The sequence below is a fragment of the Numenius arquata genome, chromosome 13 (genome assembly GCF_964106895.1).
Source record: "Numenius arquata chromosome 13, bNumArq3.hap1.1, whole genome shotgun sequence".
Taxonomy (NCBI): domain Eukaryota; kingdom Metazoa; phylum Chordata; class Aves; order Charadriiformes; family Scolopacidae; genus Numenius; species Numenius arquata.
The window spans coordinates 17,876,870-17,948,958 of NC_133588.1; positions in this window are offsets into that span (position 1 = coordinate 17,876,870).

Consider the following 72,089-nt stretch of genomic DNA (forward strand, 5'->3'; position numbering starts at 1 on the left):
TATATCTTGATTTGGGGGGACCGGAGGAGAAACATTTTTGATGAGTAGTGATTTAGGATCTGAAAAGTTATGGGAAATTCTTTAACAATATAAAAAGAAATAATACGAAAAATTATGACCATTTTACATATTAGTTGCTTTAATCCACAATATCTCACATAACCAGTAATTATTTATCTTAATTAATAACTGTTAAGTTAAAATCACCTGCCTCAAGCCTCAATATGTTTTTTGCTCATAATGTTGCAGTTTTCCTCACTAGAAGGGGTCTGTGCTTACCAGTAGGAGTTGACGTATTCAAATCATTTTCTTCTCAGGAGTTTTAGGAGAGCTTGTACATCTAGTGGTTTAGCCTAACAGTTCAGATTTCATTTAACCTATTTATATTGGCTATTTTGCTTTCACAATTTGTTATTATGACAGAGGAAAATCATCAGAATGAAAAATAAAATCCTTTCTTTCCCCAAAACGATGGTCTCCACGTGCTACCTTTTTGCATTTCTTTGAAATAGCAGAGAACAAATTGATGTAGCAAGACATTTAGACAAAGTACTGTGAAGGTGCTCTTGATACCTGGCTGGGCTGCCAGAGGCCATGGAAAAGAACTCCGCAACTCAGTAATGCCCGAGTGTGTGTCCTTGAATATCTCAGCACTTCAGGTACATACCCATGGCTTTGTTTTTTCTTAAACTAGAATTTATGCAGTCTAACACTTCTAAATTTAGTTCATTGCTTCCAATTTAAACTGGTAAGTGGGAATTGTCCCACGTTGACTCAAACTACAATGGTGCAAGTTACATATTAAGGAGATACTACTCTTGTCTTGAGAAGACAGATTGCAAAAACAACAGAAAATTCATGTTGATGGATACTCCAGGCACGTGAAAAGCAATTTGAATGGGATCTAAAGAATGTGCAGTAGATGAAATATTTAAAAAAAATAAAGGTTTTTGTGGTTTTGATACTAAGCTTATACTGTAAAGAGAACAGCAAACCTCATTATTTATGCATGACAACTCCCAAACCACTTCATATAACAGTAATAAAAATGCCCATTGAAGAAACATGTGTGCTGTGTTTCTGTATACCTAAAATACGGCAATGAGATACCCTTCCTCTCAGCGTTCTCTTCTCTAAGCCAAACAACCACAGCTCCCTCTATCTTCCCTCATACATCACATACATCAGCCCCTTAAACAACTTAACAGCCGTCGATGGGACTTGCTCATACTCACACGGGCTCTGAACTACATACGAAATTCAAGATGGTTTCCCAAAACTGCTGAGAACAAGGGAATGATCTTCTCTCTAGGACTCCTGTCTATGAACTTGCCGATGCAAATGATAGACTCTTGCAAGCTACGAAAAAAAGAAATCTTCCCTTAGAAAGACAAAGAGTTTTACTAATAACTAATTCTAGTCTTAATGCATAAAGAATTGCCTTCCACTGTCTATTTTGCTCAACACAATATTAAAGTGAACAGTCCACATCTGCAGCTTAATGTAACTTTTTGACAAATTCTATTCACCTTATGCAGAACACCTTTATTTACAGAGCCTCAATTAGACAGACTAGCCTTGGAATTTAGGTTCTAGCTCTTCATCATCCCATCACCTGATGGTAAACATGCAATTAGGTGCAATGATTGTGCAGATTAATTAGTATGTGTCAAGATGATGATGGTTTGCTGCGCATGAAAATTTTGAGGCTGAAGTGGCTGGGATCAAAATCTGAAATCTTTTGTTGTGGATAGGAATACAAAAGCAGGACTGCGAGCTCACAGGCTGAGTACTCTGCAGTGAGCAACTCATTTAATGATGGCAGTACTTCTGTAATGCATCTTCAGTACATGTTGCTGGGATTTAATCCTTCTGCATGTTCTTCTGGATTATTTTTTCTTCTTCTTATGGCAAGGCTCTCTAAAGTAGGCTTTTCAGTTGTAAAAATGAGAATTTCCAAGACTGATTAAAGAAATAGATCAAAACTAAAAATGGGGGGAGGGAGGAAGGCGAAGGTGTCACAAATTAAAAAAAAAAAAAAGTTTTCAGTTTTGTTTTGCATACTTTCAAGTCTTTCAGTTCTCCTATCTTTCTTTCCTCTTAACCCCAGACTCTTTCCCTTTACATATATTTTGAAATTTTGTTAAATATGAGGAAAGAAGATTAGAATCTTTACAGCAAAAATGCCTATTTCCTTTAAGAAATAAATCTAGCACTAGTTCTGAATTACTAGTTACATAAAGCTGGATGAAATCTGCTGGTGCTGCTTCAAGAAAACTGATATTAGAGTAGTCTGAAATGGTTAAGGGCTGAAGAAGATGAAATATAATAAACCACTTACCTTCTTTTTATTGTCTTTTGTATGAATGACTGCAAAACTGAAAAATATGATGATTTAATTGTACTTCTATAGAGCTGAACTACAAGACAATACTTTCACCGTGGAAAAAAGAAGTTGAAGTGTGTGAGTGTATATATATACACACACATATATACTCATAGGTGGACACACTGACATAAAAAATTATTGATTACAAAGATTTTACTTGAGACTAGTTGAGACCATGCAAATGCTAACTTTGTTTTTCATAGTCTCAAGTCATTAAAATATACGTGAATGCAATTGCTAGGGATGTAGCATGTATATGTGTCCAAAATAGTGCTCATACATTATATCAACAAACAGAAAGATAGGATGTGGGCTGTATTTTTAGAATAATGAACATGATAAAAGGTTAGGTCTTTTGTTATATTTCTTTTGAAATATGCAATTCATTACAAGTTATATTGTCTGTGAAAAGAATCCCTACTGCAACTCTAATGTGTTTTTTTAGTATCAAAAACATAAAAGCACATCAGAACACATCATGTGCAAACCATGGCATTAAACAGATTAGAAAACTAAATGTCATACTGTAACATGACCGGGTTTTTTGCAGTTAATTTACAAGAAAGGCAGAAGAGCTCTGCAGGAAGCACTTTCTCCAAATATGCACCCTGCAGCTAAAATACCTCATATACCTTATTGTTCTTACAGGGGGGAAAAAAAGGAAGAAAAAAACCCTTGACTAACGTGATAAGTTTAAAGCTTATGTGGATTTTTAAGATGACTAAATGAATTCCATGCGAGATTGTGTATTGCAAGCAAATTAAAAAAAAATCACAGCACTCCTAGCTATAAAATACTTCTGTAATCTACCATTCGGCTGTTTGCACTGCAGTTGTACTGAAATATTTGTAATTTTAAGAATGCTTCAATTATCAGTAAACTTTTTATTGAATTCCTACTTAATTGTATTTTTTTCTATGCCCCTTCATGACACTGCACTTCTGTTACTACCCTTGTACAGTCCACTGTAGCCAGATCCTGGTTTATTTACTAAGAAACATGTTGGAATTTCAAATATGGTTTGCTACTGGATCTGGAGGAGTTAAACAGGATTCTGTGTACTCTTGAAGAGACTTAAGTAAAAGGCCATCAGTCTTTTTAATTAAGGCTTTTCATATAAACACTGCCTGAAATCACCTTAGCTGCCTTTTCAAGCTCTCACCTGATTCTAATTAAGCTCCTTGGAACATTAACCTGACTTTTTCCTCATGATTCATCTCATTAGGAAAAAATGATAAATGACTCGGTTTTATGGGCTACTTTATATAGTGGACTTCTACTGGAGTCGGTGCAATCCTTGGACAGTGACTTAATAGGAGCAGGATTATTTCCTTGGAAATTAAGTGATCTACATGTTTAAGCAATCCCCTAATGAAAAGGAATACTCCTCTACAGAAATTCATTGTATAATAACAGTGCCCACTCCATTTTACCTTTAGACAATTAGCCATGTCAACAATTTCAATAGGCTAATGGCCTGGTTGAGCAGTTACCAAAAAGTATACTGGAATTCAAACTTAGGTACTTAATACTTCATGCACAAGACTTACATTCCCAATACAAAATCAAGTATTTAGAACATACAGTAATCTAACCTGGAATATATACTGCCCTAGTAGGATAATATACAGCATACACTTGCATTTTGAGGACTAGCATGGAAAAGCCTTCTCAAAGCTCAAAGGAATGGGAGCATCGAACTGCATTGTATCCTGAAAATGAGATATGCTCATTTTTCCTACTTCCTTGCATGACTATGCAAACACTGGGAACAAGTTAAACCCTATATATATTCATATGTTGTTGGGTTTTCCTGAGCTTGTTCCATTAAAATTTTACTTCCTTTAGAGAGTTCTTGAACAATAACCATTTAGCCAGCACAATGATAAAACATAATTACTTCCAGCTGTTGCAAAAGAAGAAACTGTAGTCAATCTGAAGAAAAAAATTAAAGAAAACTTTTGGACCTTGTCAAAATACAGTAATTTTCAGAGCTGAGTGAACACTACTCTTTAATTTGATAGTTGAACAAAAGAAACAAAATATAAATTAGTTGGGCCAAGCTGAAATAAATCTTGCTTTTTGCATCAGTAAATTTGTTTCAGGTCTAATGAACATGGTTTAGGACTCAAAAGGGTCTGCTTTGTTTTAATACAAGAAAAAAACCTTTTAGATAAAAAGGATGCTGTAGTACTTTTCTTTCCCCATCACCTGTATAGAATATTCACCCTAACACAAGACATGAATACAACACTCATCTCAAAGTTCTGTTTTTAATCAGGGAAAGAGCAGATTGGAAGCAAAAGCCTTTCACCTTGTTCCCATTTCTAAGGAAGTTCTCCTAACTACCAGGTGATGAAGCCATTCTCTCACATAGACAAGTGAAATCAGCAGAACAGAGTAGGAACAAATCTATCCAAAGGTATTTTATAGGATAATTAGCAGATGGTGAGGACATTCTGCACAGAAAAAAAGCAAGTTTATTAAAAGACACAAGCGGAATTTCTTGCATCCATTTGTAAGTTCTAGAGAAATGGAGAACTACCATGCCCTTTGGTGTGGCACTTTTCAAAAAATGTGAGTAGTCTCAGCTACCCACCATGTACACGCCATGAGCTCTTCAGAGTTCTCACTCTATGTTCTTGTGGAAATAGCTCTCACTTAAGTACAGACCAGTTTATCCAATCTATCTGTACAGTGATTACCACCCTCAGCTGTAGTTACTATCACATCCTACTAACATTTAGTCTTCCTCCAAATTTAAACAAAACCTAGCAAACTTCTGTAACTTTTCTGAAAATCTCAGCTTGAGCGAGCCATCAATACTGGCACCCCTTGCTTGTCTAAGAATGAAAATCATAGCTGTATCAAAGTAATTTCTAAAAGTAGTTCTGGTTTTATTGATGTCTTACTGTATCTGAAATATTCTAACGAACTTTTAAAGTGTTTCAAATTATTCTCCCATCTTTATGGGGATGTCTCAACTGATAAGAGGCATTTCCTCAGTTTACAGTTTATAAAAGGGCAGCAGCAAAGTAATTAATTCAGAGATGCCAGATGAGTAAGTGAAGATTTAGTTCACAATGGACCATAAAACAGAACTTCTGATTACATGAGACGTCTTCACTTCATATGGTTCTCAATGTTGAACCAATTAGAAAAACCCCCGAAACCCTAGATGATTTGGTACCCAGGCTTACTTTAACTCTACATTAAAACTTGCTCCTTCGTACTTTTAGGAACATCTATGCATAAATACTTTTAAGATGAAAATGTTATTTTGCATGGTTTTAATACAATAGTTTTGGGCTGGAAATTCTAAAATAAAAAGAAATTATTTGGATCTCCAAGTTGGGCAAAGAAGAAAGTGTTTCTACAACTCATTAAGCATGTCAATCCAACTGGAGGCTGTGTTGCAAAGGAATAAATACTTAAGCTGTTCCCCAGGCCAAACCGAGTTTCCTTTTTTTTCCATCTTATGTCTTCTTATGACTGACAGCAAAGAAACGCAAAGCAAGGATTTAAGGTGCTGCGCTTAGTGAAGTTCATACAACACTTGTGTATAATTTCTCCATTATTTCCAAATACACCCTCCCTGGGGACACTGTGAGGTAGACTTTTAACTTAAAACATGACCCCCTGTGATTCATGGGATCCACTATTTACTTTATGTTTATAAATAGGGAACTCAGAATCTTAGAGATGGAACATGCAATTCCAAACACAGTTAAAAATATAGTAGGTATTTTGTATTTTCTACAGCTAGTTTACACCGGTAGATAATATGCATATAAAAAGTACATACATACATATTTATACATTTCTTATGCTCGATGTGTTTATTAAAATATACTGTATATGTATATATATGAATATATATGTAAATAAAAGCCTCAGGGTGGAAGTCTGGCAACAAAAATACAACAATCCCTTGCTAGAAGCAGCTGCTTATTCATTTGTTCTACAAAACTATGTATTTAGCATGGCTATCTCTGCAAACCATAGTACTTAGAGCACTTCTGGGACAGAGGATTTTCTTACAGAAATAAATATACAGCAATATGTGTAATTGTTGAAGAATTTTCATGGCAAAATTTGATGTTCTTCTCTCAGGGATGGCTTACGGCTGATGGAGTCTCCTCTGCCACAATGCAGTAGGGGAAGGCAATCTTCCAATTAGGACCAGGCAGGATGCCAGCAGGGAAAGGCAAAATGCTACGGAGATTTTGCTGGTCTGAAAAGTCTTACCACTGTTCATCATGTTGAGCGTTTTTTTCAGTCTGCTGTGTATTTTAAAATCTACAAGCATGAAACTTGGAGAAGCAGGGGAATTCTCCAAGTGCCTGAATGAAATCAGAGATTCACTTCCTTGCAAATCGATGCTTGCAAACTGCAGGGTTTGCTCTCTGTTATTTCCTACCCCAAAAGACACTTACTTGTAACGCCTCATTGTTAGTATACATTTATATAATCTGTACATTATCTGAAACAGGGTTCAGCTGACAATTTAATTAAAGCAAATGTGCAGAAGTGTGAGAGAAATCTGATTAACTCACTAAGGTTCCAGTCTGAGTGATTGTGAGCCAACAACATAAAATTGCCATATTGCAGCCAGTGAATCTCTAACTTAAGGGAATCCCTGCAGCCGTATCTGAAACTTTACAGCTCCTGATTTAAAATATCCATTAGTTAATGCTTGTAAAAAAAGATAGGAAGAGCAATGTGTAAATACTAAGCACTGCTATTATTTGAATGTGTTTTTAAAGAATGTTAATGATTATCATAATGAAAACTAAAAGGAGTATCAGCATATCTTTTCTTCTAGGAAGAGGGTCTTGCATCTGCTAAATCAAAGTTCTTTGGGCAATACTGTTTGAAATACGTTCATGCTGAATATGTGGGTAGAGATTATTTTTGTCATATGGAAATCAATGGATTGTTTTACTGACTCGAATATGAATCAAATCATCCTTCATGTGGAAGAAATTTCCAAATCTCTCTCCTTAGCACATGTGAAATGGAGGTAAAACTCAGTGCAAGTAATCTGATCCTGATCACTTATGCCTGTCTCATATTCCCACTCTGTTTCTTTCATTCATCTCTATCAGAGGAAGATTCATTGCTGGGTTCGAACAGATGTCAGCAGCACTAAACAATCTTCATTTCCATAACTTACAATGCACCTGTGTAATATTCCAAAGATAAACAAAAGTGTTGAACTAATATAATCCATTTTGTGGCAATAATAGCTACTCTCTTCTTGGCAGTTTTACAAACAGTTGAGAAACCTGATTTATTTATTTTTTTATTAAGAAGTCCTTCACTTGTTGATCTTTGATCTGTCTTCTCTTTCCCCGTGCTTCGTCCTTTGCACTCAGCTTGGTCTCTTGCACGAATCATTCTTCACCTGCAGTCCTCTTATTCACTGCATCTTTCAAGTCACTGCAAGTCATTCAAAACCCAAACGGAACGTATATCTCAAGTTTAGCTTTAAGAAGCAATCTGAGCCTGCAGTGCTGTTGTAGATGTAATGTATTGTCCCACTTTGGTAACCACAGCTCCCCAGTGTTTCTTTATATCCTCAGGTTCAAGCCTGTGGTGCCAAGAGTTGATCTAACCTGTGCAATTGTCTATAAGACAGTAATTTTTCTCACAATGCTACACAGCCGTTTATGATAAAAGAAATACAAAGTCTTCAGTAATGTCTAGGGTTGGAGCCTGGAATTCCAGTGGTTTAACCCTACTCCAAAGGAAAGCCTAAAAGATCATTTTAGTGGGAAAAACTGAATGTCTACAAATGTAGCATTAAAAATTTATCTGAAGAATTAAGGATAAACAACACTATTTTTTGTGCAATGTTAGTCTTACACCTGTTGCTAAGCTGATTTGAGTTATAAGCAATGATTTTCAGGATCAGAGAAAGCAGTATCTGTTTAAAAATATATAGTAACTTAAGAAAAAACATAAAAGCCAGCAGTGGTATATCTCTAATACATAACAAGTGAAAAGATCCCAACATTCACTTTGAATATCGCTCTTATACCTCCTTTTCCTGCTCTCCCCTTCAGATAACAGAACACAGAGCCTGATCTAAAATTATATATATTTAGAGCACTAAAATAGTATATTCTGAAACAGTCCAGAGAAACAGTATTACAAGCTCTATGTTCTTCTGTGAACTCTTCACTTTGAAAACTTTTGATTACATAAATAATTTCTGCACATTATTACAATGAATATCCAATGATAAATAACAGTGAAAAGAATTACTTTCTTTTTTTAATAGCTAATCATGAAAATGTGAGATCAAGCACTTGGAAAAAAACCACTTTAAAATACATGCAGAAGCTAAGAAGGACCCATGAAAAGCTGAACTGGAAATACCACTGTGTTATTATAACCGACAATAGGGTAACTAATCTTTTTGTGATTATTTGATCATGCACATAAAAGCAGAGTAATTTCTTATTTTGAAAGCATTTTAATGTTTGGTCAGGTTGAAAACTTGGTTTCTGAGAAAATAATTTGGTAATTGCTAAATACTATTTTGTAATTTAAAATTTATTTTAAGCTTCAGCATCAGGCCCAATATGTTAGAACTTGCAAAAATATTCTCTGCCTTTACCTACTTACAGTCAAAGGGAGACTATACAAAGTTGGAGAGATGAAACAGTATTAATTTTTGAAAGGATGAAAGGAAAAATCCCTAAACTGAATTTTCTGCAAACCCACTGAGATAAAATTTTGAAAGCATTCATTTTGAAAACTGTTCTTTCTGCTTTCAAATAAAAGTTATTTTGTAAGTGTCACCATTATCTCAAAGAGAAATTTCAAGTTTCCATACCCAACTGCCTGTCAGGTATCAACAATGAATAATCATGTACAAAGCAGCACAGATTTACTCTGCTAAATTAAAAAAAGCCTGCGACTAATAAAATTGAGTGATACACTTTCTTTAAAGTACAAAGACAGAGGAAATGGAAAAAAATAATTTGATATCTGGAGGCCCCATGCTGCCTGGAAATAAATTCACAGTAAAAAGCTATATGGAAAGGAATGAACTAAAAGAGTAATGAAAGGTGAAAAAGATGCGTATGTCAGATACAGCACATAGCTCAGAAGGAGGAAGAACATAGAATAAATCTGCAATTTTGAAAAACGATTACAGCATGGGTAGCAATGAAATGTAGATTGCACTACAGGATAAGATTAAACAGAAAAAAAATTTGGCTACAATACATAAAATAAGAGGTCAAAGAAGAAGATGGAAAGGACATTTTTCTAACAAAGGTAATCTTGTAAAAGAAACACCTCAAAAAACTACCGAGAAACCAATATAATGATTACAGAGATCAAATATGAGAGGACAAACACAGCCACCTGAATGAAGGTTAACCCTATTTTAATGTGAAAAGAAAAACAGCATCTTTGGTACTATTTTTTATAGAAATCAACATTCTGCAGCATCCTCTGATTAAATACTTTCTGCATCACGGTAACTCATGATCTGAATTTGTCCAATGAGACCATGGATGTTCAGAACTTTCTTAGATAAATTCAAGAAATAACTTGAGTGTGACAAGAATTGTGGTACTTGCTTGGAGGGGGTGGAGCAGCAGAAGAAAGCTGAAGGAAAAATTAATGAAGTTCTTACTAATCTCTCCAGTAAACATTGTTTGGAGGGGGGAAAGAACAAAAAGCCTCCTGGGGGCAATCTGAGTATTTCATGTATTTCAACTCATCTTATACTGCAGCTTTTCTCTTTACTTACTAGGAGGAGAGACAGCAAGAGAGAACACTAAAAATGGACAGAAATTAGAGTAATCCTGAGGCTGCTCTATATTATCCTGGAAACCTTGGAGAAGGTAACTTTAGCTGTGTGTCACTTTAAATTGTGCATAGTAAATATTAAAAATAATCCTGGAGGAAAAACAGTATCTGTCATCAGAAAAATACCGCCTGCATTAAGTTCACCTAACCTTACTTTTGAAATGTGAGGATTAATGAATACTCAAAAGCAGTAAATTAAAAGGGGCAAAAATATCTGTTAAATGGTATCAATTGAAGACTGAATAAAAAGCAAGCTATGATTGTGGTTAAATTAATCTTTTTTTACATCTATTTTTTGTTGCTGATCATGGCTTAAGGAGGAGTCATTTTTCCCCAGGTATGTGTAACTGCGAGATATCAAGTGCCCATTCAACATTTAGGTCTTTGAATTCCACTAACAAGGAACCAAGCCTTGTAGAAAAACTCTTCTCAAGAAATCTAAATAAACCGGCCATAATTTTATTTTTATGTTTGCATGTACATATATAAAACCACAATTGTGCATACCTCATTAGTATTTTCTAAGTAAGCCTCTGAGTATGAACATTATTCGTTCAGTTTCAACGCAAACTGTCTTCTAAAAATACTTTTTAAAGCTAAAGTAGAACACAAAATCGCATTAATGGGACATGACACTAAAAATCAGATCCTGACTGTGTGAGGTTTTTCCTTTTTCTGCAGCAAAACCAAGGAACAGTTCACTGGATGAGTGAAGAAGTATACAGGTAAATACAGTATTACTGCACCTACTCTGATGATCTTTTGCATTCATTGACTCATTTCCATGTCATCTTATCATCATAGCCCAAAGTAAAAAAGTTAGAAGGGATGTTCAGAGGCCAGTGAATATAAGGAGGCCTTGATGATGACAATAGGACTCATCATAATTTTGAAAGAAAAGCTGTCTTTGTCTGACAATTGTCATAGTGCTATATTAGTGATTTCTGAAGCAGGAAAAATACGGAAGAAACTTCTCATGATCAGAATAGTCAATGATCATATAACTTCTACAACAATATTTTGACAGAGAAGGAAGAAAAAAGATCCTTTCACACGTAAGACAAAGATTGGAAAGTGGTAAAATACACATATGTAACATAATAAAAATAGTAGCTCATGTAATTGCTAACATATTTATTTAATCCAACACCTGGGTCTGACACATCCCTTAACCTGCAGTTGCGCATGTTTTGTCATCTTCATTTGTAAATGCATCACCCAGAGAAACTTTAAAAGGAAACAAGATTATCTTATTTATATATATTCTCCCACATCCAGCAAACCTGTTACGCAAGCCTAAACTGGTGACAGCCAACATGGCTTCCCTAAGGGCAAATCGTGCCCAAATGGTATTTTCCACATAGGATGCTGATTTAACTTTTCTTTATTGTAACAGTAAGTTAGGCCTTTGATGTTCTCATTTTGGCTACCCAACCAAACCTCAAAAAAATATACTGCTACATCCACTGATAGTCTGTTTTCTTTTAAAAACAATACATTTCAAACCAGATAAATCCTGGTTTTGAAAATTTTTATTTTCTATTTAGAAAGGTAAAAAGAGTATACATGCATAAACTGCATTCCATGCTTCTTTTTCTTTATTTTTGTAATGAAGCACAATCTGTCACTGAAATAAAATGTAAAAGGTTTATGTATTTTTTCTCATTTCTTGTGATTAGTATCCTACTCTTAAATAGAAGATTAGAACCATTTTATTTTGCACGTTCCATCATAAAACATCACATCAGTGCGCTGCGACCACACCACAGTATTAAAAAAAGGTGCTCAAAATAAGGTATTTAATTAAATCTTCTAACTGGAATCCCAGATTATGAGAAACAAAATTAAGCTGTTTATCAAATTACTGCTGAATGCATGAATGTGGCAGGAAGATGATACAAATCTGACCTAAGCATCCTAGCTGTGTGAACTTTAACTTTTTCACAATGGAATAACAAAGAGACGACATTTTCTTTGAAGCTTGCTAATAAGGAGCTCTAAGTAGACAGTGGAATTGACATGCTGAACTGTTGTGACAGACATATTTTTGCTTATTTCATTAACATATTTAAATTAAATCCTTAAACTAATTTAACTTGAAAATTCTTTCTATGAAATTCCTGTGTTTCATATTTAGTATACAGAGATTTGCTGACCTTTGATCCACAGCAGATGGAAGATCCCACCAAGGAAACTCTGCAAAACTTGCGCATTCTGACTACTGATTGCACAAGAAAATATGTCATCATGGAATGCAGAATAATGTAGTACCTTAAAAGTGTATGAAACAGTGCAGGATATCTATAGAAACAGTTATTTCAAAAGTAGTTGGGGGTGCTTGCGCAGTTTCAGAAGGATAGGAATAGCCTTAGATACTTTTGTTCTGCTATCTTGGAAGGCTTATGATTACAGACTGCAACCAGGTCATGTGATATAAAAAAATGGCACAGACTATTTTGATGCCTTTTATTTTCCCCCACACTTCCCAACTGCAGTAGAACACTTATTCCCAGGCCTTGAAGAACAGGAGGCGAAAAAAGCTCCTGTGTTTCCAAGCATCTATATATGGAATACAGCTTTTGCCTCAAGACCATGTACTTAGGAGGCATGGCTATACACCAGCAAGGAAAATTAGAGACCCCTTTTTCTACAGGTCTATTGCCAAGTCCTTGGCTAACAGGAGGCAGTTATGTGGTGGTACCTCCTTTGACAATAGGACACAATGAAACAAGACAATCACAACCATCTATTTTATAAGCTGACTGTGTAAATACACTGCCGTGCAATAGGCACCTATTCTATGGATGGCTGGAGCACGCTACGTACCCCATAAAAACATCATTCCATCAAAGAAAATTTCACTCTGTTGAACCTCACTTTCTTCCATTCCTAGAACAATGTTCTCTTCATCTGTCATTCTGGAACGTGATATAAACATCACAATCTAGTCCCACGGCCCATGGAAACAAGCACATAAACGCCTAACCCTTTGTGGTGTTCCTCTTTGCTTTCAAGATTGCTCTCTCTGGAATCAAGAGTCTCTCTTGATCACTTCTGTTTCACAGTTTTCTAAGAAAGACAGATAAGCACATTTCAAAGGGGGACAAAAGATCCTCTATGTACCAGAGGAATGATTATTGGAAGCCATTAACTATTGGGATAAAGAGCATGTTACGCTGAGACAAACTGCAGGGATACGTCTCCCAGTGCATGTTTCAAAGTGCATAAACAGAAAGGTATTGCCTGCTTTGCTGTATCACAATAGGTTAGAAAAGACTTTTCACTCATGAATTTCAAAATAAATTTAAGGTAGAAAAGTTTTCAGACTAGAAATATTTTATCTGACACCATAATTATAAATGGTCATATTTTACCTCTATAGAAATAAAAAAAGTATAAATTATTGCAGTAAGAATTCAGAAATCATTGGTATCTTCTGGTATTTTGAATTGATGCAAATTCTCAATGGAAACAAAGAACGGTGAAACTTGTAGGAACTAATTTTACTCTATTTTGTAAACAGTTTACTCTCCCTGAGGACAGTACAGCTTCCCACAATAGCACTTGGTCTGTACTGGTCCAGCTTTGCTGTGATATGACAACCAGAACTTCAACTGGAAAACCCATAAATGAGTAACAGTTTCAGAGGTTCCCAGTTTACTGACAGCTTTGGTCCAAGCCACCACTGCCAGCACTAAACCACAGGTCCTCATTTTCAAAGTCAGTTACCACGTTTTCTGTGGCATAAAAACTTGGATTATATTTTGGAAAAAAAGCATATAGATCACAAAATATAAAGCAGCTGCCTAAACATTTAAGTAATATGAGATTTTGAATATCATTTAGTGAGTACTCAAATTCCACTTACATTGCTTAAATTCTGACCAACCAAGAAATCAAGGACAGTCGGTGTTTTATATAACCTAATCCTAATACTCCTTTACACAACCTACTCCTAATATAGAAACAGAACAACTTATCTGTGGACTCCAAGCATTTTCTGCTGGAAGTGTGTTAATTGAGAGAATGTTTCTTCAGTGATATAAAAGAAGAAGGAAAAAAAATGAGAGGAAAATGTATCTGCTGACTTTAAACAAATTATGTGTTTGTAGAGGCAGGATAATCATGCACTTGAAAATGAATCTTCATTATAACTATCTCCCATTTTGTAGCCTTGTGCTACTGCACTGGCAGGACGTAAAGTAGCACAATTACTCAACTGCTCTCTTCTGGCTCTTTCTCCCCTGATTCACATAGACAGTTTGTTCATATCCATGCACGGAGTTGCCCTTTGCCTCTGGTTTTCATTTGCCGTAAATAAGAGTCCACCACAAACAGCCCTGGTTTGTATTCCAGAACTTGTCCGATACACTTGCTGACAAAGAAATGTTACTGAGACCGGTGTTCTTATCTACAGAGCTCTGGCAGTTTGAGATGAGATGGGAGAGAGGCAGCGGTAAGTGGGACTCCTTATCCTGCCACGTAGCAGAGACTTGGGCATGTACCTCCTTGTGCATCACTTGTCAATGAATTCAAACTCACAGCAGCTATTTGTAGTACTAGATACACATTGGTTTTCTTAAAATTTGCATGGGTTTTATTAGCAGGAAATGTTTTCTAATACAAATGACACCTGAGTAGTTTCAGCTTGAAGTACTGGGGTTTTTAAATTTTGATTTAAAATAAGCAAGTTTATCAGATGATGTTTTATTTTCTTTTTTAATTAGATGGTATCACTTACAGTGTAGAGTAGAAGGAATATAGGGTGAAATTCCATCCCCAAAGTATCAGTTTACAACTGGAAAATATCTGTGGCTACTTTCCATAAGAAGTACAACATACTTAATCACATTCTCTTCCCTCACACTTTACAAGGCATAAATAAAGCTAGTTTTCTTTAACCAGTAGGACACCAGACTATGCTTGGACCTTCCAGTGAGTAAAAGCATGAGGTGTCTATGGTTCTTTTTAAAAAAAATAAATAGCCACAACTAAAATATGCCCCAGAAATCTAGTACGGATTTTTCTGTATGTGATCAAAAAGACAATCATATTGGGCAGGAAGATGGGAAAATAGCAAGTTCATTACCCACCCACCTCAAAACTGCACAAAGTCCAGCTATTAGCCATCTGGTATTAAGAAAACAATTATATTTACTGTGAGAATTACTGAGATCATAAAGCATATTTTAGCATTCAGATATATTTGTCCTGGTTACTCTCTAATAATTTAATTACTTACAGTAAACCCCTCTAAATATATTTGCAAATGATACTCTATGGCTGATATTGTGGTAAACTGTCATTGATGCTACACTGAGTTTATGGAGATGCTGGTAAAAATGCAAAGCCGTCTTCAATTATTCAGAAAGGTCATTTCAGAATATTTTGTGTGGGTTTCTGTAAAATTGTTTCTTGCTACTGTTAAGTTAGATATACATTCAAATGTATAACAAGCAAATCTGTTCTTTCTGCTAGTATTTTATAATAATAAGCAAATGCAGAACAACTTTTTATCCCTAAATTCTATTTATACACAAGAAATTATATATTATTATATGTAATGGCCTTGAAAATGAGGTTATTTAGTTTAAAGTACTATTTTGAAGATATCAAATTGTTACTAATGCTCTGCTAAATATTTTCAACATTGTTTTTGTCAACAGTAGCAGCACAATGATCACTAGTGTAGCTGTAACACCGGAGGCTTGGTTTATCATCTTGCTGACTAATCCTGCTCAGAGTTAACATAAGGTACTGATAACTATGATAAAGAACTGGTCTGTTTAAACCTCATAATTTTTATATAACTGATAGTGGCTAAATGTCCAAATTAAACAGCTTTGCAGAACTTTTTCGTGTAAAAAATGAAGGTGAGTCAATTGAGGAATAGTATTCTAAAACAAATCCACTATTTCCAGACCTGCATCATACATATCGTTCCCACTCTGAGCAGTTATTCCATGTGGATAAAGACTGACAAGAATTTCAAAATCAGCCATATCGCATTTGAAAAGAGTTGCTTAGTCAAACTTTGCCCAAGGCCTCACTGCTCCAATAAATTCACACAACCAGGAACCAGAGCCCTTAGCTTTAATGTGACTACTTCCAGGATTAAACCGTGTTACACGTGAGGACTGAATTATCCACCTCTTTGCTGTCAATGTCTCCTGAGCAGTGTATTTGAAAGCAATGAAATCACGACTCATAGCTACAAAGAACACAATCAGCAGCAGCCCATTTATGCAGGTAAAATAGAGGGGTGAAAGCTGGCGTGCAGAAATGAGTACTGCACTATGGACCTTTTTTCCTTCAGAACCGTTTTTGGGTGGACTGTAACATTAGCCAGCACTGAAGCTTTGAATCCTCAGTATTTGTTTCCTAGAACAACATGTGTATATCTCTATGTGCCTACTCATGGATCTCCTGACAAACTGGAAGCTGCAATTCACTCCTGTCCTTGGAGAGAAAAATATTTTGCCCTGTGCAAGCTTAAAAGAGCAAAGCTAAAGGTACATGCCTAAATGTCTAATAATACATTTGATAACTTCAGCATGAAAACCAGGTATCATTTAGGAGAATAATACATTCAACAGCTACTACATATAGCCCTTATAAGTGAACATCAGAATACTTTGATTGCAGGTTAAAACCACAGAAAACAGCTCACCGGAAGAAAAATCTCCCATGAAAATTTGCTATTTCCACTTTAGCTGCATTCATCAGAACCCATCCAATACCAAAGCTATTTCCTATCAATTTAATAGGAAGCATTATGATATTTTCTTTTTTTTAACCTAGAAAAGCATTTAAGAGTCTTTTGCTACCTTTCAAATTGACCCTGTGATAGGGATGTAGGGGCAAGAGAGAGTAGAAAGGACAAGAACGGCAAGCCTGTGCTCTGAGCACATAAAATACTTTCAAGACAATGTTTTCTGCTCTTTTGTTAAGATGCTTTTCATTCTACAATGTGAATTCTGTGAGACACTGTAAAATCTTAATTAAAAAACGCTAAAAACTCAATGTGGCCCATTTCTTCCTTCCATTATCTTGGCTGTCCTCCATGTTTCATCTGGAATGAGCAGGAAAGACCTTAGAAAACTGCATCTTAGAAAGTTTACAGAACAATGTAATAAAATATGAATATTTTATATTTATTTAAATTGATGCTTAACAATACAAATTAGGTTTCCACAAACTGTATTTTAGTTTTTACAAAAAAGGCATACAGCATTTTGTGTTACTATGACTTGATTTTTTCATCTTTTTAAACGGAGATCTCCAAGAATTTTAGTTTCACTAAAATCTGGGAACTACAGAATGACTTTTTTCCCCCTACATTTCTTTATTTTACATAGAATAATTTTTTCAGCACTTGAAGCAATCCTTTATATAATTGTCTAAAGTACTGTGATCTAGAAAATGGTGCCAGATCTGAAGATACTATCTCATCTAAATATTGCTTACTCTCTAGCAAAGGTTGCTGTTCTGAATTTTAGTGGAATATTTCTCACAGTCCTGTATCCCTTGGAGAGCAGACAGAAGATGAGGAAATAGTATCATGTTAGCAATTTTAAATAGCACTGGGCATACAGATTAAATATTGATTTAAAGTTGCAAGAAATTAGACCTTTTAGGTACCAAGTTGTTTGGTTAGAATATAGATAATAATAGGAAAAAAAAAATTCACATTATATTTCTTTTCAGTAGAAAGTTATATATTGCAAAATTTACTTGCCACCTCCACCAGAACTGAAACTGAAATGCAGACCTCTCCTGTGATACAGAAATATGCAAGAGTTTCCAGTTCAGAAGTGGTTAAACCTTTTTGCTTTAGTTCAACATTAAATAGTTTTCACCTGCCATTGTACGTCATATGAACTGCAATTTGGGTGCTTCATACTTGCCTTTTTTTCCTATTATTGCCCAGCTGAGATTACTTTTCAAGAGATGCAATAGTTTTTCTTGTATGAAAACTACCCTGTATGATAGAGCTGGCATTTTCATTACGTCAGGAAGCAGCCGGGGCCAGCTGTTCCCTGAGGGACGGGCAGGGAGCCAGGATGCCCAGCACAGACAGTGCCCTCAGCTGCAGGGTCTGAACACAGCGGGCAGGGTCGGGTGCTGGTAGCAAGGGCCACTGACTATCCCAAATGAAGACAAGTGGTGAACCAGGTCCAGGGTCCAAACAGAAAGACCAGTCAGAAGCAAAAGAAACTGAGGTCTGAGACAACTGCCAGCAGGGTTGTGACACAGGCCCAAAGTCTTTCTGGGAGATATGGCCTAAGACGGTTCCAGATCCAAGCTGGAAGTTACACCTGAGGAGTCAGCCCAGGAGTTGAGCTCACTTACAATTTGTATCTGAGGTCCACCAAGGAGGCAGCACCAGAGACAGGACTGAAAACAAGGACATCTATGAAGCAGCTCAAATGAGGACTAAAGCTTAAGGGTTGAGCTTCACTGGAGCCCTAGGCCCACGGGCAGAGCCTGGGTAGGAGCCCCTGGTGCGGCTGGCCAGGGCCACCATTTGTGCACTCGGAGTCCTGAGGCATTAAATCCACTTTTAAAGAGGCAGAATTGTGACACAACTGAACCCTGTTCTCTGTAACACAGGCATGGCTCCTGGAAGTGTTTGCTGTCTTTGAAGACAAGTGTGTAAATCACATTTTGGGAGGCAGCTTGAAATACGTATTTGATTAGAGATATTTATGTGATTTTATGTGGATTAATAAACTTTCATTCCAAAAGCACTTAGAAGAATCAGATGCATGTTTATTCATTGTATCTGGCACTCTAACTTACACAATTTTCCCATTTTTAGAGCATGTTTCTTTAATGTCTTCTATGATTGCAATTAGATCAGTACCTAGAGGAAATGTATGCACTTAGAAATTGATTGAACCCACTATTAATAGTGCTTTTTGGATTCTGTACTACATAGCAAAGAGTCAAATGCAACACAAAATGTTATTTTAATTGAGCATTAATGCAAAGAGTAAAAAAAAATCAAATAAGATTAACAGACCATGGATGCATTATCTCACTTGGACTAATACAAAAAATAACCATGCAAAACAAGGAATTGTATTCACAAATTGTCTTTGTATTTGCAAAAACAAAATATGTAGCAGTTGATACCCTCGGAAAATCTCATTTCTATAAATTGCGCACACTTGGAAGTGTTGCTAGGTATTCTGAAGGGTGTACCTGAGAAAAAGTATATTAGCCATTATAAATATTCATTAAAATGTGATGTTTTAATGTTATAATGTTTAAAGATACTGTTTCACATATCTGAAGGGACCTGCCTGTCTGGCACAAAAGCTGCTTTTACTCTACTGATGTTTCATACATCTAATAGCTACTGGAAATCACTGATCCACACACTCCAAGATTGTATGGAACAACTCTCCCCATCGCTTGACGATTTCTTGACCATTGACCTCCTTAACATCAGCACTCTAGATCTATTGTTTCCATGCACAGCAATGGACTGAGGATCCATTCCATTCCCATGATCTATAACATTATTTTTACCTTACCCAGATACCTCTGCAGAATCATTCAACCTCTCTTGACAACAGCCCTTACAATTTTTGACTCTTCAAAAGGAAGCAGGCCTGGCTAACTATTACAGCAGACACAAAAATAACAAATATTTCATGGGTCAAGACAAGCAGACAGCAGGGCATGTGTATTCAATGCGCTCTGTAGCAGTAAGCTTGAGAGTAAACGGGACATACACTGACCAACAGCCAGCTGAGACAGCTGCTGTAAGTGCCCAAGCACAGCAAAAATATGCTCAGTACACAGCAGTGTGTTACGTTTGACTTTCAGACTAACAAAGTAAAACACTGAAGTGCATAGATGCCTTATATTCTCTCCCTCTGATGCTGTTTGGGACAGCTGCTTTGGTGAGCATCAGGTTGTCTGCAAGGGCTAAGATTCTTACTGGCATCTCATTGTCTACAGCCTTGATTAAGGGGTACGTATTGTCAGCAGAGACACTGAACTGTCAGTGCTTTCAACTGGAATGTTTTTGTGAATTAAAAAATACTTGTGCCCATCCTGCAATAAAGGTTTTCATTAGATAACAAGCATTAAAAAAATTGCAGTTTTATATGGTTTTAATGTCTTTTTCTTTACATAAGCTGACTGTGACCTCTAGTTTCTTCACGTTTTCCATTTCTGTTTCCTACTCCTGACAGCCAGTCCTACCTCCTAATTATTGTGAGATAGCTTCTAGGAGTAATAGCTTCATATTCAGCATAGGAGTGCTGGCTCACCCATCACTGTCCTCATGACAATGACAGAATTAGTCAGTGAATTAGGCTTACAAAGGAGACGATTAAACAGCTTGTGTATGCATCTAACCAGCCTGAAGTCAAAACGTTTTGCAATCTATACTCTGGTAGCTGTGTCACAGCAATAACTGTTTGGTAAAGCATTCGTACATAAGAACTGCCCTCCACTCACTGTGAGGAGTCTGCAGAGGATATACCGCTCATCTATGAGATTCCAAAGCAAAAGATGGGAGTTCAGCAAAGGCTTGGAGAAGAGAAAAATACCTGGAATATGTCTGAGATTCTTCCAAACTTTTCTAAGTTTAGAGAGAGAATTTTTAAGACAACGCTGTACCACATGAGAGAAGAGAGACATTGGATTAAGGAGCCAGATCAATACTTCTTTTTTTCAAGTCTCGGCACTTCCTAGTAAAAAAATGCTTCTCAGTTGACTCCAGTAAATTGAGAGTCAGCTGAACGATAATGCTGCTACCCCACAGAAAGAAGAAAAGTGAGACTTCTGTTAATCAGCATTAGAGTTTTGGTTTAGCCCAGGGACAAAGTAGGAAGACAGGAGATAGAAAACTGAAGGATTAGCTGTATCCATACAATAAATCATAGTCACTGCTGCTGGTCCATTTGTCTGATTATTAGCACTCTTTTTAGTACTACAGGATGAATAATAGTAAATTTCATATACAGCTTTAAAGTTATTCTCAGTCCTTTTCCCATATTCCTGATAGAATTAAACTTCTAAACACTAGCAATTCATTGAAAATCTATTACACTGCATCTAACAGGCGGGGGAAAAAAGTTGGACAACGCCACCTTGGTATAAACTTGATATAAACTGTCTAGGACTAAAACAAGGGATGCAGAATGCTCTGTACTGAGCACAGCATGGCTCCTCCACTCTGTCTACACTCACCTCTTCAAAGCATAATGGGGGCAGCCAGAGGCAGAAAAAGAAGGCGGTACCAAGGTCTCTAACCAGATGCTGCCGCTCACTCATCCTCCGTTCAGTAGCTGCTTCACCATGAGGCTGCTGCTAAAGATTCTCCACTGGTGGATACGAATGAGAGTACCAACATCTCTCTCACCAGTCCTACTGCATGGACAATGGCAGGGGCCATTTCATTCATAATGGCCATATTGTGTTAAAACCCTTACTGTCAGCTGATTAATTATTAAAATCACCACTCACACCAGGGCATTCAAATTCTAAAGGAGTTCTGTCTTTGCCAGAGAACACTGGTGCCATACAGCTCTGTATCAGCAGATGCCATTTTATCACTCTTTTCTTATTCCAATTTCTGTAGCACTGGTTCTACACACAATCTTTTTCAACCAAAATGGTGAGCACGCCAGAGAGCCCAGGAAGGATTTTCTAAAGAAATTTTACCTTAGTAAAATGAGTTCAGTGGTACAACTACCACAGCTGCCTTAATTCCTAGGATAGTGACAAACCGAGACAAACCATATGCTCAATGTTGAATTTTCGTGTCTATGAAACAAAAGCTTAGATTTGAATATACTCTGTAAGAAAAATATTTCAAGGTGTGTAAATGCCTAAAAGAGGAAAAAATGCACTGTATCTTTTTTCCTGACAAATTAAGAAGTTAGGAAACACTGGAGTAATTTTCTGATTAACTTCTCTAATTTGAAGATAGCAATGGTGATTCTGTTTTTTTGGGGGGGGTGAGTTGGTTATTTTCTTTTTTTTTTTACTTTGGTTGGATGTTTTTTACTTTAAGAATCCTTTGTCGGCACAATATCTCCAACTTCAGGGGAGATCTGTCCTGCGGTTTTACTTTTCTGCAGAATCTCAGTGTAAAGCTTTTGTTTCATGCTATGTGTAGGCTAACCCCTAGATGGAGACCTTATCGCAAACACACACACAGATCTGACCAGGCAGTGTATTATAATGTTTACCTTGTCCAAACGCTAACTTTCTGAACCAATGCACTTTCAGAAGTTACTTTTGATGAACTGAATAGTGATTCTGAAAGGTTTTTTTTCAAGTGTTACATAATCATCATAAACTGTATACAACACTTCACAGACTCCTAATTCTGCGGCTGTTCAGCCTAACAGGGAGTCCTGTAAACCAGTTAACTCTCTTCATTAAATGTAAGCTATCCTTTCACAGGTACTCTTTTATAAATAATTTTTAGCTGCTCTCCCAGTATTATTCTAATACATGGTTTCCTCAGGGTTTATGCTTGTCCAAACAAAACTGCTGTTTGCCGATCTGCACACTTAAGAATCAGGTACATCTCTGACGGAGTACGCAAAAAGAAGCTGACGATGGCTGGAAAGTGGCTGGACCATTACTACTACTATTCATGGGAAGAATGTACTACTTCATACTGGTTTTAGATCCAGTCCACGGACACGAAGTTTCAAACAGCTCATTATTACTAATGTTGGACGACTGGGGATGTTCCAGCTGCATTAACCCAATGTGTTGATCTCTTGTGATATTTAAGAACTAGGTTAATGGCAAGCTTTGTTTGGAGTCCGGCAGGAATTATTAACGTACAACAAAACTGTTAAGTTTTTGTGTGGTTTTTTTTCACATTTCATTTAACTTTTTTGAACTATGGTTTGGGTTTAAATTTCTCTTCAACATCTTTATCAATGATCTGGACGAGGGGATCGAAAGCACCCTCAGCAAATTTGCAGACGACACCAAGCTGGGTGGGAGTGTTGATCTGCTGGAGGGTAGAGAGGCTTTGCAGAGGGATCTAGACAGGCTGGATCGATGGGCTGAGACCAACGGGATGAGGTTCAATAAGGCCAAGTGCCGGGTCCTGCACTTGGGTCACAGCAACCCCAGGCAGCGCTACAGGCTTGGGGAAGAATGGCTGGAGAGCTGCCTGGCAGAAAAGGACCTGGGGGTGTTGGTCGACAGCAGGCTGAACATGAGCCGGCAGTGTGCCCAGGTGGCCAAAAAGGCCAACAGCATCCTGGCCTGTATCAAGAACAGTGTAGTGAGTAGGACCCGAGAGGTGATCGTCCCCCTGTACTCGGCACTGGTGAGACCCCACCTCGAGTACTGCGTCCAGTTTTGGGCCCCCTACCACAGGAAAGACATTGAGGTGCTGGAGCGGGTCCAGAGAAGGGCAACGAAGCTGGTGAGGGGTCTGGAGCACAAGTCTTACGAAGAGAGGCTGAGGGAGCTGGGGCTGTTCAGCCTGGGGAAGAGGAGGCTGAGGGGAGACCTTATTGCTCTCTACAAGTACCTGAAAGGAGGCTGTAGAGAGGCGGGGGTCGGTCTCTTCTCCCAAGTTACAGATGATAGGACAAGAGGCAATGGCCTCAAGTTACGCCAGGGGAAGTTCAGGTTGGATATTAGGAAATATTTCTTTACTGAAAGGGTTGTCAGGCATTGGAATGGGCTGCCCAGGGAGGTGGTTGAGGCACCATCCCTGGAGGTATTCAAGAGAGGAGTTGACATAGTGCTTGGGAATATGGATTAGTGTTGGGTGGTGTGGTGGTGTGTGTGTGGGTTGCGTGTGTGGTGGTTTTGTTTTTGGTTTTTTGTGTTGTGGTTTTTTTTTTTTTTTTTTTTTTTTTATTGGTTGGACTAGATGATCTTAAAAGGTCCCTTCCAACCTCTGTGATTCTGTGATTCATTTTCTGCATGTTTCTCATTCAGTACAGGTGGGGGGTTTAAACACAGCCTGTAAGAAAATAATTCTTAGTGGAGGGACTGAAAATATCTCTGGGAAGAAAACAATGTTTGAATGATATATGAAATTAGAAATAAGACAGTGGCTATCATACTTTAAGTAAGAGATTCTTCATATGAGCATTGGGTCTAAGGTGTGTTCTCACATATTTATGACTAATATTTATTACCAAGATTTAAGTTAGTTCAAACTGGAATACAAACTGGAACACTTTACTGATTCTTGATCAGCTTCACGGAGGTTTTGGTCTCTAGATATTTATAGCATATTAGTGCAGAAAACAGTCAAAGGCTGTGGCGACACTAGGGGCTCTTCAACAGCTCCATGTGTTGCAGGTCCATCCATGTCATGACAAAAGATATACCTGCTAAACGCATGACTGCTCGTAAAGGTCTGACCACTTCTGTGACCTGACTCTTGTTGCTGTAACAGTAGGAAGTCCGCAACTGTGCTCAATATTTTGGGATTTCATGAACTTGAGAAAGAAGAAAACAGGTTAAAAGCTCATGACTTAGACAAAAGAAAGTATTTACATCATTGCTTGGAATATCACCAGCTATATACTTTCAATGTATAGGACAAGCACATGCTTTTTGATAACCCTTAACATCATAAATAAAGCTGTCTTGGACTTAAATATTTTGATGTAACTAAGCAACTCTGGTTTGGTTTCTCAAATGTGGAAGTACCATGGGAATTACTGCCAACAGAGATAACTTAGTGTTCACACATTTTGCTAGGTATTTTGTTTTAGTGATAGACTAAATGGAAGCTGTCTATTCTGGTAATTATGTAAAGTGGTGATATATTTAAGCTTGAGGAAGATACTATATATATATATAACAATTACATATCTATATATACATATGAGAGAGAGTGAGGGAGTTATACTTGTTAAACTCAGATTCATCCTGCTAAGCTAAGTGAGAAATACAGGAGATACTTTCCCACTTACTACTGACTCAGTATTTCATTTGAAATTATTATGGCCAAAATAATCCAAGTAGTAAATATGGAACCAGAAATCCCTACATGACCGAAGCAGTCAAACTCCTTTTTTTTCCAGCCAAGGCAGAGGAATTGAGTATTGCTGCTTTGGAACAGCCATTGCAGCCTGCTTTGTGGAACTGGGTAGGATTTACTTTAGGTGGAAAAAAAAAGAAGTAAACGCTGCCAGTTTCCCGGGTCTGTTTTAATCATTCAACTGCTTAATGAAAGCACTTTTATCTTTTCTTCTTTTAAAAGAAAGCAGGGGTTGTTCAAAAATATTAGGTAGAAAACTGCTCACAAAGTGAAGCAGGATCAAGCCCTTCAGATAAAATCAGAGGAGAAAAGCTGTGATTCAGCTCAGACCTTAGCTTAATGCAGACATGAGCTCTTCTTTTCCAGAGATGTTTGTAGGCATGTGCAGAATAACAATTCTTTCTACTTAATACAGAAAGCTGAGAATCTATGGCACTTAATGTACATCCAGAACCAGGCTCAATCTGACCAGAAGAGAAAAATGCGGGGTATGGAGGGATTTAAAATTGAAATTTTTGACTCAGATACTGAAGTTCTGGAATTTATCTTGGGGTTTTGGGGGAAAAACTCTGCTACTATAATGGAAGATTGGTAATTGCCAGGTTCCTTACAATAGTTTTCATTCCCAAACCACAGACAATATCTGATTAGAGTGGGTGAAATATTTTTATGAAACAAACAAGCAATCAAAACTTTTGAGGGATGGGTGTAATTTTTTATACATAAATGCATATGTTCCACTAAGCATGTTTTTCTTCAGTATGAAAATGGCAAAACCTAAAGCATTAAATCTCCCACTATGATCAGATATTTGCGACAGGTAGCGCCTCAAGTGCTTTCACAAATATTTCACAAGCTTTCTCATCTTCACCTGCAAACTACAAACTAAATTTTGCATTGAGTGAGTAAAAGCTTACATTGTGCAGCTTGATTTTGGAAAATGAATGAGCATGAAAAAAAAATTTCACCAAAAAACCCACCCCAAACAACTGTCAGTATCCTGTAGCAATAATTCTACAGTTAATCCAAAGCCATTGACCACTATTATTCACTCCACTGAGTTTTGCATCAGACACCTAATATGTCTTTTTCTCCCTCAGTGTAAACAGAAACAAAATATGCCTCCTGGTGCTTGCTTTGCATGTCTGTTGTTCTTCAATAAAGGATTACAAATCCAGACGGTAAACTAATTAAAGTGTCTCAGAAAAAAATAGGAATAAAACAGTAAAATGCTTTTTTTGGTGTTTATGTTTTTGTTATACATTCTGAACAGCTTCTTGGAGTATGTGCCTGTTATAAAATCTAATCCTGGGAGGGCAGATTGGTAAATGATTTCTGCTCATTTGCACTTGTTTCAAAGGTGACTCCATCACCGCTATCTGAAAGACGCTCTGCCCCTCAGTAACGAATGATTACAGCTAAATGAATCCCAGAGGTTTGCCACTAATGCAGAACAAAGGCATAAGAATGAGAGCTGTGGTTCAAGATCTATTTTTTATACCAGCATAATTTTTTGCTTCACTGATCTATCACTAAACAACAGCTGCTAGGGTAGAGACTAACTGCACTGTAGGAACGTTACCAAATCCTTTAGTGACTGGTCGCATGTGTTTGCCTCAGGCCTTCAAAAAAGTCAGAAACTTGTGAAGAAGGACTGGCAGGTTAATGTCACCTTCTTTCTGCAAAGGATTTGAAGATGCTAGACACTCTGGAATGACAGTGGAGAAAGAGGGAGGAAAAAAAAAAGTGAGTAGAATTCAAACAGTTTGGGGTTTTATATATACTATCTTAGAAATTAAACTTTTGCTGTATTTATGAATTGCTGGGGTTTTTGCCCCAATTATCAGAGACCTATGTTCTAATTTCTGGATGCTTAAAAGAGCCTTCCTATCACTTTCGAGGCAGAAAGTATCATAAAACCAGTAGCATATAAGGCATTCATAATTGGAGAAAAAACACATTTTTCTTCTGTTAGATGCTATCAGAGGTCTGTATATAACAAGATTAAAGTAGAAGTACCAATGTGGATTGTAATGATTTCCACTGAAACTCAAAATTCTTCTTATTAATAATCACCTTTTTGAAGGTGATTATTAATTCTGCAGAAAACATAAGACGATTGTAACCCCCAGCTACAAGAACTATATTACCAAGTAACTTAAAGAACACATAATAAATTCCATTGTTTTTTTTAAGAAAGTGACCACAATGAGTTACGTAGTTCACGTGTGATAATAAACTATAAAAATATTAACTGTACAGTAAGTATCCATGTATAACACCAACACTAATAAAATGCAATAGCCATAGATAGCAGGACCTCTTACTCCTCCCTGTACAAGTCAAGTTGTAATAGAAACAGAAGGAAGCTTTTGCAAAGACTGTAAAATGAACAGTACTACTGCTCTACAGTACTAGAGAAGCCCATTGATGAGTCAGAGGGGTAACCAGTTAGGAATCTGTACAATGTCCCTAAGGATATCAAATCATTCTGTTCTTCATGACTTCTTCTGTCCCCACCATATGCTTTTATCTTTCTTTTTGATATTGGTTGACCATCTACGTCTGCATAATTTTGAAGAAACTGGAAAATAAAGGTGATTAACCCGACATGCTTCTGAATCATCTAAAATCATCATTTCCCAATTCTTCTTAAACGCCGTGACCTGGCAGATAGAGCCCTAAGCAGAGCAAAGGAAACATGAAATTTGTGTACTTTTTTTCACTCCTCTTTTCAGCAGATGATCAGAAAACTGCATTGTAAACTGCATAGATTTTTATTTTATTTTTTTAGGGTTTTTTAACTTTGTTTTTCATAAATAAAGAGGTCTGGTGAAAGACAATCATATGAGCACTAGGTTTACATGGCTGCTGGATCAACTGTTCAGCTTCACCAGGAAAAAGAAGTACTGCAGTATTTGGCAACAGTTTCCTGTTTCACTGTGGAGAACTGCAATGGAACAAACCAGGAGATTAAAACAACCAAGCGGGAGAACACACAATCTGACATTGCTGATTCCTCCTCTTGGATGAATACAAATTGATTTGGAACGACATGAAAAACTGGGATAGGCAAAGCAATGAATGAGTGATGGGAGAACCATCCCTGTGGAGGAAGGATGAGTTTGGCAGCCTGAGTACTTCAATTTCCCCCTGTTCTAACAAATTCAGGTTTTGTTGCTCTGAGTGACAATGTGCACAGATGTATAGCTTTGAAAATTAACAGCGTACAGAGAACTGTGAAGTTCAAGTTGAAAGCTTGGAGTATTTTGATGTTACAGTTCACTTTGTCACATGAAACATCCCCAAAGTCTTCAGCAGTGCTTGACATACTATAAAAATTTATCTGGAAACATCAAATTTTAGTCTTGCTACCGCTCTGATGTAAGAAAGCTTATTCCAGTCAAAAAGAGCCGTATCTGTGCAATAGTGGCACTCTAAATATGATCTTTGAGATACAAAAAGCTATGAGAAAAAGAGATTGTGAGGATGCAACGTATGAATGATTTCTTTCTCTTTTCCTTATGAAGTCCCAAGGCAGAGGTTAAGACTTAGTTTGTAACTGAACTTCCTTTCTCAAATGCAGCACTTAAAACATTTGTTCAACTCAGACTCGATAAATGCATCATAATCGGTATTTACAAACTTGTTTATTCATATTCCTACAATCTCAACTTACCTAATTATCATATGAATGCGTTCAAGTCCCGATAGAACATCTGCAAGCAGTATGAAAAGCAGTGACTGTGTCTCAGCAGTCATAAGCAGCAAAAGCTCCTATGACCACTCACTAAGCTATGTCTTTAGAGTGGAAAGGGAGTAAAAAAGAGAAGATGATATAGTTTTAAAAAAACCTTTCCCCAGGGCTAGGTTACTTGGTCTCTCAGACACCACTGGATCTTCCTCTTTATGACCTGATGTTGACATCAAAGCAAATCAACAGATCTTGTATAACAATGCCTGTTTTCGCTTCTTGTTCATAGATGTGTAGCAACTCCACAAGAACTGGAGGGATGTGAGAATGACTGGAGAATAAGCAGGAAAACTAAACTTTTTTCTTTCAACTTTGTCATCATTTTACAGTTTTTCCATTTGAACTCCATTGTGTATAAAATCATAATAAGGAAGGCCAAAAAAGGCTTCAAGAGCAACTTGCTCAAGGCATAAAAGCTAATAATAAAAGCTTTTTCAAACAAAGGATTGGAAGGGCTGAGAGATGATCAAGAAGAGAAAAGAGAACTCAAGGCAGGTTAAGGCCACAACAGAAGAGCTCAATGGCCTCTTTCCATCAGTGCTCACTATGAAGGAGGTTAGAGAGATTCTTGACATCTGGACCATTCTTTAAAAATTCTACGTTCTGGATTTGCCTCAATTTGAAGTGTCAATTAAAGAGGTTTTAGGAAAAAAGAAAAGAGATTATGAATCATGAGAAATTGACAGTACAAGAAACTATTCACCTAAAAGTTCTAAAGAAATTAAATATGAAATTGCTAAACTTCTAGGATGATGTTTCTTCTGGGCCAACACTTTTTGTTTTGCAAACATTGGCCTTCCTTACTCCAGAAGCAGTTTTTATAGAGCACCTGTGTTTTGCAAAGCTATTTATTAATTTCTATATTGAGTTTTTTCCCCTATAAAGTGTATTTATGCCTCATTATCTTCAACTGACATTTGTTTCTGCTGAAGTTCCCTTCCCTTTTGCTGTATCTAGACTGTATACAGGGAAATATTAAAGATTTTTCTTCAAATTACAGTTCTCTAGCTCTTTTGATTGCCCTCTGGGTTTCACTACAATCACTGGCAGCTGAGCATGAAATCATGCTGCTGAGTAAAACATGGTGGATTCCTCATAAAAGTATTCTTGATTACATTTCTTTTACATATTTATTTATATGTTAGACAGAAGATGAGGAAGGAATGCCAGCCAGTGAGCTACATTCTGATTGGCAGGAGATATCCCCGTACCACTGAGCAGCACCTGTGCCTACACAATGTTTACAACAAATCAAACCTTCGATAAAAATTAATTACCCAACCTAAGCCTTGGAAAGGCCAAGAGACACTGGGAAATCAAAGCAATAGCTGAAATGTTACCTGCTCCCTTCTCTAAAGGCACACAGCTTTCTCATTATTGCATTTTTCAGTTTTAGGACAGTTATCTGTATTTCACATTCAGCCTCAGCTGTAAAGCATGAGTTGAATATGGTAAAATCTGCACATCACAACTTTGTGGTACAACTGTTTAATACTGTTTATTTACTGCTACTCAAATAATAGGGTTAAATGATTTTAGACATTGATTTCTGAAGCAAATCATATTAAATTATGCCAGCAATCCACTTCTATCTTCCTAAAACTCAATACAAATTGGGTCACTTCCACTGACAGACATCTGAATATACATTCTTTATACTCGAGACAACTCATTTAGTTATGATTGTATCACTCGCTGAACACCAGCATTTCAGATCACATTCAAATACAGCAGCATTTCCTGACTTTTCTTGACCCCTGAGGAGATGATGGAAACAAAAAGCAAAGAGAGTTCAGAGAATATACAAGAAAACATAGAGGTTTCACAGCTACGGATGAATTCCTTTGACTTAGATGGATAGACAGTAACAAAAAACTCAGAAAAAAATTATTCTTTTTAGGCAATCCAGCCTGCAACTCTGTATTCATACTGTCTTTTTAAAGTCCTGTTCATTTTGTCAGTAAGCAGACAGTACTGCAAGGCACCGCAGAGACACTAGATTCCACCCATCTGATCTGATCCTGCAACTACTTCCGTATCTAAACCACCTCAGTAAAGAGCCACCTACATCTATTGGATCTCTCTGCAGGATGAGACTGTAGATCACAATCTTGTTCAGTAGAAATTTCCATCACTTCTTGTATACCCATCCCGGTTTTAAATAAAACACATTTTTTGAAAGTTTAATGAAATACTGAGTTTTTAAAATAAATAATACCAGTATGATAGTGTGTGGTATTTTTGAACACAATTTTAATGATCATTATAATTAGTCTTTCTGTTTCAATGTTGTGACAATCCCTTTCATGCTGCTCAGTCAAAATTTTTGTAGAAATTTCCAATCCTTACAAAGCTTATCATACAGAAAGGTTGGGAGGGGACATAGGAAAGTCTAAATTATCGGAAAAGAACAGAATATAAAAATACCATAATACATGTGGTTCAAAGGAAATCTTGACAGCTGCTATTCACAAATATTGCTGACATGGTTTATATTATATTAAAATTCAGAATTACTGCACTTTCATCAGTTTCTCATTTCACAGCTGGCATTTCATGTTGTCAGCACCCTGTGATTTACAAGGCTGTATGTAGTGTAAAAATGTTGTTTTAAATGGACAATGTCATAAGCATGTTTACTAATTGATATGCTGTGGCAACTTAAAATGTAAACATATTGTGTGTTCCAAAAGCCAGCGTGCTTTACACAAGAAAAAGAGCTGAACCTAATAGCTTCGGTTTCATTAAACTTTTATAGAAGTCACTAGAAAACAAACATTTCTATGCAAATTTTAAAAGAATGGCTTAATTTGTGAAGTTACTTTTGCAATGTCAAAAATGCAATGCAAAATACATAAAAAATGGTATTGATACTCATTACTAGAAGATATAGAAGCTGTTAACCAGACAGACCATGGAGCCTTAATAAAGCACTGTTTTCTAATAATGTTTACATAGGATTCATTGTGAGATTTTCCAAAGTGATATAAAGCGAGCCCAGCAGAAAATGCAAATGCTCTACTCCAGCAATATTTTTCTTCTTCTAAGACCTGCAGAAATGATGGAAAGGACAAATTTCCTGGGAATTAGGTCAATATTTTATAAATTTCATCATGCTTCTCTATACCAGTCTTCAGAGGGAATACAGGATACAACCTATATTTCTGCAGTTCCCTGTGACATATAGCATGCAAAATCATCTGCATACAAGTAACTTGGAAAGTTTGGGTAGGTGCACAGAATTTAGTGGAATTCCTAAGTATAACATCAGTCAGAGAAAAAAATGCACTGCTCTTTCCAAAGCTGTCTCTCTCTTTTTACAAAAGCCACTATTAAGCAGCTTGTATGTGTCATACAATGTTTTTAGAACAGTAAAATGACACATGAGAATTTTATCCTAAAATCTGAGGTACTCCAGAATATTTCTTGAGAGAGCTAAGAGAATCAGGAGAAAGAGATGGCAAAGTAATTCCAAGCCAAATTTCCCTTTGCAGGCCTTCTGGTCTATCTGAAAGAAATGGCCCTTGGTTGTGGCCAGGCAATGCTCTGATGCTTACATTGACATCATTTTCAGTTTTTCCACACATTTGATATTACAGACAACCACAGAAAGGGGCTCTGATCACATCACCAGTAACTCAGTGTCCTCTTCCAGTGACTTTCTCAGTCAAAACCCTTCTCTTCCCACCTATTTCTTCCCCAACTAATAAACCTTATTCCCACATTCTTTTTGGTGTCATTGCAGGATTTTTTTTCGTAGTACAATACAAATGTGTGACTTTTTTCTTTCCTAGTCTGAACTTTTTGCCATAGTCTGACACTGACTTCTGCCCAGCGATAGCAAAGATGCTTGCCATTGTGTAACATCGTGTCTTCAGATTTCCCTTGCAGTTCTGCCAGGGGGCAGGTTTGCTTGGATATGGGTAAAGTTCAACAGCCTCAGCATGTACTCAGTATGAAAATTAGACAGCCAGAAACCCTTTTGGCTAATCTTTCTGCATATGTGTATCATAATCCATTTAGCCTTCACCTTATCCAGGAAGTTTTAAATTTTTGAATATGGTTTTCAAAACTGGTTTCCCTTAAGAGGATGATAAGCCCCATGTATCAACAAAAAAATGTTTAATACCTTGGATCAAACAGGACACGATCAAAACCAGGATTTGGGCACCAACAAAGTTAAAAACATGGTAATTAAAATAATTCTCTCATTTGAGGCATTAGGTGAAGGCAGTACACCAGCAGCCACTTGCCTACATGAAATTTGGATTATTAGTAAGTGTCCTGCAGCCTCGCAGCATTCATTCCAGCAGAGTACATGTAAGTATGAATAGTCTCTATCTTACAGAAGTTGGCACTGGGCTATGACACTTCTCCAGAAGTCCAAGTACCTTCTGGAAGAATTTTAAGCATCCCTCACATGAGGCATTCAGACCACTTTTTTTACATACCTCAAGCATGAATTACCGGGAATATCGTGCTCTTAAGAGCCCTGAATTAGACAAGAGTAAACAGATTTTCCTCAGCCATGTTATACGAGAGGGTTTGTATGAATTTTTTTAGAAGTCAGCAGAGTTCTAATTATAATGAACTATGAATTAAACATTTAATAATTTTCTTAAAGATAGGTGTTTAGGGGAAGACAGATCAACAACTAAATTTGTCAAAGTATACCTTCTTTATCAAGACATTTTAACAGAACAAACACTGTTAGTCAACTTTTTTCAATGATTTCTCAAGCTTCATTACAGGTTACTGTTTTTGATTAAGTACTGTGAAATTACTGTCTTGGCTGGAATTTACTTATCTCATTTACAATTATTATTTTTTTTCATATTTTTCATGGCAGATTGGGAGCCATGAGCTTTCAAGCAGTAAATTATAACATTTTATAATCAATAGTGCTATAGCGTTAAGAAATAGTGTAAGGTTTTCATTAAATAGGAGAGGAGCGCAGTTAAAGGAATGCTAACAAGTATTGATGTTTAGATTGTATTTATCAATTTTGTTAAACTCCTCTCCATTGCACTGAGTTTATTTTTCCACATTAAAAAAATGTTATTTAGTATCTCTTGGGCTGAGTTTTAAACAAGATAAAATACCTTGTGAATTAATTTAGTTTGAAGAAAAAAGCAAATACAATTTGTGTCTTTTCATTGAATTATCCTTAGCTGTATTGATTTAACCCAAGTTTAAAATTTATTTAGTTAAAAAAGAAACAAAGCAAAAATCAAACAGTGTATCTCATTCTGTATCAAATTTGGAGAGTCTACCCTTGTGGTATTACATAAAGAGATAAGTTTTTAATAATCTGTGTATCATAGACAACAATACTGTAATATCTGGAAACTTCACAGAAAGAATATTTTCACCCTATATTTTATCCGTTATATTAATTCTTTGAATACCGTACCAGTACCAAATTACATATTTGTGCTGGAAAAGTGTAATATATTCAAATGTTTGAAAGAAGAAGATTAAGCTTGAAAAGATATTAAATACACTTTACTGGCAATTTACTGAGAGGTGCTCTAGAACACCAAACAGATTAATTTTAGGATAGAACGTGAGTTAGGATAGCAGCACCAAGATGTTCTGTTTTACGCTGAATGGGTCTATCCCCATTCAGCATTTTAAGTCCAATTACTTAAAAAATACATGAAAAGTTAAGAGACTGGGAATCTTAATCTCTAGGTGAAAAAAAAAAGTATATAAAGAACAAAAATCTTATTCTACTGATGTAGGTCATTCTGGTTACTTGTTATTTAAACTCAGACCACAGCACAACATAATACTTCCAATCTTTGATCACGCACTGAAAAAAAATGAGTCCTTGTAATTAATTTAAAATACTGTACATGCATCTCACCTATGGTGAAATCCAATTTTCCACATTGCACATACCAGTCAGATTTACAGAACTGTGTTAGATTTTAATGAGATATATGACCTCATTTAATAATTTACTTTTTACCATTGAAGAAGTCTAAGGAGAAGTTCAAAATAATATTTAAGAGAAAAATTGTTAAAGTAAACCATGATTAATTTTGTAGATTTAAAGTGTTCCACTGCTCTACTAATAGTTTTATATTCTAAAAGCAAATACAGCATTTCTAAGCTCTTATTTTTTCATTCCTGACAAACCTAATGCTATTTAACATCTCCACTGATGAACCACAACAGTAACCAGAACTATCCATTAATTATCTAAAAAAATCCTCTTTGCTCCTGCATTTCAGATTCCAAAAGTGCCCTTATTGCTAAGAATACTATGTAATACAATATAAACTGTTGTTTAGTAATTTCCAAACTATGGCTAATTATTTAGAGTTGAAGATTTAAGAGTAAAACATATACTTCTAAAATTAATCACAACAATTCTTGGATTTATAGCTCATACACTTCAGAAAATTTTACAGGTAGGGCAGGGAAAGATATAAAGCAAGGTTTAGGTTCCAAGTAATGAGCAGTTTAGGTTGGGATGATTTTGAGAAAATAATGAGATTATTTTTCCAAACATCAGTACTCATCCATTACAACTGTACATTTAGCATATGAGTAAATTGCAGCATGGCAGTTACTTTACTCTTGATCTCCATAGCATTATTTACACAGATGAAATATAGACTAAAATGTTTAAAGTGCTTGGATTATGCTAACAATATCCTGAAAACTAAGTTTACCTAGTATGTAGAATTGCTTGAGAAAAATTATTTTAATTGAAAATTGATCCCCTTTGAAACTAACTCTTAAAAATACTTTGAGTAAAAAAACTCAACACCCTCAAACTTTCGATACTCTTTAAGACATTTCAATGGCACTTCTAACAAATATCCATTTGAAAATGGGATGATACCCGTTTCATTTCAGCCTCCAATGCTCCACACATGAACACACATTTACTTTACTCAGAGCCGGAAAACAAAGCATTCCTGTGTGCTTGCAGGATGAAGACCTACAACGTTCAGAAAAAGACACGGCTAATGCCAGGGAGTCATTTCAAACCTTTCCAAGTTCTTATCATACTTCGTACATCATTAACAGAGTTGATAATTGGGCCTTAATTATTATTTGGAATAAGAGACATGAGAAGAGTGATTAGAACCCTTTAAGAGGTTTCTTCGAGCTTAATCAACACTTCCCTAAGCATTTCTTTCACTTCAAATGGAGTAACAAGGACTGGCTGCAAGGAGGATTCTATCATCATGCATTAAAGGTAATACTGTGAATAAACAATAGAATAATTCTTCCTCACTTTATTTAAAAGATTTTTCATGTGTCCAAACACTCTGGGTGTATTAATACACAGATCTACACGATACACAATAGGAAGGAATGTTGAAGGAGATAATAAATATTAACTCGACAGTCAAGATTCCGGTCTAAAGATTAGTAGCTTGAACCACTGCTAATGACAATTTTATTTGTGGGAAGATGTATTCAGCCATTTCTATTTTGTGTATGTATTTAACTTCTTTCTTTGAACTGCTACTGATGTTTATCCAATCATAACAGGGGAAAAGGTGATAAAATATATAGATGTGAATAAAATGACAGATGTTTCATTTACTGTGGAAAATAAGCTAGGCATATTCTAAAATGTGACACACATCAAGGTGTCTCAGTGGCTATTTTGAAACAATTTCTCATATTAACAGCTAGCAGTGAACACCACAGCCAACTTTTCCTGAAAACATCCTACTGTCATAAGAGCTAATGTATATTTTTGATAACAAAATAATGATACTCTACATAATGAGTACAAACAGTTCAGTTCATAGAATTCCCATTCTTTAACTGTACACAATTTCTATTTCAGTTTCTTTAACGATTATAGATAAAATCTGCAATTTTATTTTTGTTAGATAATGGTCACAGTATTATTGGAACAATTAAGCATTACTGTTACCTGTTGCGACACTTTTGCTGTGGTTACCAAGAATATTGTCAAAAGACATATTACTCTATGCATTCACCAGCTATTAATCCACAGCAACGTCAATAGAAATTGCTGCTGCATTCATGTGATGTATGAAAAAGAATAGATAATATAGACATATTGCCTATATATAGTATTTTGGTATTATTACTATGACTTTCTCAGAAAACAGAAAGTTTTAAACAAAACACTAGCCACCATAATGGTTCATATAGGAGTATTTCTGTTTGGAAATCTAACTGACTATGAAAAATGTGTGTGATGGAAGTTTGTTCCCGTAACTGTTATTTGCCTTCCTCTCCACTTTGCCGCTATTTGCATTTCTGCTTGTTCTGGGTGGATGCTAAGCCCCTGGAAAGACGTGTCATTTAGCTTCTGTCTGGAGTTCTTTGTCTGCTGAGAGTATTATGGTGACACCACCTACAAGAATTCTGTCGTCCTCTGGTGCGATTCTACAGTGTAGGACAAAACAGATGGTTTTTTTCTGCAGGATTCACAAGTAACCGAAACGACTGATCATTAGACAACTTAGTTGACCTACAAAACTGAGAGGTCATAATTTTCTCTAACTTCACAAGGGGATGGCACAGGAAATTACTTCCTAGGATGTGAAATTAAATTCTCAGGGCAACAAAAATGGTGAATTTCAACATTTTCATCATCTCATTTTTAACAGGTTCTTGGTTGTACAACAGAATTTGATACATAGAGAGCAATTATTAGTTTGGAGTTAGGACTTTCTTTCCCTGAAAGAAAACACTCTTTTTCCTAACAAGTGAAAGATGCCAGTTGCAGAAACTAGTGGCCATCTCTTGGCTAAGGAAGCACTTCTAAGGCCAAATCCTCACATTGTGTAAACTGGTTTCACTTACATCCCTGAGCACCTGCCTTTTGTTCTTATTTCAGACACATTATCAGGTTTAACATTATCCAGTTAATTAGGCTTTTGTGTGTCTTCTAAAATAATCAGAAACCTTTCCCTAAGCTTAATTAGACAAGTGCCAGAATATTTTCTCTTCTAAAAGGAAAAATAAGAATGGTGGAGCACATAATGTGAACCAGGTCAGAGCTACAGATTGAGAAAGTCATCTCCAAATTTTCCCACATTTTTTCCACAGATTTACAATCACGCACTTATGAAATTTAATCCAGACTGTCTAGGCAGATATGTATTTCTGTTTAATACATAAATATCAGAGTAGAATGAATAAGGTATTTTCCATGAGTAGTCATTTGAATTTTAATAGAAATTTTACTTCAATCATAACTTTTTCATTACTGAGTGGCTGAACGTTTCTAGAACTACTACTTGCAAAAAGTGACACTGTAAACTTGCTATTCAAGAATACACATTTTCATAATATATTTCATCATTCAAAATTATTATTACCTAAATGCCAGTAAATTAATTTCAAACCAGTGCTATGCTGACTATTCAGAAGAAAAAACAATGATATGACTTTCACCTTGCAAGCATTGAAGCATAACCATAATATCATTTTTTTCTGAGTAACCCTGACCCTCCTTTCCTCCTCTGCACAACCTCCCTTACCCCCCTGAACTCAGAGGGTCTAATACAGTAAATGAGGTGTGATGGTGTGGGAGAAAGGCCTTACATTCCCATACGACCGACGTGTGAAACATGAGTTAGGATCTAGAATGTTAGATAGCCATAATCAACCAGTATTTGAGCTTTTTACAATATATGATTCTTGAATGAATACAGAATGACTCGCAGATTGTCAGAGCACACTCATGACAATTTTGCAGGCAGATAAAAACAGGGAAATTAAATGAATTATTTATTAGGACTCTAATATTGGAAGTCAGAAATCGCGAGTTCTACCTCAAGCTCTAGCACTGACCTTGTGTGTGACCTTAGACAAATTGCTTTATCTGCTTGTGCCTGTTGCCACACTGGTTTATTCTGTCCTGCCCAGCCACCTTTGAATTTTTTTCAGCCAAAATATTGTATTTTCCTCCATGTTCATAGAACCACCTAAGACACTCCTCCCCAATCTTGATTGGTGCCATGAAGTATTAGGGAAATACAAGTAAATAATTAAAAAAATAGTTAAACAAGATTAAAGACATTTAATTAATTTAGTTCAGTTTAGTGTCTTGTAGAGAATTATTCTTTACAGTACTGCACTGAATTGTAAAGATACAGTACACATCTTTATCTAAGGAAAGTTTCTATGCTTCTATTTTAAATACAATTAAGGACCAAGTTTATACCTAAGGAAAACGTGTAAATCATTTCACTGCTAGATTCACATAAAGCTTCATTTTTTTCAAAGTACTCTCCCTTTCCGTAGAAAATTTGAGGACAACACACATTTGTCTGCGATCTCCACAACAGCTTTAAATAACTTCCTGGAGACTCCAAAAGGCCTCCCATCCATGAAACATCAGTTAAGTGTGTATCCCAATGATTTTTACAAATGTGCTATATCTGACAGACTCTCAACTCATGGGACTAACTGTGCATGTGCAGTATTAATAATCAGATGATATGGAGTGCAAGAAACTTCAGGATTTAATGCTTGGAATGATATAGATAAAACCTTTGAACCAGGAAAACCTGAAGTCCCTCACTAAGCTTACACCCTGAATAATTTATACACTGATGTGGGACTGCCCAGCCTGTGAGCTTGTAAACAGATACCTGAGTTCAGTTAGAATACTAATAATTTTTTTAACAAATACATATTAAATTGACTAGGAAAAATGACCACGTTTTGAACGCAGAAGTTCTCTTTTATGTTCAAAATTAAGAAGATGGTCTATGTGCCTAGATGACCTGAAAAGTTCCCTTCAGGCTCCTTGGCATTGACTCTATGAACTTATGAGAAAGCTACAGAAACAATGGAATTTCTTATAATGTGTCAGTAAATTTTTTCATATTCATTGGACAGAATCTTTAATTTCAATAGCACAACTTTTCAAAAATGCTTATTATGGTAAAAAAGATAACAAGTTCAATTTTTATTAAATTTTCTGGAGAAGAATTCCATGTATTTCATGATGTTATTTAATGGTAGAAAGCAATGTTAACTGATAGCCACTAAATGTTACAGATGCACCATAGCCAGGCCTCTGTTGTTATTTTCTGCTGAAGCACCTGAGTTTAAACAAAAACCAGACATAAACCAGAACATTATGAGAAGAAAACATTTCTTTCTTTATGATGAAACTGACATACAGAGTATTTGTTATTTCTGCATTGTCTTCATCACTCTGAGCTTGTCACATATATTTTAATACATGATTTATGGTTATAAATTCATTTTCCATTCTCATTTATAATATGGTGTCACATTTTATCACAAGCGCATTTAATCATCTCCTGTCTGCATATTAATGGTTACAAATATGATACCTGTGTAGACCTAGCAACCAGTGGCTGTAACTGTCTCAGATTGCAATGGTTGAATGCCTTGAAAAGTACTGATAAATAGAGAAGCTCAGACATTTTTATATGTCTGTCCCATTTAATAGCCAAGATAAAATTCTACTGCCTAAGAACTTGATTCTTCTTCCCTCTTGAAAAATCTTTTCCAAGTACTTCTCTGTCCTCAGAACAGTGTCAGTGCATAAAATCAAACATGCCTAAAACATGTTAAGAATTGGTACATAAAAGGCAAAGATAAAAAGCTTATTGATTTTAAAGGAGAAGCAGGATCAGACAGAAGAAAGAGCAATATATATCCAAATACAGGCTAATTCAAAAAAACCAAAGTCAGTGGTTTGTTGTGCTATCCAGTGAACGAGAACACATGCTTAATTTTATGACATTTGCAAGGCACAACTGAAAATCTTCAGATATTAACATCTAAATACAGCATATCAATACAGCCTTTTATTTAATTTTTCTGAAGAAAGCAATCCTCACTATTATTTGTTCTGTGTCTTTAACTTAGACCGTTTGCAAATACATATTTAAGAAATCTCGATTTAAACATTTCAAGTCCTCTATTTTAGAAGAAAGTGGGTTGCAGTCACATCAACAATTCTAGTAGGGAAAAGAAAAAACAACCAACTGTGTAAGAAAACATTAATTAAAAGTGCAGGCAAATTCACCTGCCTTGCACCAAGCATCATTCTCATGCCAATTTTTTGAGTTTATGGTACCTGAATGGTTCCTGAATGGTTCCTGAATAAACTTAAGCGATTTTAAAAAAAAGTTATAAATTACTACATTAAGGTCTACTGAGTGACATTTAAGATAACGTATTTGAAGCTGCCAACGTCAATTGTCTTATCTTCATAGAGAACTTGAGCCTACAAGAACTAGGCTTGTATTTTTATTTGTACTTTTAATTGAATGTTTGACATTTTTTGTGCGTTCTGTCACAAGCAAAGTAATTTGCCACACTTTATAACAGACAAGCGTGTGCAGCTGACAAGGCAAAAATGTCATATTGTCGGTGCGTAGGCAAAATTCAAAATGAAAGTAGACAGTGTTGCCAAAATTCTGAGTTCAAATTGCAAGGAATTAAGTGTTCTGTATTTAGAAATTTATTACAAGATCATCTTAGATTCAATTCTAGAAAATACATCTGATGATCTCTGCATATACATTGAGGCTCAAGAACGTTTTTCTATATATTGATCACTATAAAAGTAATTGTAGATCAAGCTAGAAAATGAATATACATTAATTGCATTGCTTACAATAGTTTTGTCAAACTTTTCAGTTACAAAAATAAAACAGAACCGTTGAATATGTCATTCATAGGGCGATAAAACCCACAGACTAAGGCAGAAAATCTCTGTAAAAGAAAACAGGTTCTAAATATGAACAGCTCTATTTTCCTCACCAGGAAAGCAAAAGCAAAATAGAGCAAATGTTGCAATGGCATCATCCGACTGCAGGAAGATTAAGATGATTTTGGTTTTTGGGAGGGATAAACTTTTGCTACTGTAATCAGCCACACAGTCTACCTGTCATGGAAGAGTCCACTTCCCAAGTAGATGTTTATAATTCACTTGACTGCAGGTCAGTTTTTGAGACCTTTACCATGACAAGTTAATACTTGCCTTGCTTACCCAAACAGATGGACCTTTACGTCTCTCCCTAAAACCTTCCCGTCTCCTCAAACAATTTCTATAGCTCTTTTCTGCATGATCCCCATTTTTTCAGTGTTTTGAAAAAAATAAAGGTCCAAACTTCTACCCCAGTGACATACAACGTGCTAAAAATCAAACCTTTACTACTTAAAACTCTCCTTCATGGAACAGCAATTAACTGATGGCAACAGCAGACTGTCACTTCCTATAATGACTAGCCAGTGGGTTTCAGAGACAGGGAAATGAACAGAATCAAAAGTCTTGGTTTCCATCTCAGTTTCTAAATAAGATTAGAGTGACAACAGGGCTTTCTCTGTTGATCTCTCTGGACCCTATAAATGGTCCAGCTTGACCCAACTGCAACTTGAATAATATGCAATTTTTCAAAGCCAGACAACTTTGCCAACAGTGAGCACTTTCACCCCAAAAGGTGCCTCAGCTGTCAAAGACCATGTTCCAGTTTTAAAACTTTGACTGTTGGCACTTCTTAAAGAAAAAACTGTCACTCTGCAACAAGAAAACAAAACATTTCATAACAACTTCGGAAATGACTTTACCATGTTGTCAATTCTCTAATTCAAATTATGGAATTGGGGATTGCAGGGAATTGTCCTCTAGCAGAATTTTCATGCAAAAAAAATTCATTCAAAAATACTGGCTATTCCTTTGCAGATTTGTAAAGTTACAAGCAACAGTAAACAGAATCTTTAATGTAAAAGCTGGCAACTATAACAAGAAGCATCAATACCAGACTTTACATTATCTTTAAGGATCATATATATTTAAATACAACACAATAATTAAAAGGTTCCTTTTTTTTTATGGAAGCTTTTTACACTATTTGAAAGTGTGAGAGGTCATTCATGTCACTGTTCTTCAAGAAAAATGGAATCTTTTAATTATGCATGATTCATAATGTGCTACTCATATCTGTCTGTCTTTATTTGTATTACTTCTTGGGATTCCTCAATGTCAGCGATTTAAAGATATTTGTATTCAGAATAAAGAGCATAAAGACTAATCTCAGTTTTTACCATATCCGAGTTTATTCGTGTTTGCATAATGAAGGAGACTGTGCATGATGAATCATGTATCACAGCTATTATCTACTCTAAATATAGAGGAAAGATAACTGACAGTTTTGGCAAAGGTGGTTTGATATTAGTTAACAAGTCCTGGCTTTTAGATATCACTCTACAGTATCATTTAAGAAACATATATTCCAGTTTTGGGCCAATAATAGATAATCAACAACACCCCCCGCCACCAAAGCCTGCAGATATGTGTTTTCTCCATGATATCTCTTGTATACTATGTTATTGCACCATAGAGTATCCTCAGGAAAAAAAAATATCTCATTCTTGAAAAAAGCAGTTTTGTGATACCTACTTTTCCTTTATCTAGTTACACTAAGTTTCAGAACAGGAAAACTTTGGTGTCTTTTCCTGTAAAAAATGCATTTGCAATAAATGGGATTTTTTTTAAATTAAAAATGTCTTGATTAAAATATGCATTTCAAAGTGTGACAATTCTTGACCAGCATTCTTACTTGTTTTCACCTATCTAATCTTGCCAATCTCCTTGAAGCTTATTTCATCCTTCTGTTCTTAAGCCTAACTCTAACTGGCCATCATTCTTACATTGCTGTGGATCAAGTGGTTTTACTTTAAGATACTCCTAATTTGATTGGGTAGAGAGGACACTTAATCAGCTGCAGAAGCTTACAGAATTCCAGCCCTGTGGAAGAGCTGGAAAAAAACCCATCTTTTCACTTTGGGGCTAAATCTAGAAAATGTAAAACACTGCCAAAGGAGGTAACGCTGTTATCTCATTCTTAAGGTAGACAGTAAATTTTTGCAGCCTTTTATTTTTTTAGATACCTCAGATTCTGCAGTTTGCCCTTTTTTTGGGGGGTAGGAGGGGTGGGTGCGGGGAGGAGGAGAGATGGTTTTGTGTTTTCCTGAGAGACTATTTACCCTATTTTGATTATATTACATAACAATCAAGAAGCAAAATAATCGTACACTGCTAAATACTGAAAAATTTCTTTCCAGTATAAAGATGATTTTCTGAACTTGTATAAACTTCCTCTGCTGACAGTTCTCCCACAGAGCAAAGATGTTATAGGGTCTTTATTACATAAGAAATTTTTCTATCTTTGTTAATTGGAAGTTCGGGAGATTTCTGGATGTGTCTAACAGCAGTAACTTATGGTCTTGTAAGACTGGGGGTCTTAGCATGTCTCAAATCCAAACGTACACAACATTATTTCAGTGACCCTTTCCAGATTCTCTATTCAGAAATGCTGCTAATGCCAACAGTAACAGTGTTTCTGAAGAAGGAAGCACTGATAACAGTACTCACAGGTTTAATCAACGCACTTATTGTTTGCATTTCTGCCATCGTTTTTCATATTAAAACAGACCTTCACAGGAAAGACAGCTGATTATTAAATGATTACATGACACGTGGTCTCCACATATTTTCCACTTCTGAAAACAAAACCCAAGAGAACAAAAAAAAACTCCAATAAAACAAAACAAAAATACCATGCATTTTTCACGAGTACTGCTTTTTAAACCTCAGCCACCGTTTATGTGTGGACTGCATGAATATTACTGATGAGTAATACTGAAAAGTGATTTTCTGCTTAAACTGCAGACCTGGAAGGGACGCAGAAATTATTATTTGTGCTATAGCGTGTCACTTTGTAAATAAACCAAGATGGTAAATATCAATTATTTCAGAGTGTTTCACTTTAGCTGGAGATTCACTGACGCATCTTGATGCATTTCAGTGTGCCTGTTACCTCCAGGGCAAGGAGGAGAGAATGGCAAAGTGAGATTAAACAAACAACTCACACCTGCTTTATGTCTGGCTCATCAGCTGTTTCATGAATGATCAATACTTGGAGATATATACATTTAAGACATAACACACCGAAGTAAATCCTCGAGAGGCATGATTTTCCAGCACCATTTTGTTATTAGCAAAGATCACAAAAGTCCTTCCTATAATTAAATTCTATACACATACTCAGCTTAAATGAGTTGAGATAATCACATCTAAATCTGAAGTCTCATGATCAGCCCTGTTTGTTTATAATAATCAGAGATTGGTCCGTGTTTGAAGGGCAATGGAGAAAGCACATTGGCCACCTACCCTACTTCAAAAAGAACAGGCCAAGGAGATCTGAAATACAAATGCAGTGGATATCAGAATATTAAGTATAATACTGTTCGGAAGGTATGACATAAAGTCATGCATTTTTAAAAGCTGTTCTTTAATAATTACTATAGGTTCAAAGCAATAGGTTTCAAGGACAAAGCAACGACTCTTAAAGCTGTGAAAGTCCGTAAATGGATCAGGGTACATACACTATTTGTTTCTCAAACCTTCTGAATAATCAATTACAGGAAATTCAATTTCAAGAGTGGAAACTGGACTAAGAACTGTGTTTAAGTGACAGAAATTTCTAAAAGTTCAGACCAAAACTAGAACATAAAGAATTTAAACAATCTTATTAATTCATATGGGGAAAAGAAAACTAGTTATATTTTTATTATTTAAAAAATTATGACCATTTTAATTTTGGAGCACAAATATTAGCAAACAAAAAAAAGGCAAGCTCTGGGAGAAAACACAGACTATTCTCTGCCCTAGGGAAAGATCAACTTTATTCAAAACATTTCTCACGTAAATATGGTTGTTTAATCCTAGAAGTGATGAAATTCCATAACGGTTTGACAATTTCTCCAGTGAAACTTGCCTTGAGTAATTTTTTCCTGCTTAAGTTCCTACATCATCACTCTCAATGAATCTTTCCAGTTTAGATAGTGTGCCAATGAAAAATACTTACTGGATATGTTTCTCCAAGATACTTATGATAGTTTCTTCTGGGGTATATTTTTAGCTTACTAATGACAATATCCTGCTATTAGATGGTATTACATGCTTTATAAAAAAATGAAGATATATACAAGACCTAATGCCTCACACATATCGATACAATGCCTTATAACAAAAGGAAATTACAATATTTTGACATGATTTTTTTTCATGATTCCGTACTATCAATCTTCTCACTACTTTTATGTTAATATTAACAGTTTGTTTCATTATTTGTTCCAATCTAATTCATAAGACCAGCCTCTCATTTTCTCCTCTATCTTAAAATAGGCAACACGCTTCCCATTTTGCACTTGTTTAGACCTTTATCCATCTCCTATTTCAAAGATAACCACTGATGACTCAAACAGTTTCAATCAATTCTCTCAAGTAATTTGGGTGAATTTCTTCCAGATCAGCTGATGTGTAAGTATCTGATTTAGAAAGAAGTCTCTGTTCTGATCTTTCCTTTTACTATCACAAGTTCTTTTTCCTTTGCCACTAATGTTAGTTGCTTTAAAATTATCACAGCAGAGCTTTTATTTAAGACTGATGTAGAAAAGATATTAACACTCTGACCTTCTAAAAACATTAGCTATCATTTATTTTTCTTCTCACCTGAGAAGTAAGTCAGCTCTTTCCTTCATTTTCCTCTTACTACTAATGCACTTACAGAATCCTTCCCTTTATTCGTTATGTGCCTTGCCAGCTGTATCAGGTCTTTTGATATTTCAGTTCTATTTCCTTGCTATTTTATTATGTTTACACCCTTAATACTTCGACTACCCTTCTATTTTCTGTAGAATTCTTTTTCATGATCAAGTCATTGAGGAACTCATTATTTAGCCAACTTGGTGCTGCACTAATCTTCCTGTGCCTTCTTTATTTTAGGATAGCTTTTGCTTTTTGTCTTAATATGTCTTCCTTAAGTAACCGTCAACCCCTCCAGAATCCCTTTTCCCCTTAGACATCAGATTTTACCTAGTGATTTTCTGAGCTTACTGAAACTTCAGTTCTACTTTATTTATTCACTATTCTTCTTTTCCAAAAATCATGTATTGGACAACTTCATTCTCATTCAGGTCCAGTCCTTAAAGTCTACTTATTCCTTTCATCATCTTTGGTCAATTATTTCATTAAAGAAAATCCAAAAAAATATTGCATCACACAGTACTGTGTGATTTTCTCTTATCAGAATTTTACATTTCTGTACAATTGGCAAGATATGTTTGGCTACTCATAGCAGAATAATACGTCTAATCAAAAAGAATAGTCCCAAAGTGTCTCATTTATAAGAATTACAATGGTGAATGTGCTTTATTCATGAAAACACCCAAAAGCAAAAGTTTTGAAGATTGATGAGGCTGGGGTGAACTTCCAAGATCAAAAGCATCAGCTTTTCTAGTTTCATATTTGTCATGGAGAGGGTTGTAAAGGAGAGAATCTTCCATAAACTGTTACCAGTGAGACATGTACTTTAACAGAATTGACGCATTTCTTTATGGAATTATTTGCTATTCCTGTTTATTAACTCACATTTTCTAAATCATAGGAAATCACTGCATTTGGTTACCAGCACAACATTGTTGATTCAGTCAGGAACAGCACAAGAGCAACTGCATCCATTGATTTTAAGCCATGAACCCTATCAAATAGGTATTTTCCAGCTAGAACAAGGAAACAACATGCAAATCAATTAAAATATGCAAATACTACAGTCCATGGGTATGGTAAATGGTTATTTAAGACTATCTCTTTTAAAAAGCTATTAAAATGATAGCATTTAACTGATCATTTTGTAATCTTAAGTTGATGTTTAGTAAATTGATAAAACTCATAACTAATGTGTTTTTAATAAAGGATGTAAATGTAACACAAAGACTACATAGTACCTTCTTAGTTGAAGTGCAATTTTAGTGTCATGCATGCCACTTAATGTTGTAATTTTTACTAGGAAAGTCTTGCCTGTAGTGCTGTGTTTCCTTCTGTGTTAACAAACACCAACATTAGAACTCAATTAGTAATGACACTAATGTAATCTCATTTGCTCTTACTAGCATGCTCCTCTCAGCACACTAAACGACACTGTCACAAAGAAATACTGTACATATTGACGAAGTTCATGGAGTAGAATTTCTTTGCAGAGAAGAAATTAGGGAGGAGTATTAACTGTATCTTTTTGTTGCACAAAGAATATGGTAATGATGGTGGAAATGCATGGAATAAAGCAAATGTCCATGGATTTGATGGTGATATATGTATACTGTTCACAACACCGCCCGATTATTTTTTTTATTGTTTTGCTGGATGCAGCTTGAATTTTCCTCCCCTCTTTTTAGAGCATCTAAACATAGTTTAGATCAGGACAATAATTAATAAGAAAATAATCCTTAGAAGAAAATCATTGCTGTTTTAATAAACTCTCATTTAAGAAACTCAATCAGTAAAATTTACATCCCTAATGCTATGTAATTACGGTACTTCTCTAAGAATAGTCTGCTAAGTATGTATACTGTACTAAAAAACTAATAACCCAGTGTAAGAATGAGACTGTAATCATTTTTGCATTATCAATACTCGGTTACCTCTCAAAAAAAGGCAGAAACATCCTATTACTAACATTATACTCCTCTTGGAGAAGAATCAGAAATGCTGCTCCTGACTCACCATAATCCCCCTCCCAACTGCTTAGGGAAAACCAACACCACCCATCTGAGTACCCAGGCGCTACTGAAGGGTTAGCGTAACACCCAGGAAAGGGCAGATGCTAGAAAGTTTGCAATATATCAGTGTTAACTCTAGTATTACTGAGAATTAGCAAGCTGGATTCTTTGAATTACAAACATAAGTATCATTGCAACTTGACTAATAATAAATATTAGACCGCAAATTCTTAAATTAGACTATGACTAACCTCTTGTATTTGTACATATTCAGCCTACACAAACTGCATGGAGTATTTGGTGTGGTACCCAGCCTTTGACTGCCACTGTACCTTAAATACAACATCCTGGAGTCACCTAGAATTCAGGTTACTCTACAGGGTTCCAGTAGGTGTGCTGGGTCAACTGTAGAGGAAGGAGGTTCAAGAAGCCATGCTGGAACTTGAGATTCGGGGTCATAGACTGGTACAGGACCAAGGCTTGCTCTGCAGAACTTGAATACAAATTATTAGATTTCCTACTGTGCTGCTGTTTGAAAGATAATGGATACTGTTGCACTCAAAAGAAAGTTCTACTGATAGTGAGATCAGGAATGCAGAAGCAAAAATTTTAGAAATTGGGGATTAAGCCTCGAGTAGTCCAAAGGGCGGGAGCATAAAACTCTGCAGAAGGAGCCAAAGCAGAAGAGGCCCTTTTACTGATTCTGAGAGGTGATGCTCCACACAAGTGTTAGAGTTATGAAGTTAACGAGGACATTAGCAACTCTTTTCTTTTACTTCAGAACGCGGAAGGTAGGTAGCAAAAGAGCTAACAAAAAAAAAGAAAAAGGGATTACATTATGTGTAAAACATCTAAGTCTTGCTGCAAGAATTGGATCATCTTGTGTTTAAAAGAGATTTCCTATATGATGCTCTCCAAGTCATGGAAATCAAGTTTTTCCAAGCTGCACTCAGTCCCTGTTTCTCTAATGTAAGAATGACATTACACTGAATTAGGTGCTGAATGAGATAAAATTAAACTGGCTTAAAATGCACAGGGTATCAAAATGTCAAGTGCTCTGAAAGAAAACAGGCTCTAGATATCTCAAGTGGGGAGATAAAATAAAAAATTTAGGCATGGAAGTTTAATTACCACATCTCTGAACTTTTAAAGGTTTGGTTTTTCAAAGTTGATATTTCCTAATGAAAGCTATTTCAGATGTGTGCACATCTATACATCTTCAAAAATATAGTTTATTATAGTTATTCTTTGTGGTTAATGTTCACCAAAGCAGACAGCAGAAAAAAAAAAAAAAAAGCAGATCAAAAGAAAGCATGAAACAAGGTAATAATGTTGACTGGTAAAAGGGAAAAATGGATAGGTCAGATCCTCAGGTATATAAACCACCACTTAATTTGGCTTCTCCCAAACTAGGCCAATTAACACAGTTGAGAATCTATACCAGAGATTAGAGAGAAAATACATCAGGTAGCACAGTGGAAGTTTTTCTTATTCTATTGCAACAATTACTGGTAAAGAGCTAATTATCTTGTTTAAAAATCTTTCCTGTAATTCGTATTGAAATGCCTTTAGCTGGAGAAGTAAAAGCAACTAATAATTACTGCAAAGCAACCAGGTCCAATACCTGGAACCTAAATTAAAAGAAAATGACCACCTGGCACCAGCATGAATATCACAATTTCATCATCACACATTGCTAATTCTACTAAGGGAAAGAGAGTTCAGAAACAGAAGAGGGAAAGGAAGGAAATGTTGCATGAAACAATTAAATATTCGGCAAACATCCTAGAAAAAGTAACTGGCTTCTGCTTCAACCTCATTTTGTGAACTGGTTAAAAAAAGTGATACGTAAATTGGGGAGCCGTCCAGGTTTCTGAAATGAAATTCACAGTTCCCATTTTCCAGCATGGGATTCAAGTATCACTGCCCTTACTTCACAACATCAATGGAATGTGATTTTGTAATAAGTTGCTGTTTTAAAGTGGTAAAAGTTTTTTTTTGTTCTTTTGACATCAGTGTAACTTAAAAATTAATTTGCCCCTTATTTGAAGCAAATCTGGTATACACTAGGTTTGATATTGGAATCCACTAGCAACATAATTAGATGAGATTTTAAGGTACAAGAGGGGAGATTCTTTAGAAAATGTACCAGAGCTTATACATGATTTTGCCAACTGAACAAATGCGTAAGAATTCAGAAGTTTACAGACGATAAAAATCTGTGTTTGAGGAAGGGAAATTCAGGTACCAGATATCACAGCGATTAAGACCTGTAAATACAGTTTTAGTTATATAATACTGCAATGGACTGCTGGAGGATGGACCCAAACTCTTCTTGCTCATGCCAGAAACTCAGAAAACCAGAAACTCGGACTTGGGAGGTTCAGGTTAAGTAAAAAAACCAAAAATTCACAAGGAAGATGGTGCAGCCCTTGGACTAGGTTGCCCCTTCAGGTAGTGGAATCTCTACTCGCAGAGGTTTCCAAACCTTTGGTAGACAAAGCTATTGACCTTATCCAGCAGTGGGCTGATAATCGTTCTTCTTCAAGTGGAAAGTTGGCCTTGATGACCTGTGGGGCTCCAATCCAGGCAACTCTGTTATGATTCCATGACAAAGTTATTCTTTTTCTCACAAGGACTGAGAATTTTTTTTTTTTTCACAAGAACTTCTGTATCACTGAAAGAGGCCAATAGTACTTCAATAATTTCTAGTAGGTGTAATAGAAGTGATGCACTTGAGAAGACTTACTCTGAAGCAGATTTAATTAGAAAGGGAGAAAAAGACAGTCATCTTATTTAGCAAGACTGTAACACTGAGATTCTTCCCAGCAGAAGAACTAACCTCACACCTTTAGTCACAGACTTTGCTAAATCCAAATGTCTGATGGGAAAAAATAAAAATTACCTTTGTGGTTTCAGACGAGAAAGTGCCCTCTGGCGTGACACGGACCACTTTCTGAAATGGTTTAGAACTTGAGAACTGTTCTGTTCCATCACTGTTGGTAAGTTATGTACGCAGAGCACAAGTTTTCAAAGATAATCTAGCTGGATGAGAGCTACATTTGGAAGACACTGCAGGTAAATTAAGAGGGATTTTTTTGTCAATTATATTGAGTTGCCAATGGGTAATGTCTCAAAGTGAAATGGGGACAGGTCTAAATAGGGGAATGTTATCCTCAGATAATGTGGTTCTGTTAATGCATTTACCATGTTTAACTACAGGTGAGAGGCATTACTGCCAATGACATAATAACTTGTGGGAGCATAACCCAGGGAAACATCTGCCAACAATCTGAAAATCACATTTAACAGTCCCTGCTCCACAGTTCCGAACTGGGAATTTTATCCATTAGACTTTAAATGTCATCTAATGGGCTCTTTTAAAGAAAGCCTGTTGTGTTACCTCTTTTTTTGCTTCTTGTATATTCCATTATGCTACCTACCACAAAATGAGCTGGTTGTCTGAAATCCTTTACTTGCTTGAACTCTTTACTTTTCTAAATTCTGTTAATCCCCTCATAACTGTTTTTATATTTAAAGTTTTGTTATAATACTTTCACTTTAACATAAAGAGAAAGACCAGTGCTGATAGTGTTAGTCACATTTCTGCTCCTTTGGAGGACTGTTTCTGCAGAAAACTTAATAAACAGCTGCTATGTCAGTTCTCTGTGCTGTAATATCTAGTTGGTCAAATTAATTATTTGAAATATTCACATTTCACCAATAATAGGACTCCTAAACTACCTTTTTCCTTCTTCACCTACAGGAAACAAGGCTGGAATTTCCTTATACTTTGGCCCATTTCTAGTCACATGTCTACTGGAATACACCAGAGCATCTGAGAAGAACCTGCTCAGCGCACAGTCAACTTTCTAGCTCTTTTAAAAGGAAGATTTTTGCTTATACTTTTACCTACTAATTAGTTCAGAGCCTCTTTGAATGAATCACCACAGCTAGTTCCATGAAACTCTGATACTTTTGCATTTACTTAAGAAACTAGTTTGTCCTTAGCAATCCTGTCTAATGGATATTGGCACTAACTACGAAGAGAGGATTTAGGAATAAGATAACAAAAATCTAAATCTCTATGCCATTTGTGAATTATAAATAAAGTATAATGCATTATAATAAATTGTCATACCAAATCCCACTGACCATGCAGATAAGCAAATCCACATTAGCTCTAAAGTCTAATATAACCCTCAATCAAATAAGTCACTTGAGTTAGTGATTGCTGAAACAGATGTGCAGAGCATTCTTGTTAAATGCACAGATAAAAAAAATCAAATATATATATACAGATTTAAGAATTTTAATGTTTGTTTTTTTCAGCTGTAGTGTATTATTTAAAAAAAACAAACAACAGTTAACCTTTTGTATTAAGCACTATTCTCCAACTTCACTATCCCTTCACTGCATTAGTATCAATGTATTAAAAACAAACAGAAAACCACCAAGCCATCATTTGGAGGCCATTATATCAATGCAAGAGATTAAGAATTATAATGTAACTTCCATTTTCAATTATAAATAGTCATTTCAAAGGGTTTGGTGCCCTGTATATTATGCACTTATGAAAGGACAACACCGGCATCTCATTTCACACAAAACTTTGAATAAATGGGTGATTTGAAAAATAGTCTAATTTGTTATACAGGAATTAATGCATTCATGCTCCTATGCAAAGCTGATCTGATCTACTGCAAACTGTCCTGTTTTGTACACAATTCAGCTCCATAACAGAAGCAGATTTCAAGAAAATCACTTGAGTTCACGTGGTTAAACGTTTAATCAATCTGTCCCCACTGTTCCTTCAACTGGCAGCTGGTAAGTGGTAAATAAGATACTTAAAGTAATAATATTAAACATATCAGTTATGATTACAAACATTTAGAATAGTCATAACATATAGTTATTTGACACGTTTCAATCTTGCAAATACAGTATCATCAGGACACCTACGATTTCAGCTACTTCTTACTGGTTATACTATATGAATGTATGCAGAGCTGGAAGAATTAAGCTTTTAGACTACTTTTTTGGTAACTGGTTTTTACTTGGTGAGTTTCACTGTCACTTTCTGTATCTGTATATAACAAGGATCTGGAAGTAAAACTAAAAGCCCATCAGGCCTTCCTGTTTTCATTTTCCATGTTTGTTTGCTTTTTCCTCTAAAACTGACACTATTAATCACTTATCAATAATTCTTTCTTTCTCAGTGTCATTCTATCAAATACATTCAATAACATATGAGTGAGAAAAAAGGTGTAGGAGACTTGACCTAGAATACCAAAGTGAAGCTGTTTTTTCTAGTGGCTTGATTAACACACCCAGCATTAATGAATGCCCTCATTTTCAGAAGTACTTATTTAATTCTCCATATAGTGAATAAGAGCTGTGGATACTTGATGCCCAAGAAAGCTAGGCTGAATTATTTTGTAATTGCACTTGGGTAACAATTTTATTGTTGACGCATGAAGTGGAATAAGATCCTATTTTCTCATTAAACTAGCTGTGTCATCTCCAGAAATTAATGATTGTTAAGAAAAAGCCTAAATTAAAATTAAAAAATCCACACTGGATAGTGGTGAAGGTGTGACTCCATTATGTAGAGGGGACTGAGGTATGAGGATACAAATTATCCTATTTAAATGATTCCTATTTGCTTTGAAAGGTGTCCATGTACATGTGTGTGCACATGACCAACAAATAAACAAGAAAAGCCAAGAAGATACTGTCCTCTGTGAGACAGGCAGTAAGGAAACACAGATTCTTGCTGTCCATGTGATGAGGGAACCCTTGGTTGATATGAACTAGGACCAGGGAAGACACCAAAGACCCTTCAAGGCAGAAGACAGACTTACAGGGTAGTCCTTATTACCCAACAGGCTCTTTTTCTGCTAAAGCCTTTTACTTTCAATGCAGTGTCCAAAAGAACTACTTAACTGTCTGATTCAGCAACACTGTTAATAGCTGCTAGGGTTCTTCAGTGCTGTTCCTTACTAAGGGAATCAGGACACATGTCCCAAGACATTGCTCTCCAATTTCCAGTAAATTATCTCCTGACATTTCCCAGCCCACAGCTGTTTCATAGAACACAGGCTGAGAAGCAGCTGCTTCAGGTTTACCATCTGAGTGGCTTCATCTTGCACTAAACATACTTTAGAATTCACTCTAGTATGGTAAGAACACTTAACTTTTGAGATCAGAGGAGTGTAGGTGCATCAAACCTCGAAAATCCAGGCTCTCTATGTTGAGGAGTGTATGAATTTCCTTCCAGGTCTAACAGGAATAAACAAGGGCATCATGTAAAGAAAGACCACCCACATAACTTCAAGACTTAGTTGGATCTGCTAGATGAAACCAGAGTACCCCTAAGAAAGACACCTCCCGGCTCCCCAAAGTGCTAAACATTTAACAATTAATCCTTCCTGTTGGTCACCAATTAATCAGTGACTGGATAATAGACTGCTGCATGTAAGAACTCTGTGAGAAACTTTAATAGGAACATCATGGCCTTTCAGTGCAAGCCAATGAAAGGTTTTATGAAAATGCAGGTATTAATCTGAGAGCCATCAATAGAATCCCCTTTGGATAAAGCTGTCTCATTGACCTAAAACTACACTGTAATTCCAAAGGGTTATTTCAAACTGTAAACTGTGGCACAATATTTCTGTAAAAAACATGTTGGTCCATCTGCAGTAGAATTACATGATTTACATGGGTGAGAGTGCAATTTTTGTGCTCATAATTCTGGACGTAACTGCACACTGACAGAACAACGAGGATCTCCTGTTTAAATTCTTTAAAAGAACTGAATCTCCCTGAGGACAAAAAAATTACAGCACTTAATATATTACTCTGAATTTGTAGAATAATTGAGGAAATCAGATTGTACCTACCCAACTATACTTCAACATGAAAGAACTGGGGACTCAAGTAATATTATTATTTATTTACTACTATTATTATAATTATGCAAATTATTATAATATTTCTGTTTTGGAGGATTTCAACCACAGATGTATTCACAACTAGCTGTGGATTACCTCCTTGGTTTATCTATTATGATCCAAGAGCTGTAAGGTGTAATTATGAATATGCTTTGGAGAGGAGGGTTTCCATGTACTTTTTATTACATCCATAAAGCACATGCTTAGTTATATTTTTACTTGCCCCACAAAAAAAGACATGAGGAAGCTTAATTGGAAATACATGTCAAGCGTACGTAAGCCCTGGTCCTAAGCTCAGACTGTACTCCATGAATACATATCATTTGATGCTCAAATGGAGCATCTACTCCATTGTAGAATTCATTGGAGAGTTCTACTCCTACATATTGACTTTGTGGGGCAAGAATTCTGTAAGACTGACTTATCTACCAAGGCAAATCACTCAACAGCTTTCCAGAAAGCACCAGCTAACCACAAAGTTGGCCCTATAAATTTTCTAACAACCCAAACTGATTCTTCAGTACATAAATACTATATTGCATCCTTCTTTAAGTAACACATTTGCTTTAAAAACTCGAGTTAGTTTTATTCCTGTGTCATTCAAGATATCATAGGATCATAGAATCGTCTAGGTTGCAAGAGACCCTTGGGATCATCGAGTCCAACCATCTACCCTACTCTACAAAGTTCTCCCCTACACCATATCCCCCAACACCACATCTCAACGGCTCTTAAACACCTCCAGGGATGGTGACTCAACCACCTCCCTGGGCAGCCTGTTCCAATGCCCGACCACTCTTTCTGTGAAAAATTCTTTCCTAATGTTCAGTCTAAACCTACCCTGTTGGAGCTTGAAGCCATTCCCTCTTGTTCCGTCATTAATTACCTGTGCGAAGAGACCAGCACCAACCTCTCTGCAGTGTCCTCTCAAGTAGTTGTAGAGAGTGATGAGGTCTCCCCTCAGCCTCCTCTTCCTCATACTAAACAGTCCCAGCTCCTTCAACCGCTCTTCATAGGATTTGTCTTCCAGGCCCTTCACCAGCTTCGTTGCCCTCCTCTGCATTCGCTCCAGCACCTCGATATCTCTCTTGTATTGAGGTGCCCAAAACCGGACACAATACTCCAGGTGTGGCCTCACCAGCGCTGAGTACAGGGACACAATCACCTCCCTACTTCTGCTGCTCACGCTGTTTCTAATACAAGCCAGGATGCCGTTGGCTTTCGTGGCCACCTGGGCACACTGCCGGCTCATATTCAGCCGCTTGTCAATTAGAACCCCCAGGTCTCTTTCTTCCAGGCAGCTTTCCAGCCACATTTCCCCAAGCCTGTAGCGCTGCTTGGGGTTATTGTGGCCCAAGTGCAGAACCCGGCACTTGCCCTTCTTGAAACTCATACCATTGATGTTGGCCCAATGATCCCATCTATCTAAGTCTCTCTGTAGAGCTTCCCTATCCTCCTGGGAATCAACACTCCTGCTTAACTTGGTGTCATCTGCGAACTTGCTGATGATACACCCTATGTCCTTGTCAAGATCATCAATAAAGACGTTAAACAGAAATATATACACATAGCATTTCATCCACTTTTATGTTGTGAGCAAGGGAAGAGGCCACAGAAGCTTCCTGAAGTACAGATGATAATGGCAGGAAGAAGGCAATGAAGAGTTTTAAAACACAAGGCTAAAGAAAAAGGAAGGACCTTGGCAACCCTTATTTAGATCAGATTAAGCTGTTGTGCAATAACTACATATTAATAGAGCAAGATTCAGATACTCAGTAGAGTATGAGATACTCGGGGCCACTACTGCATCCTGGCTGAAGCATATCCAATAACTATTTCATAAATAGGAGGTGCTTGGTGCTGTGAACAAAGTATAGGCATTTGTGCACATATAATTTCATGTATACTACAAAGTCTGTATTCACAGAATGAAAGTTATATTACACTAAGACGCAAACTATTAGTGCAACTCATGTCGATCTTTTCTTCTGCACTGTTTTGGGAACAATTTCTCAAAAAACTGAGTAATTGCAAACCAGTAAGTTTTGTGGATATGTGACAAAAAAAGACCATGAGCATGTTTTACTTTAAACGTAGCTGAAAATAGTGTAACTCTCCTTCTTTTAACCAGTAAAAGAGAAGCTTCCACCTTCTTGGCCACTCTTTAATGAAATGAAAAGAGCAGTTTCTGTCCGAAGTGTCTTTCCGAACATGCCACTGTGTGATATATGTCTACCTCTTAGATGTATACATTTGTCAACATGTGCAGAAATGAACCATTTAAAAAATTCTGTATCTGTGGTTAGCACATCATCGTCCTATAATCCAACAAAAATGAATCACTAATTCCACTGGCACTATTAACGATTTAAGTTGTATATAATTATTTCAGTTTTAAAATGAAACAACACTTCAAAGGGTATGGACTGATAGAAAAGGTAAAAACTTTGTAAATGATAAAATAGAGGATAACTTGACCTTTGTATGAAAGTTGGATTCGCTTTAGCCTAATTATATTGCAAATCATCTCCTCTCTATTCAGGGTAATTTACTATAAAAACATGAAAATAGGATGTTTCATCTGAGTGCATGTTGAAACTTCATAAACAAAATTTACATCAAGAGCTATCTAAAAGGGCTCAGAACCAGGGCATTTAGCTCTTCTATATTCATGATGCAGTTATGACTCACAACAAACTTATCTTACATCATTTAAGCTAACCTGGACAACCTTGCATAAGGGCCACCTGTTATCTGCCTAATCATCCCTTCATTCGCAGTCTCTTATTGCCATCTAAGCCGCTTTTCAAACTTATGCTATTATTAATTCTATACATAAAAATGAGTTCTGGCAATTTCCTGATTTTCCTCTCACCTGCTAAGTAATAATCAGGTTGCGTAAGGTTTCCTATTAAACAGAATTCTTTTAGATGTTCAAACTTTAGAGCTGATTTTAGCACAGGGAGCAGATGTTAATAGCTTCTCATCAGCTTCTTCAGCTTGTTTTCTGCAGCATGCTTCTAATTCAGTATTACATATTCTGCTTCTTTTCCTTTCATTCTTTATTTGAAACTTTTAAAACTATTTTATTGTCTCTTTGGGAAAATGCTATAGAATTTACTAGAGCTGAACCCAATAGAATTCTAGACAGCTTTAATTATTAAATGTAAGAGATATCTTACTGACAGAAGTTTCAGAAACACTAAAATTAAAAAGACATCTAGATTTCACTTTGAATTGCTGGTATTTAAAAACAAACAAACAAACCAACCAAAACCAACCCTATAAGATACATAAATTATACATTCCACTCTCCACATGCGTAATTGGTCAATTTTCTGCAGGGGAAAGAAATGCTCCCCAACCCAGCTGTTCAAAGGATTTGGCAATGAAGACCAGAATAACTACATCAGAAAAACCAAACCAAACCAAAACAGGAAATCTGAAAGGCTTGTGGCTCAAGTTCTTTTAAGTTCCCCATCAAAAGGTACTCATTCTCTGTGTTGTTTTTATTATGGTTATACAGCTTCAAGTTTACAGATAACTTGTGTCCAACCAACATAGGTAGATCAAGAAGTTACTGGCCCACTAATATCATGTGTGTTTACAATGGACCTTGATTACTGTTCTGCACAGTGCTCAGCTTCAGAACACAAGGCTAGAGTTCCTGTGGAATCCATTCCTCTTAATATACGCATCTGTCAAATTAGGCACTGTAAAAGAAGGAACTAGCTTAAGGCTTAGTGTTCAGATACATACCAAGCCTGAAACTGGGACAATTCTGGACTAGTGCAGGGCGAAATACTAGAATCCTTTAGTGAACAAGAGCGTATCAGGGATTTACAGTCATTTTACTTAAGGATGTGATATTGAACCTCATAACTCCTACAAGGACCTTCTAAGGTTTATTACTTTCTCAAAGTACTAGTAGCTAGCTTTGATTCTTTTCTCGTATCGTAATAGAATATTGCCTTTGAACAGGCAGCATGATAGTTAAATGCTTCTAAAAATATTACACAGTTCAAATGTTAAAATATGTTTTCACCTTTACTCTTCTTCATATTGTAAGACCTACGTTAAAGGAGTTCCAGTATCTACGTGAAGTTGACTATTATAGTGCTGTACTAAATTCAAATACTAACTTCAAGTACCTGGCACCCAAGGTGGCTTCAACACCTTCTGTTTCATACTTAGTACTATTTTCCCTATGATAAGGAAACTGAATGCCAGACATATTATGGACCAAACATGCTTCAGATGACTTTTCAAATATAATATTTAGATTTTAATTTTAAATAATGCTCGTTAAGAATAAAACATTTCCTGTGATATACAACAGTTTTGGGTTTTGTTGTTTGGGTTTTTTTTTTTTTAAAGCTGCTTTTTTTTTTTTTCATCCCAGCCATTTCCAAGTTGTCAAAAGATGCTTAGTCTCTGGGGTTGCTTTGTCACAGAAGGTAAGATCAAACCAATGAAAAAAATACAATGAGTTTGAACCAGAGGCCAACTCTGCCATGCAGCAATAAAAACAGCAGCAGTTTTTCCAAAGTATCTGACAGGCTTCATTTGTCTCCAAATAGACTTTGCCATGTCACATGGTCACGCTTTCCCATCAGCCTTTCGCTGTGTTGCAGCCACTCCTTTGTGTGCTGCCAAAGAACTATGCAAAGTGAGGGAGAACGCCAAGAGATTTTCAAATGAATATGACTTTTAGGAGAATCTGTAAGTCAAGGACCCCGAGCAGGCATCAATTCCTCTCTCTCTGCCAAAGAGCTGTCACTTCCTTGGAAACTTAAATTTGTCACGAGGAAAGAAAATTTCACCATAGTCTGTTTAAATAACTTAGGGAGTAGAATCTTTTCCCAGGTGTTTTTTCCACACAAAGCAAATGTATCAATCATTTTATTCTCTGAAATAACAATTTATTATCCATGCAGGAGGCCTTAGATTCAATCTGCACACTGTTCAGAATGTCGTGTCAGATACTAAAATCTGTCATCAGTCTTTATCAAGGAAATCATTCTGTTCTTGTCATCAGTTTTTATTAATAAGACTATTTATTACTTCAATAATTAATTATGACAAGTAGTCTTCCATTTGGATAATGAATAAATATTGATAAATTGCATGGCTAATACACTGTTGCTGTATAACTAGCTTTGAAATTGTGAAGACCTAAATGGTACTAAGACAAATAATTCTATATTAGGTATCACACAGCTAGAACTGAACATATTATATTCAACTAAAACAGTGTCTTTTGGGTTACACATAACTTGCAGAATGGTGGGGTTGTTCAGCTCTGGACATCTTAAAACGGCCTATTATTTGAAGCTAACACAAAAATTTAAGTCCTGCATTTAAGACATTTTCAAAAAAATCACAATTCATAAAAAAATTGCTCGAATGGCATTAGATTCCAAAAATAATTGAAACAGAAGACCTCATGCCATTCCCCATCCTCTCCTCTTTAAAACTTCTCAATTCTCTGTTGATTGGAAATATGGAGCTACTCTGGGCAATTAAATCTAACCATGACATTAACCCAGCTTACATCTCTCTTTTGTTTCAGACAGTAAATAAACATAAAGCATCTCATTTTTTAATCTAAAACTGTTTTTGGAAAATGCACAGCATCTTTCCCACAGAATAATCACAGAATGTAACTGAAAGCATTCAAAATTCAAAATGTGAGTAAAATCTTATCAAACTATTTTGAAAATACTGAACTTTGTGATGTCTAGAAAAGGGGACAGAAGTATTATAGATAGCTGGTGTTCTATACGACAAAACTCTCCTAGTAAACCTTGATGAGTGCTACATAGAAGTACATACTGTCACCATACAATCTGTCTAATGAAACCATGAACTATTTAAGTGCACTATGAAGCAATATAACCACTCACAATTTTTCCCCCTACTTTTTAAATGAGGAAATTACACATATTCCTGTAAATTATCTGAGTCACAAATTAACATAACAGCAATACTGCAATAATAGATGAAGATCTCTACTGTATAAATATACATCTCCAAAGAAAATGCCAAATAAACCTGAGAATATAATGCAATCTACAACTCATTACTTCAAGTAAAAAAATAGACTGAATACCTATTTAATCGTTATATATTTACATATCCTTTAATATACTATGCTACTGCAGAGACTCAGAATGTCATTAGCCAATAATTAACAGATATAATAATTTATTAACGTATAGGATAAAATTATCTATGATTTATCTAGAAAAAGAATCACCAGAACCTAAGCAAAGGGGCAGCCCGCATGCTATAGCATAACAGAACTGTATTAAAATATCCACATTTAATTATGCAATCATATTTTTCATAGGAGAACTGTGAAATACGCTGTAAGAATTAAATTAAAACTTCACAGCAACTTTGAAAACTAAGTAACATCGCAATTTTCATAATTATTTAACATCACTGAGTTTACTTCTTTGCTTAACGTTAAGTCTGATGTATTCTGGGACAGGCCAAGTACATTACTTCATGTACAGAAGAAAACCGACAGCGGAATTACTGAGTTGATCTGTATTAGACAAAATAAAAACATGCCAGGAAAGCAGCTTATAAATTAGATGCTGGTTTAGTAAAAGATTCGGGGCATAGGTTCAAATCTGTGCCCCTAAACTTCCTCCTTCCCAAATATCTGCATGCTCTTCTTTCTCAGCTGCAGGAAATACTTACAGCCTTCAATACAGAAGATGTTCTAGACCATTAATAGCATCCTTTCACAGTATTTTTTCCTCCTCCATTTCTCTGTCACTGACATTGTTACATGAGATTGGGAGGTAGGCAACCAAAGAACATTTCATTCTCAAGTCATCATCAGTTTGACATGCCCATGTTCTCTGCTTGAGATGTACAGCATATGCTGCACCAAAAGCATAGCAGACAAACTGCTCAGACTGAAAATCACTCCCTCTTATTGGAGAGTTCCATGACTTCTTGGATTGTTTCCTACCTCCTTTTTCTCAGATCTGTGTACTTTAAGTTGTGGACAAGCTGGAAAGACTACAAGCAACAAGAATGTTTATAGACCTAGAACTGAAAGGATAGCTTGAACAAGTTTGGGTTATTCTAAAATAAAAGTATTACTCATCTTTAAATGCAAAAAAAGATTACTGCAAGAAGAAAGAAACTGTAATGAGAGATTTTTACTGAAGTAAACATCCATATTTTTTTTAACTATCAAGATAGGAAACACTGGAATTGATGATCTACATTCCTTGGTAGGTTTTCTAGTCCCTATCAAGAGAAATCTTTTAATGGAGTGATGTCTGAACACTGCTGAGGAATGACAGCAAGCACAGCTGAGCGTGCCATTCGGCAAACAATATACAAAAGAAACTTTTCAGGTTTTTGTCAGTTGTGTGGTGGTTAAAAGGGAAGAATGAGTGCAAGATATTTCACAGTGTGTTGGCTAAAATGCAACGCTATAAAGACAGAACTATTATACAGTCAAAATCAGATAACCTTATAATAGAATATAAATCTATTTCTCCAAGGAATGAAATATCTTAATGTCTCTCTTTCACAGTGCTACACTATAATCTTTTTACAAGTGGAGTTTGTAGTCAAATATAAAGGAAAAATGTATTTAATAAAAAGATTAATATTTATCGACGTATGCTATTTAAAATTCAACAGTTTCATTATCTGAAATATATCATACATAAAGCAACAGCAACACATTTAATTCTGAACTAAAAATATTACAGCCTCAGACTTCTAAACAGACGTGATGTGAAAAATTACACTGTAAAGTTAACCTTAGCTCACTTAGGCAAGTGCTTATCTTACCTGTCCTTCACACACATATTTGTATAATCACCACATTATTGAAATTAAAAAGTAGCATCACAATCATCATGAACTGCCAAATAAATAGGCATTCAAAAGCCAAGTAGTACATGTTTTGAATATACCAGCTACACATAACTTTACACAAAATGACATTTCTGAACCATTTGGCAGTAATATGCAGTATACTGCATACTGCTTTGGGATACGATCTTACTGATACTTTGAAAAAAGCACTCCAGGAGATTTAATTCTACAGATCCACTATAAGATGACCTTTTTCTTCTTGAACTTATTGGCACTGCTTTAAAGTCACGTCACTCAGAAATTATGCCACATAAATTGAGTAATTTCAAGCTCAGAACCACCTCAAAACTGGAATATTTTCATTGCCTAAATTCCAAATTCAGGAACCTTAAATGTAGAGGAGTATATGGCAGTTACAATTTTGAAATGTTTTCAGACTTGAACCACATCTATTTAATTTATTAATTAAAATAAAATTACCATGCAAATTAAATCATATGTATTTTCTAAGACAGCCTTCCCAGATGATATAGAAATTGCTCTATATTGAGACTAGCTAAGATGGCTCTGAAAATAACAGTACATACATATTTTCAAATGTATGGAGGCGACATATGAAAAACTGCTTTCAAAAAAGGCGGTCCACAAAAAAATTCTAACTGTATTCCAAAATGCCGCTATTTTGAATTATGTTAGAGGTGAATTATATTCTTTCTTTTCATATCACAAAAATTTACCTATGCTCTCAGTTTACGGTAATAAATACAGCCCCTTCCTATCCTTATAACGCAATTTGAGACATAACTACTTAAGAGTTTTATGAATAAACTGAATTGTAAAATATTTTAAATAATGTCTTGCTGTAGGACAAGCTACCCCCCTGTTATTTTCTACTGTATTGCTTGTAGTATATCAGAATACGAGAGAGTGGAATAAATTTTATTTGGCATGTATTAATTTATTTTCTCAGCAAGCATTAACACTTATCACTATTGTATATTGTTTATAACATACAATGGACAGTTGTTACAATTACAGATATGTTTTTCCCCAAGTAAACTTCTGCCTCAACAACTAGGGTTTTTTTGCCAGTTTTCTGTAGTTTGTTCTCAAGGTGAGATATGACGTGTTTTAGCACTCAAAGATATATTGATAGGCAAGCTTTAATACTAAAAATAGGGTTTACAATAAGAAGTCTGACGTAATCTTAACAGTAGAGTTGTGTGTGTGGCGTTATAATGGGGGCAAATAAGCAGTGCATCAGTAACATGACAATAATAACAACTTTCACTTATCATCTACTAAGGCATCCCGAAGCACTTAGCAAGTATTACCCTCGGGATCACAAAGAGCAAAAAGGTTTACAAGATTAGAAAGATTATAAAAATAAAATTGGATGAAAATTCAGGTAAATTGAAACAAAAAGGCAAGAAACAAAGACATAAACATATTAAGAAGTCAGTCTCACTGTTTTTGTGAGAACAAAATATTTGTACATGGTAACCATTGTATGATACTGTATTATATGCAGTGATGCCTGAAATGCTCTTTAGCAGTGGCAGTCCCAACAGAAAATTTGCAGTAGTCATGCGTATGTCTGCATCCATGTGTGTGCATGCACTGGGTTTATAACAGAGGGAATGATACTGTAAAAGCAATGATAATATAGGACATTCACTACCAAGGTAATATTACCAGAATGAGAATATATGGTTGTTTCTATGTTGGAAGACAGGAAGAATGACAATTAACTTGCGAAGGACCTTGTAATTTTCTCCTACGCTTCCCTTTCGCGCTCAGCCTCACCTGACTCACGCCTACTTCTGACAGCTTGGGGACAGACTGCAAAATCCCTTGTGAAGGCTACTGAGCATGTGCACAAATGTGTACACACTGAAACGTGTTCAAGCTTTAAGAAATAAAAATTTATTTATTTACCTGTGAAAACTTGCTCTATGTGATCATCTTTACTCCTTTTTGCTCCACTGCATACTTAGAAAGGTTACAAAGCTGCCATCCTTGGCATTCTGTCCTATTATTAGGACAGGATGATACAAGACTATAGTGAGACTTACAAAATCTTGATCTTACAAAAACCCACTACTGCCAAGGTGAAAGCCATCCTGACCGTACATTTTAAAACTAATTATAGAACTGAGTAGGAAAATGCTAAGCAGACAGTAACACAGACTTTACTGAAAACAAAATAAAACAGTGAAAGAACAACTTCAAAAAAGTACAAGTTCACTCATATTACTTTAGAAAATACCACAAAAGAAAGTAAAAAGATGATGAAGAAAGACTTCCAGGGCACACAGAACGGAATAAATTTACAAAACTTGCATAGTTTTAGGCTTTTGTTCCTTAATATTTATACTGAATTAAACTTATTCTTATCAACAATATCATTACTGTGTTTCAGGTTTTATATAAAAATTTTGAATCAGACTTTCCTCAGCATAACCTTGTCAAAATCTTGGGCAGCAAAATAAAATGATGGTTCTTCTACTTCTAACACTTTAGGAAATACTGACAAAGATTTGATGGCAGCTATGTCACAGATGCAACTGAATAGTGTACAGGAACCCATCTCTAACAGTGAAGAGAAGATTAAAGGCAACGCTTGGCAATCTGAACAACTGGAAGTAAAAGTTCTAATAAAAAGAATGCTTCCTCCTCCAAGTAATGGTGGTGATGTTTAAGAGAAGATCAAGAGAAAGAAACTTTAATAGCTACAATTGTGATTTTCCCAAACGTGACCTGAATCAATAATCAATGGCTGGTATATAAAGAAAGAAAACAAGCAAACAAACCCCACAAGCAAACTACATTTTCAGATATTTAAAAACCTAAAAAAAAGTTTTGCCTATCTGGAACTGCAGCATACACACATTAATTTGTTGCATTTACCAGTTTCCTACTAGTATAAGATAAGGAAAAACCCTAGCCTGTTATTTTTGAATCAATTTTGTGATCAATTAGAATGCTTCCTCAACATAAATTGAGGTAAACAGAAATTTATAAGCAAAACTTATTACAAAGTTGATTACCAGGCAGACCTTTTTCTTCTGAATAATATCTTTAGGAGAGAGGTAATATGTCTATTTGATATCAGAGCATCAAGAATCTTTTCTCAACATCTGATAGTTATATTATCTTTTCCTTTTTAATATTTCTCCTATATTTACTTCTACATCCATACATGCTGATATCCTGTACACCTAACAAAAAGCATTTCACATTGTGTTATCTAAAGGTCTGAAAACGTTGTAGTGTTGCAACCACAGCCACACATACTGATAGCAGACATCATCAAGAGAAGATGTAGTGTGCTTGCTGAAGCATATTCTTAACATATTTTAAGACCTAAAGTTTCACCGCTCTGTATATCAGAACCAGCATGATTACAAAACTTCACCATTTATATCGAAGTATGGAATTACACAGTTTTGAAAGAGAAGAGTACTTTGGATTTGCCAGCTCCTCAAATACTTCCTATATGAGCTCTAGTTGTCTGGTATTTTACTATACAGCGTATGTGTGAGCACACATGTATACAAACACATGAACAGAAGGAGAAAGAATCAGAGCTTACTACTGGGTTATAACTCTCTTCTATTTACTTAAACCAGAAAAGATCTGAGCAACCATGGCTACCTAATCTTCTGATATACTACTATCTATGACACTTAACTCTTAAAGAAACATACACTTTGGTCTCCCTTGTAGACAGAACTATTACCTCAGTATAATTTATCTATCCCTTAAGGATCTACTGTGCGCAGAGGAGTAGCTGTTCACACACAGAGAATTTGGTGTCTGAATTATACCATAATTACATATGGCATGTATGTAACAACATTAAGATCTACATGATTAAAAAAAATTAACCCATGCTCAATTTGTCATACTCTTGGGTTGTCCAACAACCAGTACATACCATAATACTGACCTGCATGCATCAAAGGAGAAAACCAACAGTTTGAAAGAGGGGGCACACGAGGACCCCAGCTGGACAAATTTCAGATGGTGACAGTCACGCATTCTGCAGGGACTTGAAAATATGCTCTGGGGCAGTGATGAGGCATACGGTGGTCATCAAATTCCTGATATTCAAACTACTGAACACGCATCTGACATCAGCCTCATTTGTGGTTTCACTTCCCTGGAAATTCTGCCCTTGAGTTTGAAATATAAAATCACTCAAGATATTTGTTGCTGCTATATACTTTTTTCACTCTTTCTCCTTACTCCTATTCTGTTTACCAAACATTAACATAAGCCTGCTCAATTTAATATTCACACTAAGTTCATAAGTTAGCTGCTACCATGCCTTCTAAACCAAGAATAGTGAAAGCATGCTGGTTTAGGTTTTCCCAGCTTGATCTTTACTAAAAATTTAGGAAGACACATTTCTGAATAAATTTTACACTCTCAAAACTTAATTAGCAAGTATTAGGAAAGCTCTGTGTGCTTAGGAAGTGTATCTGACAAAATTACCTCTACACATCCATTATGTACAAACTTTTAAGTCACACTGTGATCTAAAGATATTATATTAAAGAAATTCGTAAACAATTCGGTCCAACTGTGTTTGTGCACAATACATTGTATTTTTCACTCCCATTATGCACAACTGCACACACACAAACTTTGTATCTCTCCTTCAAACATATAGGAAAATAGTGTATGAACAGCATTTGATATGGAGCCAGGGCTGGCTTCCTCCTCACACCCAGTAGGTAGGTTATGGGGATGCAGATACACTGTCTGGTTTTTAAATTTTACAGTTTATGTGATAAAATTTTCACATTTCTTTCACTGGGAAATATATCCTGGATACATTTTAGTCTGATGAAACTTCCAAAGCAATTAAACAGAGATGCAGTCAAAAGTTAATAAATGCACAGATCAAATTCTCTGCTGTGCCTAAATTTAATTATATGGTACATGCAAGCATTTAATTTTATGAAGATGAAAATGGGATACCTTGCAATAAAAGGAACACTGGCATCAAAGTACTCAAATTTGCAGATTTAACGTGCTTCAAAATACATTCATTTCATCACCATGAAAGAGAGACTTATACAAGAATATCTAACTATTAACTCTGATACAAGAACATTCAAGTATTCATTCTGATAGCACAGAAGTTCTACCAATATCAGAAGATTTAGAGAACAGCTGTGAGAGCTAATCTTACACAATATCTAAAAATACAACAGAATGATACCTATACCCAAGGAAGGGATATACTTGCATGAATTTCAGTGGCATGTTGCATCTACTGTCCAGATTCAAAAAGAGTTATCATTTGAAACACCGGTCCTATGAGTGAAGTAGATACAGTACAATGACCAAAGGATTATTTTTCATAAGAAATAAAAGGACAAGCACGTATGTTGTCCTATCAACAAATTTATCCTGCACAATCACATCCTCCAATAACTTGTCCTCTACCAAAACGGGCCTGTCTAAACTGCCACCTTACTTGGCAGGTCAGGAGCCTGGTTTAGAAACACTACCACGCCTCACAGTATGAACACAGAGTAGTTTAAAAGTTTTTGCTATTCTCTCCATTGCTTCTTACTAGCTCCTCATTTTTGAACTCATTATTTGATAGGAACATCTTTCCTTTCAGTAATTTGACTGCCTGCCTGAACCACGGTCCAAGAGCCTTCTGCAAAGTATTTATTTCAGAATTCAGGTTGCTCAGTGAGTACAAGATGCTGATTTTATTATTGCTTCTATTCTTCTTCATATACTCCACTGATGCAATTGTGAAAAAACATTAACAATGAGCAAGAGAACTGCATTTTTAATTTCAGTCTTACATAGTTCAGTATCTGTCTTCCAGAAGAAAAATTCAACGATGAACATGGTTCAGAGAATGGAGACACTGTAGAAGTTTATATAAAAAAGATAGATACTATACTTATATAAATGGAATCTTAATACATAGTACTCCATGGAACAGGAATTGAGTTTTGGATTGTCCTAGCATATAAAGAAATACCTCTTCAGTGTCATGTACAGTCCTAATTTTAATCACTTTAAACTCAATTCACTAGTAATACCAATTACATATTTATTATCTTTGTGGTTTCCTCTTTACAATTAGGTATATTTGAATGTGTAGCAGTTATACAATTCTATTATTCCTTTGCCTTCCTTTTTGCTTTTTTTAAAAAAAGTTTTCCATAATTCAATTTCTTTTTCTCTGTTTTCCCTCCTTTTGTTTTCCTATTACATCTGTCATTACATTTTGTGTGCTCGTCTATGCAAACAGCCTTGTCTCCGTCTTTACAGTGTTGAGTTCCTTCTTATTTTAAAGCTTTGGCCAACATCCTCCCCTGAGACCTTCCTTGGCCTTCTGAACTCCTTCCCATTCCAGCTGCAGCTCCTGCAGCACAGCTGCTCCCACCTGAGGGTCCCATCTCAGCCCAGTAACATTGTCATCTACTACTGGCGAAGAATATACTTTCTGGGCTCCTCCTACAATCCTTTCTCTTCCCGTTTCTGGCAGTATTTAGGTACATTTTAACATTATATATAATGGGATTCGTGTAATCATGGCTTTCAGCCATTTTTACTTTGTTCTGGCTTTATATTTTTATTTCTTAGTAATGAAAGAAGATTAAAGGTTTATAATCATTCTAATTTGCCATTCTGAGCAAAAGGTAAAAGCTGGTCATGCAGAGGGTGAGCACTGCTGAAAGCTTTAAGTGAACTGACAGCTTTTAAAACTGATATCCACGTGATGGCGATTTTCAATAGTACTTAATATGTTCATTTAAATACTGGTTTTAACCACTGCTTAGTAGCAGCATGAGGCATCATTAAAGCTGTAGTCTTGACATAGCACTAAGCAAGTAGCTTGGAGAGCTGTTATATATAAAAATTTGTGGGTTTTGAGTAATTATTTGGATGTTCACTACAATATGCAACAGCCAAAGTATTCTCTCAGCCTATATAACTTCACAAAATAATTTATTCTAACTTTCTAATCATTTAATTGGCTGATTATATGGTTGCCCAATTGCAACTCTGACTTCTTTCTACAGTCTTATTAATTCTTTCCACAAAACCAATATAATACAATAATGATATAGCTTACTCTACAGTATTCCAGTACTTCATGAGAGAAAAATAAATACAAAATCGTAATTCTCTAGGAGCATTCCTACACACTACAATCTCAACATCAAAGCTAAGTTTCAAAAAGGTTACTGATGTTGTTGGTGTTCACCATGCCACAGAGTGCAACAGACTTAGCAGATCTGATGTAATTTTCATTCTGGCTACAGCTTTCTGTTGCATTTGTTTTTTCTTCATGCCCAAGGATTTAATTTCCTTAGAACAAATCTTAAATGTGTTATTAAAATGTTAATAGTACAGAACATGCTGTGGTAGTCTAATCTTTAGGGGTATGTGCAAATTAAGATGACAATCTTCTTGCCACATACAAAGAAAAGTTTTCTTTCTGGCTGAAAGACTGTCCAATGACAGTAGTGGATCCATAGACTTTAAACACATAAATATAATCTAATTGCCTTAAATTCCCACAGCCACTAATACAGACAATACCCTTATGTACCTTTTTCCTGCAACAATTCCCATTGCACATGAAGTCTCCTCTGTTCTCCCAAAGCACGAAGGGGCTACTAAACAATAGTCACCAAGCCAATCGGTTGCCCAAGTGAGACTAGATTACACAGTTTCTGGGAAAATATAGAATCATAGAATTGTCTGGGTTGGAAGGGACCTTTAAGATCACCCAGTCCAACCATCAACCTAACTCTGATAAAAAACCATCACTAAACCATGTCACTAAGTGCTATGTCAACCCCTCTTTTGAATACCTCCAGGGATGGTGCCTCAATCACCTCCCCGGGCAGCCCATTCCAAGGCTTAATAACCCTTCCAGTGTAAACATTTTTCCTAATATCCAATCTGAACCTCCCCTGGCACAACTTGAGGCCATTTCCTCTTGTCCTATCACTTGTTTCTTCAGAGAGAGACTGACCTCCGCCTCTCATGTTTCTACCAGTGCCCCAAAACGACAAATTTTCTACTGCTTCAAACCTACCTGCGATAGCTTCACGGATGTTTGTAAAATGAAAATTTGAACTTCATTAGAAACATAAATGCAAAAAAATATTTTGTTCATGCGAGCTCAATCCCAACAGTGTGTTCATAGCTACCACTCTTGATCATAAGTGGAAAGCATGTGTGCATCAAATAATTAACATAACCTTTATACCTCTTTAATACAAAATCTTTTTAAAATTTTCACAAAGTAGGAGTTCTCCATGTTTGGTATTTAGTTAATCAGATTACTTCTAAGGATTATAAATATCCAGTTATTTATAAATACCCCGTTCAAAGATACAGATTTATGCACAAATACAACCACCACATGTATTTTAAAGACAATTGTTTACATGTTACAGTTTCAATTCCAGGAAATCTCTAATAAATACATACAGTTGTAAAGAGAAAAAGGTACTGTATGTCTACAGGGTTTTTTTTTTAGTGTTTGGATTTTTTTCTATATACGTATGGTGGCGGGTTTTTTAAAATCTTCCCTGATGAAGTGCATGTCTTTGATTCCATTCTCAGGCTATAGGTAGCAGATCACCTTTATCTAGAACAATTTAGGATGCATTTTATGATGCACCTGTTTGAAGAAATTTATTTCTTTTTTTTTTTTTTTTTTGTTACTTGAATGCTTCATTAAAGAAG